The sequence below is a fragment of the Monodelphis domestica genome, chromosome 3 (assembly GCF_027887165.1).
Source record: "Monodelphis domestica isolate mMonDom1 chromosome 3, mMonDom1.pri, whole genome shotgun sequence".
NCBI lineage: Eukaryota > Metazoa > Chordata > Mammalia > Didelphimorphia > Didelphidae > Monodelphis > Monodelphis domestica.
This window is the reverse complement of record NC_077229.1, coordinates 26,080,082-26,152,170: the sequence shown is the minus strand read 5'-3', so window position 1 is coordinate 26,152,170 and position 72,089 is coordinate 26,080,082. Positions and strand designations below refer to the sequence as shown.

At 39.7% G+C, this 72,089-nt stretch overlaps 1 long non-coding RNA gene across 2 annotated transcripts; it reads right to left on the bottom strand.

Moving 5' to 3' along the window:
- Positions 1-24,736: 24,736 nt before the first annotated feature.
- On the bottom strand, positions 24,737-64,008 carry LOC103094995 (uncharacterized). 2 transcript variants are annotated; one of them, XR_008917287.1, is made up of 4 exons: positions 63,900-64,008; positions 44,783-44,896; positions 27,630-27,852; positions 24,737-25,100 (listed from the first exon to the last, which is right to left on the bottom strand). It is a non-coding gene; the product is annotated as an uncharacterized LOC103094995 (long non-coding RNA). The 2 variants fall into 2 exon arrangements; XR_008917288.1 differs by lacking the exon at positions 24,737-25,100 and having other exon boundaries at positions 27,416-27,852; positions 63,900-64,002.
- Between the last annotated feature and the right edge of the window lie 8,081 nt (positions 64,009-72,089).

Here is a 72,089-nt window from a genome sequence, read left to right as displayed (position 1 = left end):
CTGGGTACTTTAATGTGGCACCCACCTCCTGTGGATAGGCCAGATTACTCTGACTTCCTCTGTTCCAGGCATGGAAGTCTGGATAATGAATAAAGCTTATAATATCAATGAAGGGTCTCTCAAAACAGTTTTTTGTTCCAGTGGGCCAAGAGATTTTCTTTTCTCCCTCATGTCCTAGCCCTAGGGCTTACATGCAAATCAAATCCTTTTAAGATAACTATACCCTTAAGCAAGTTTCAAATAGGACAGAAGGAGAATTATAATCTGCAGGTATTTAAAGAGTGAACATTGAATTGTGTCTAATATGTGCACAGTAGAAATATACTCTTTGGCTCTCAAATGAATGCTTTATACTATTTCTGGTATCTAGGATGCACAACATTATACACACTGACCATGGGATCATACAGAATGTCTATAATCCAATTTTATCCTATAGATTAAAATATCAGTTTTGCTGAGATTTTAAATAATATCTTTTTCAATCACATATAAAAACAACCTTTAACATTCTTTTTGAAATTTTGAGTTTAGATTCTTTCCCTTTCCTTCCCACTTCCTGAGATGGCAAGCAATTTGATATAGGTTATACATGTACAATCATAATATTGTTGAGATTATGAACTTTGTCTGTTGTTACTTTAGGCTGAAACTGAGGCATTTTAGCAGCCGTACATGATAACAGAGTTGTGGCTATACAGGGGTGCTCATACATTGCCGATAGAATTGCAAAAAAAAGGTACACTCATTTTTGGAAAGTCATCTGGCAATATACTAAAAATTTTCAAAAAACAAGTGTTTGTTCCATCAAAACATGTTAGAGAATGAAATAGTTTCTTGATTCATCAATCCTTCATTATGCTTCCATATTTAAAGAATTCGCAATTTCATTACAGCTTTTGTAACCTTTCAACTTTGCTTAGTACATCAAATATCCAATCAGCAAACATTTACTAAGCATCTTCTATGTACCAGGCATGCTAGAGACAATGGGGACTACAAAGAGAAAGAACTGAGGTGGTTCCTGACAATATAAGTGACCAAAAATTCATACATACATATACAAGTGCAAACCCATGTATGCATACCAAACACACCTATGGCCAATTTGGGAATGAGCTTGTCTAAATCTAGCTTTAGGGCAGCTACGTGGCGCCATAGTGCATAGAACGCCAAGCTTTGGGTCAGGAAGACCTGAGTTCAAAGTTGGTCTCAAATACTTACTTATTAGTTTGTGACCCTAGGCAACTCTCTTCACCCTGTTGGCTTCCATCACTGAGAAAGTCCTCAAAGGCCCTATCATTATTTGCTATCACTTGTTACACTTTTTTAAAGTAGAAAAAAATTGACATTTTTACCAATTGAAAAGAGCATGTTGGGAAAATGGAATACCTAATGAGATGCTGGATGGTAAGATGGGATTTGGAGTGAATAGAATTCCATCTGAATGTTGGTTCTGTTATTTACCATCTTTGCATAAAGAATCCCTTCATATGTGCAACAATTCTTCTGCCTAGAAAAGTGTTCTAAGTCTCTGATGATTTAAAAGTTTATTTCTACCCAGCTTGTAAAAAGAAGGTGCTATTGTGGGAACAAGGTGGTTAGGTGGCACCCTAGTGAATAGAGCACTTGCTTAGGATCAGGAAGATTCATCTTCATGGGTTCAAATTTGCCCTCAGACACTTCCTAGTTGTGTGACCCTGCACAAAACATATAATCCTGGTTTCCTCAGTTTCCTCATCTGTAAAATGAGCTGAAAAAGGCAATTGCAAACCACACTTGTATCCTTGCCAAGAAAACTCCAAATGGGGTCACAAAGAGTAGGATATCATTGTAAAACTACCAAGCAATAACAGCTTTGTGGGGTTGGAACTGGTGGATGAAGTTTTCTGATCAGCAGCATTTTCAAAAATCTTTCTGGAGAGGGATACCATTCAAGTTGTTGGAGTCTTTCACATGTACAGCAGTCAAACAAAGGTCCCTCTTCATCATAGGGGATGTAGAGAGAAAATAGTCAAAGGATACCTTCACACAATGTGAAATAGAAAGTGAAGCCCCCTATTAGGCATGCCCAGGAGCAACCCCACAAACTATCCATGGAGGACAAGATGACACCATCTAGAGCACTTGGCACAGGTTTCCAGGACTGGATTTTCAGGGGACCAGTTCTGGGTGATATTTGAAGAGGTCGCTGTCCTCAGCACCATCCCTTAGGATCTCCACCTCTTCAAAGTACAGCTCAGGTGCCACTCCAGCTCCTCCCCACCCCAGCAATTCACACTCCCCTTTAATTTGTATCTTTTCAAGAATCACCTCAAATACCACCTTCTTCAGGAGACCTTTTCTGGTCCCCCCCAGCTAGTAAGACCTTTCCATTCAGGATGACTCCATATATGCTTTGCATGTGTCTTGTATATGCTCATTACTTGTATGAAGGTGCCTTATGGTGTATACACCATAAGGCACCTTCTCTTTATATTCCCAACTTTTTTTAAACCCTCACCTTCCATCTTGGAATCAATACTGGGTATTGGACCTAAGCCAGAAGAGCAGTAAGGGCTAGACAATGGGGATTAAGTGACTTGCCCAGGGTCACACAGCTGGGAAGTGTCTGAGTCCAAATTTGAACCCAGAATCTCCTATCTCTCGACCTGACTCTCAATCCACTGAGCCACCCAGTTACCCAGTATTCCCAACTTTTAGCACAGTTCATGGTATATAGTCAACACTTTGTAAATCCTTTTGAGTGATTAATAACTGTGCATCATTTTAGCATTCATATAACAATACACAGGCTTCTTGACCCCACTAAGAAGGAAGCTTCTTTGAGGCAGTATCCATTTCAGTATTTCCCTGCCTTCCCAGGGAACTAGTCCAGTGCTTTTCAAATAGTGGGCACTTAATAAATGTTCAATGAATTTATTTGGTCAAGGAACCTCCTCTCCCTGAGCCTCAGTTTTCTACCCTGCAAAATGAAACAGTTGGGCTTGGATGTTATATAAGGTCCTTTCCAAATTTAGATCCTATCTTTGATATATGCCAAAAGCAAATGATGAGTGAATGCTTTCCTGTCAAGTTATAGGATTAGTCAAAGCCAATCCAGCCTTCTCTTTCTGAAGCTCATCTTCTTCCCCCTGGAAATCACATGGACTTTTAGAAGTTCCACTGTGAGAGAATAAAACAAGAAGCTAGCATGTGTTTGGAAAGGTCACGGAATTCAAATAAAGTACACGTTGCTTCCCATTTCCTTGCAGTAAGACCAGGAAAATATCATAGAATGGCAGAGACTTTGCATTCATTAAAAAGTGAGCTGTGGAACTGTAGAACACTTTTGGTTTCCTGAGAAGTTTCTGACTCCTGGAAATAGGGTTTGAGGAAGATGAGGAGGGAGAAGGCTCATGATGTAACTAAGAAGTTGACTGCACAGCTGCCTGAGAAAGCTCAGTTTCCCTGTATAATTAGAACCAGGCAGCCAGACTTTACTGGAAACACCGAAGTAGGAAAAGCCATGGGGAATGGGATTAGAATTCCAAGGTTCTTGCCTTTTACTCACCATTAGATGATTTTACTAACTCTCCGTAATGTTGGGAAATCCCCTTCCACTCACTTCTGCTTTCCTATGTGAAGTGAAGAGCTTGAACTAGATATTCTTCTAAAGCCCCCCCCCAATTCTGACATTCCCTGTTTTAGGGGCTTTCCCAGCTCTGCCATTCCTTGTTCTAAGGCTCCTATTAGCTCTGGTATTCTCTGTTCTAACATTCCTCCCAACCACCCTGCAATTCTTCCTTCTAGCATTATTGTATATTGTTTTATCTTACATTGTTCTAAGGGGACCTTTTATGTCTCTTGTCCTTTGAAGGTTCACTGAGTCATAATCTGCTCTATTCTGCCACCAAGACTCATTCATCTGAGTTTAGGAAAGAATAAACATAATGAAACAAAAACAAAGGCACCCTGTGTGTTCATGGGCACATGGTGGCTGAACGAGGAGATGAGGCAGCCATGATAGGCCATTGCTGCTACCAGTACCAGTACCAATGGCTAAAATGGATCACAAACTTTACCTCTCATCCCATCTGGAAGGCTTCACTATTTCTCCTGACTTCAAATCTTCCAGGGAAACAGAGAGAAAAGAGATAGAAAGATAGACAAACAAAGAGAGATCAAAAGATAGAGCAAGATGGTGAGGGGGGGGGAGAGGGAGAGTAAGACAGAGACAAACAGAGACAGAGAGAGACAGACAGACATACAGAGACAAAGAGAGAAACAGACAGAGAGACAATGAGAGACAGACAGAGACAGAGAGAGAGACAGAGAGACACAGAGAGACAGAGACAGAGAGAGAGAAAGAGACAGAGAGACACAGACAGAGAGAGAGACAGAGAGACACAGACAGAGAGAGAGACAGAGTCACAGAGAGAGACAGAGACAGAGAGAAAGAGACAGAGAGAGAGAGAAAGAGACAGAGAGACACAGACAGAGAGAGAGACAGAAAGACAGAGACACACACACACACACACACACACACACAGAGAGAGAGAGAGAGAGAGAGAGAGAGAGAGAGAGAGAGAGAGAGAGAGAGAGAGAGAGAGAGTGTGTGTTCTGGCTTATTACCAGCCAATTAAAAGGCTTTTCATCACCACAGTGAGCTGACAGGAAACAGTCAAAGGATACCTGAATTTGCTCTGAAGTAGTAGGAAGGATCCTGTTTGACAAGTGGGAAGAGTTTTAACAAGCTTCTTTGTGGGCCGGTGCCAAGCAAGGCATATATTAAAGAATAGCCTCTCTTTAGCCAGTTCTTTTATTTAAAACTATCTTGTATCACTAAGCTAATGTAATGAGAACATTGTTAGGGAGTCAGAGGACTTGGATTCGAATTCTCCAGCTGTCATTTAATACCCATGTCATCTTAGGTAAGTGATTTTCCCTCATAGGGTTTCTAAAACAACTAAAAAGGACTAAAGGACCTTTTCATCTTCTTTAACCTATAAGTTATTTTCACATTGAGGTCATAGGCTAACCCCCTTCTTGGAACAAATGATAAATTCCCAGATAGTGGGTGACAATTACTTGCTGTGTGACAATGGATAAATCACTGATCTCTCTGATCCCCAATTTCACCCTCTGTGCATTGAAAATGCTTCTAATTCACAGTTATTGTGGGGAAAAAAGCTTTTTAAACTTTAAATTCCTATAGAAATGTGTTCTGTGGCTATTGTTTCTCCACACTGAGCTGAGCACACTATAGAGAATTGTGGGACTGGATCAAATTTACCCATGGGAGATGGTAGGTGCTAATCACTCAAACAAAGAAGGGATCTCTGAGATCCTCTTCAAGTCTCTCTGTTCTAATGAAAATAAATTGTTTTCTCAACACCTAGACAACTCCTAGGGAACAACAAGAGCTAATATGCATTCCAAAGTCATCCACTGCATCTTGGCCATCACCAATCATCCTGACTTTTGTCTTAACACTAGACTTCAATGACCCTAGAAGAGAGAATAAAGCTGACAACTTTTGCAATTTTGCCTCACTTAAATCCAATTCATGAGCAAGACAAGGCATCACCTGTGATGCCATTAATCCTCTACTAAAATGAAAGAGGATGAGAGGTCCTGAGTTCAAATTTGACCTCAGACACTTCCTAGTTGTGTGACCCTGGGCAAGTCACTTGACCCCCATTGCCTAGCCCTTACCACTCTTCTGCTTTGGAACTAATACACACTATTGATTCTAAGACAGAAGGTAAGGGTTAAGAAAAAAAAAAATAAAATAAAACAAAGGATGAACAACAATAGATTAAGCACTTACAATTTGCTAGGTACTATGCTAAATGTTGGGTATATAGAAAAAAGACAAAAATATTCTCTGCCCTTAGAGTCTAATGCGACAGATGACCATTTAGGAAGCATTCTATCATGTTGTTTGGGTTGAATTACAGAAAAATAAATAGAGGTCTGGGTAGGTAAGATGACTTGTCTAAGGTCCCACAGCTAGTAAACAGAGGGGGTTTTCAAAGGCAGATCCTCAGAATCCAAATCCAGGACCTTATAAGGTACACCACACTGACTGCCCAGTCCACTCCCTTCATTATATAGAAGACTCAACCAAAGTCAGGAGAGGGGAAATGATCTTCCCAGGGTTACAGTTAGCTAATGGCAGAACTTGCACTAGGATCTCTGTTTTCTTTATTGCCAATCTGGGGCTCATTGATCTGCTTCCAAAGTGCTATCAGGATTCCTAAGGCAATCCAGACTGCTAGCAGTGGGACATGTGAGGCAAGGTCCATTGTGGGCACAGACTAGCTGCCAGATTGACTGCTCTGGTAATTAGCACCTCTCTCTCACAAGCCAATTGTCTACCTCATGCCTCACACAGCTCACTAGGCTGGTTGGTGCCTTGGATCTTTGAAAATCTCCAAGCTTTGTTTCTAAATAGCATGAGTGGGGCACGACTTCATTAAAAAGGAGAGGGGAGGAGAGGGGAGGAGAGGGGAGGGGAGGAGAGGGGAGGGGAAGGGAGGGGAGGAGAGGGGAGAGGAGGGGAGAGGAGGGGAGGGGAGAGGAGAGGAGAAGAGAGGAGAGGAGAGGAGAGGAGAGGAGAGGAGAGGAGAGGAGAGGAGAGGAGAGGAGAGGAGAGGAGAGGAGAGGAGAGGAGAGGAGAGGAGAGGAGAGGAGAGGAGAGGAGAGGAGAGGAGAGGAGAGGAGAGGAGAGGAGAGGAGAGGAGAGGAGAGGAGAGGAGGGGAGAGGAGGGGAGGGGAGAGGAGGGGAGGGGAGAGGAGGGGAGGGGAGAGGAGGGGAGGGGAGAGGAGGGGAGAGGAGGGGAGGGGAGAGGAGAGGAGAGGAGAGGAGAGGAGAGGAGAGGAGAGGAGAGGAGAGGAGGGGAGAGGAGAGGAGAGGAGAGGAGGAGAGGAGAGGAGAGGAGAGGAGAGGAGAGGAGAGGAGAGGAGAGGAGAGGAGAGGAGAGGAGGGGAGGGTTCACTTTTGTAATCAATCAGACACACAGAAAAGATGTGCTCTCAGAGAAGAGAGCTCAGGGCCATGATTGAAGTCATCAATAAGGAGATAAATGGGAGGATGGCAAACTGGTTTCAAGAGGAAGAAAGGAAAATCCTTCAGTCCAATGTGACCCTTCTCTTGCTCCGCAGAACATGTGGAAGATGAAGAAGGAAAATAAAATCGGATCCACTCCTCCCTTGTCCATGTATTGTAGACTTACACCAATGAAGTCTAGTTCCTGGGCTAAGTCCAGATGAGGTTGGAGTGAGGGGAGAAAGGTTTGCCCAAGTCAAATGCAGCTTTACCAAGAGAGGAGCTTGCCTAGCCCTCTAACCCCAGGGACCTGACCTAACAGGAAGCCATACTTGTGTATTTGTAAATAAAGATGAGCTACCAAAATATGGGAACAAGACTTGGCCATGGGTGAGAGGACAAGTCACAAAGAGCTGGCTGAGGCAACAGAAAGAAGGAAGGAAACCAACATTTGTTGAGGCTCTACTATGTGCCAGATCCTGAGCTAAGTACTTTACAGATGTTATTTTATCTGTTCCTCACTACTGTTGGAGGAAGGGGCTATTATTACCCATGTTTTATAATTAAATGTGGCTAATAATTATAAATTATATACATATATATAAAATTAAAAATTATAATTAAGGATACAAAAGCAGATAGAGGTTAAATGACTTGCCCAGGATCTGCAGTAGGATCTGAACTCAAGTCTTCTTGAAGGCCTGGCACTGTTACCAGTTCAGGTGGTTGTTTAGTGGAGGAATGCATTTGGAGCACGTCCCTTCTGTGCCAGCTACCTGGAACACTTTGAGGCAGAGCCCCAGTTACTTAGCCTTAGTTATTGCTTTCAGAGATTGCCAGTGTATGTACGTGGATACACGCGTGTCTCTGTATATGTCTATGGAATATGTATGTGTGTATTTGCATGTGTGTGTGTGTTTGAAGGAACTGTGGCTATTTAGCCTGGAGGAAGAGAAGGTCCAGGGCAGCCATGATAATTGTCTCCAACTCTTTGAAGGGTTGCCAGATGGAAGAGTGATTAGACCTTTCCTGGTTGGCCCCAAAGGGCAGAACCAGGAGCAGATGGGGAGGAAACAAGAATTACAGAACAGCAGATTTCGGCTTGAGATGATGGGGAAACTTCCTAAAGATGAGATGTTCCCTAAGTAGAATGGACCGCCGCAGGAGGTAATCGTGGGTTCCCCTCACTAGAGGACTTCAAGCAGAAGATGAAAGGCCATTTCTCTGTAATGTGGTAGAGCTCAGATGTCCCTTCCAGCAATGAAACTGTGATTCTGGGACAAATTAGCAGAGGTGATGGAGAATAAGACAGGAGTAGTAAAAATTATAAAAAGGATACCAAACTGGCAATTGGCCGCGTACCTCAGTTTCTGCCGCCTTGGAGCTAAGACATATTCTTTCTCTGGACCTTAGTTTCCCCATATGTACAATGGGAATAGGGATAGGATAACAATTATACACCATCCCTTCCCTGGCCGATTTGTCAAGCATGCGAGGATCAAATAGGTTAATGGCTTTGAACACCCTACAGTACCAGAGACATGTGAATTCTGCTTATTCTCACTCTTGCACTGCCAACAAGTTAATATCCCCTGGAGTGAATAATGACTCTAATGATCTCTATTTCTCCAAGTATCAAAGTAACCTTCCCCACCAGCCATGAAATCTTGATTCTCCATGTACTACACAAAATGCAAAGGAGATAGGACAATCATCCAGGTCAAGGACTGAGGTAGGGAGCCCAATGGAGTGATTCTAACTTCAGAAGAAAGTGAGTTGGTCAGTCCATCTAAATGGTCAGTCCAATCCACAAAAAACTTTTTAGGGACCTACTATGTGCCCAGGTGCCAGGAAAACAATCCCTGCTCTCAAGGAGCTTACAAGCAATGCATATGTTATAAACTGAATAAATAAAAGATTGTTTAGGAGGGGGGGAGAACACTGACTGCTGCTAGTAGATGGTGGCACTTGAGCTTCACCTGGTAGGAAGTTGGGGAATCTGTTAGGAGGAGATGATATTTGAGAAAACTTTCACACGTATGATTTCCTCAGTAAGTGGCCCTGTGCCAGTGGAGAGGTATGCTGTGGTATTAATCCCATTTTCAAAATAAGAAGTCCTGATAGATGGAAGCAAAATCCCCCCCCCCCCCAAGTCATATAATTAGTAACAACCATAGCCTGGGTGAAAACTCATCTCTTGAATCAGTCAATAAATTAATCAATCAAGCACCTATCATGTGCCAGATACTGTGTCAGAGATACAAAAGGTAGCAAAAGACAGTCCCTGCTCTCAAAGAGCTCACAATCGAATAGGATGAAGAACATGCAAATAAATATGTACAAGATAGATGGGAAATAATTAAGAGAGAAGGTACTAGATGTAAGAAGGGAGAAGGTAGGTGGGTATTAGAGGACGCCGTGTAGATCAGTGGGTAGAGAGGAAGAGGAAGAGCATGCCAGGGTGATAGCTAGAAAGAATGTCAGAGGTGAGAAATGGAATGGCTTGTTTGTGAAACAGCTAGGAAGTCAGTGTCACTGGATCAAAGAGTACATGGGGGGAAAGTAAAGTGTAAGAATACTTGAAGGGAGAGGAGGTTGTAAAGCCTCCTAGTCTTATACAGCTTCCATTTTGCTGCATTGCTTTCAACAATCAAAATGATAACTAAGGTAGGGTGAATGGGGTGCTGTTCTAAGGTGCTGAATTTAAAGGGTACCCTATTTAGAATATGCATTCTAGGGCAATTTGGAAAGTTCCTCCCTGACCTTGCCCAGTTTACATTCCTGGAACCACCTTCCTGCAAATGAGCCCACATTGCTGTTAGACATCCAGATCCTATTCAAGTTCCCTTTCAAGATACTCGTTCGTTCCAAGCACAAAAATTCCCACTTAGAGCTTGGATAACAAGATCCATTATTTTGTTTAAAAAATAAAGTCCCCAAAGCATTTTTAAGAGCTGTCATTTGGATGAGGGAGTAGAATTATTCTGTTTGTCCCCAGAGGACAGATCTAGGCATAATGTTTAGAAATTGTAAAAAGACAAATTTAGATGGGAGGTATCCCAAAATGGAATGGGCTGTTTAGAGAGGTGATGAGCTCTCCCCTCAGTGGATGTATTGAAGCAAATAATGGCTAGCCACTTGTTGGAATTGTTTCTAGAAGGGATTTCTGTTCAAGTTTGGATTGGGTTAGATGGCCTCTGAGGTTCATTTGGACTCTAGGCTATAGTAACTCCCAGTTCAGTGGCCTTTCCTCTCTAGGTTAAGGTGAAAACTTCCTCAGTTTCCTCACCTATAAATTGGGGGGAAATCTTAGCTAGCAACTACTCAGGACCAACTGAAGGGCAACAGGAGCCCAAGAAGACAATAACAGTGAAATGGAGAGGCTGAGGTCATCGCCTTTGGAAATGGCTATCATTTCCAGAAAGGACACATGCATTAGAGCAATATCTCTGTCTCCTCTCCCAGAGGGCTCTGGTGGAGAGGACACTTTAATTAGCAGGATGTTGCTGTTAGGGCCAAAGTAAAGAGACAATAAAGCTGCTCTCAGAGTGGATAAACCATGTGGACTCAAGCCAAGTACTTCATTCTGACATGGAAGCAAGATTAATGCCCCATAAAACAATGGGGCTGAACTATTAGTATTAAGCTGCTTGGCTTCCAGAGCAGATCAGAAAGCCACAGAGGTTGCTGAGGTCTCATCAGTTTTTTCACCTGCTCATGTGGGTAAAGAGCCTCCTCTTGTTTCTATTTTTGGAGGGCACCCTAAGGGCAAAGGTCTTGTGGGCTACACATACCTGGACCCCCACAGTTACTGTGAAACATCTGCCAGAATGAGAACGAATTGACTTTCCACATGACCGTGAGGAGGATCAGTTTTGCTTCTCAAGCTTCAGTTTCCCAATTTGTAAAATTAAAGAGATGAGATCTCTTCCAGTGCTATTATTATTTTTTGTGTGTATCATTACTTTTGGGTCTCTTCATGCTCTGACATCTTATAATCTAAAATCCCTTCCAGTTCTAACATTCAAGGTACTCTGTGCTAAGGACCCTCAGCGCTAACATTGGATGCTCCATAACCTACATTTCCTTACAGTTGTAAAATTCTGTGTTCTAAGGCTCCCTCCCAGCTCTGACATTTGATGTTCTAGGCCCTCCCAGCCCTGACATTGCCTGTCATAAGGCCCCTCCCAGCTTTGACATTCCCCCTTCTAGGCTTTTCCCAGCTCTCACAAAGTTGTCACATCTTCACAAAGATGATGAAATGGAGTCAAACCACCTACAGCCATTGCTACAGAAAGAGAAAAAATCTGGGGAGCAATAGGAAAGAGGTCCCATTAAAGGGCTTCCATGCCATAATGCTGTTTCTTTGACTTGATATTTTGGAGAAGATCTCTAAAAAGAAAAGCAAAAGACAGTCTCTGCCCTCAAGGAGCTTATAGTCTAACGAGTGAGACAACACATACAAAAGGTGCTGAAAGGGAACAAAAGTACTTAGCACTGGGGCATGATGAAATCTGCAGCCAGGTGGGAAGTACCCAAGTGACACCTAGTCCAAACAAGACCTTAGCAAGCGTCATCTCTTACTTGAAGACCACCAATGAAGAAAGTAAGAAATGTTCACCAGTTCCTCAAGCATTCCATTCCACTGCTAGACAGCTCTTTGTGATAATAAGGTATTCTTACATTAAACCTAGATCTATCCCCTGATAACTTCCATTGCTCTGTGAAACTAATAATAATAATAATAATAATCCAATAAGGTATTCTTACATTAAACCTAGATCTATCCCCTGATAACTTCCATTGCTCTGTGAAACTAATAATAATAATAATAATAATAATCCATCTTTTTCTGGGTGACAACCCTTGAATACTTGAAGATAGCCATCTTGTCCCCCTCCCCCTCCTATCCCTAGTCATCTCCAGGCTGGACATGTTTGTTCCTTCAAAATATCCTCATCTGGCATGAACTTGAGGTCCTTTACCATTTTGGTGGCCCTCCTCTGGACCTCTTTCAGCTTATCAAAGTCCTTCACAAAATGGATAATGAATGAATGGAGTGTTTCCTATGCTCCAAATCTTGTACAAAGCATTGTGCTAAATTCTTGGGTTACAGATTAAAAAAACAACAGTCCCTGCTTCCACAGTGTTCAGTTAGCATGGGTGAGGGTTTCACATATGGAGGGTTTCAACTGAAAGTGAAATCTAAAGGTTCCATGGCCCTTAGGGGAGAAAGGCAAAGCAGATGGTGATGCTTCTTCTTTAATGTCATTGCCACCAATAAAATAATATTAGTTTCTGATGCCAAACTCTTTGACATTGTCAAGGATTTCAGTGACAAGAACTTTCTGTTGTGGATCTTCAGGAGCTTTAGCTGCAGCACCTGCAGTAACAGTTGCCAAGCTACATTCCTAGAAGGGTTGTTTCCCCAGAGAATGGCTCTAGACCCTTGGCTGGAAACAATGATATTCTAAAGGTTCTTGAGTTCTTGAGCTGGGCTGTCACCATTAAAGTTTGAGGGAAGTTGATGGTCGAGGTGGTGGCTGGATTGTCCTGGTATTTGTGACCTCCTCTATCACCTTCAGGGTGGCCTTCTGCTTCAGCTAGGGTGCCTTCCTTAGAGTACTCAGAATCTAGCACAGTAACCCAGATGTGCCCTAATCAGGGCAAAAGACCCTAAGATTATCACCTGCTTATTCGTGGACATTATGCCTCTCTCACTAAGGCAATCCAAGATAGCATTAACTATTTGGGTCTGCCACAATGGACTGTAGATTCATATTGAACTGCAATCCATTAAAACCCATGAATCGAGGACTTCTGGTCAAGATGGCGGTGTAGAAGCAGCGAAAGTTCAGACCTCCGAAACCCTTCCCTACCAATCGCAAACAAAGTGCTCCTAGGCCACCGAAATTCAAGCTGAACAACAGGATAGACCTGGGGAAACCTCCTCCTGGACCTGGATCAAAAGGTACCGCACCCCAAAAGCCAGAACCCTAGATCACTCAGATCTAAGGGGTAGACAGAAAGAAGGTCCCAGGACCCATCCCCCCCCAACCCAGAGTGCTGAGCCCAAGGCAGCAGCGGGAACCTCAGGGCTCTGAGGACTCACCTTGAAAGCAACCCGAGCCAGTCTCCGGAGTGCCCAACACAGACGGCAGGGAAGCATAGAAAGAAGGGGGAAGCCTGTGGCCTCCTGGCTGGGTTCTTCCCTCTGGGTCTCGGGGGAGGTCCCAGCTTCAGGGCACCAGCTGAGCCCAATCCCATCGGGAGCCCTCAGAGCTACTGAAAGGACAGAGGGCTCAGGGCTGGCAAAGGGGTGGCTCTGAAGAGCCTACCTTGAAAGTAACCCGGGCCAGTTTCTGGGCACTCAACACAGACTGAGGAAGAGGAGGTTGCTGCTTTTCTCTTTCTTCTTTTTTGGCTCCGGGATCATTCGGCCCACACTACCTGAACCTAATCCCATCAGGAGCCATTAGAGTCCAGGCAAGCCACGACCCCTCCCCCCTTAGAGAGCAGGGTCTTCTGAAAGAACCAGCTGAACCTAATCCCATCAGGAGCCCTCAGAGCTACTGAAAGGACAGAAAACTCAGGGCTGGCAAAGGGGTTGCTCCAAAGAGCTTTCCTTGAAAGTAACTCGGCCAGTCTCTGGGCACTCAACACAGGCTGTGGAAGAGGAGGTGGCTGCTTTTTTTTTCCCTTCCCTTTTTTGGCTCTGGGATCTTTCAGCCCACACCACCTGAACCTAATCTCATCAGGAGCCCTCAGAGTCCAGGCAAGCCACAACCCCTCCCCCCTTAGAGAGCTGGGTCTTCTGAAAAAACAGAAACCTAGAGGCGAAGTCAAGATGGCAGCCTAGAAGGAGCATAGACCTGGCAGCCTGGCTAGAGCTTTAGAGATCCTCCATATCGGCTCCAGCCGTCCAGGAAGTTTAAAACTCAGAATAAACCCATCCCAAATAAGCTGAACTCAATCCCATGAAAAGTCTCCAGAACACAGGGAAGCCCAGGCTCCCCATCCATCCTCAGTGACTGCTGAACTTTAAGCCAATCAAAAGCCTCCAGAGGACAGGAAAGCTCAAACCCCCAACAACCCTCCCTCAGAGATTACACCAAGAGATCCTCTGTTAAAGCTCCAAGAGGGGAGACTGATAGAAGTCCCTAAAAAACAAAAAAATGAGAGGAACAAGAGCACAGACAAATACAGGGAGGAAAGAAGGGGTGAATTTGAACAAACAACAGAAACAGAAGAAAGAAACTACAATAGACAGCTACTACTCACCAAATGGAACAGAGGGGGAGAGATCAGCAAACGATAAACCAGAAATCCCAGCGAATTGGAAACAGGCTGTGGAAGAACTCAAAACACAGCTAAGAGAGGCTGAAGACAATTGGGAAAAGAACTTAAAAATTAAGATAAGTCATCTGGAAACAGAGGCACTTGAACTAAAACAAGAAAATAGTGTCCTGAAAGCCAAAATCATCCAGCTGGAAAATGAGGCAAAGGAGATGAAAGATGAAGCAAAGGAGATGAAAGACGAGATAAAGAGGATGAAAGACAATCTTCAAAGAAACTCAGACCAGAAGGAAAAAGACGACCAAAAAGCCAAAGATGAAATCCAATCTTTAAGAACCCGAGTAAAACAACTAGAATCAAGTGACCTCACAAGGCAGCAGGACACTATAAGACAAAACAAAAAGAATGAAAAAATTGAGGAAAATGTGAAGCATCTCATTCACAAAACAGACGATTTAGAAAATCGTTCAAGAAGAGACAATTTAAGAATAATTGGACTACCAGAAGACCACGACAAAAGAAAAAGCCTGGACATAATACTAGAGGAAATTATCCAGGAAAACTGTCCCGAAATCCTAGAACAAGAGGGGAAAGTGGAGATTGAAAGAATCCACAGATCACCCCCTGTTTTTAATCCCCAACTGACAACACCAAGAAATGTTATAGCCAAATTCAAAAACAATCAGATAAAAGAACAGGTATTACAAGCTGCCAAAAAGAAACCATTCAGATACCATGGAAACATGGTGAGGATAACACAGGATCTGTCTGCATCCACACTGAAGGACCGAAAGGCATGGAATATGATATTCCGGAAAGCAAGGGAACTAGGTCTACAGCCAAGAATAAAATACCCATCAAAACTGACTATATTCTTACAGGGGAAAGTATGGTCATTTAACACAACAGAGGAATTCCAAGCATTCATAAATAAAAGACCAGACCTGAACAGAAAATTTGAAGTCCAACCACAGAATTCAAGAGAATCATCAAAAGGTAATTAAAAAAGAGGGGAAAAACAACAACAACAACAAAGGTTTTTTTTTAAGAGACTCAATAAGTTAAAATGATATGTATCCCTATAAGAAAAGAGGTCATTGGCAACTCTTAAAAACTGTTGCTATCACCTAAGCAGCTAGAAGAACTACACTCAGAGGGAAGGGACAAACTGTATAGGATGAAAGGACAAGACATAAATAGGTATATAGAGATATGCATGCATAAATACATATACATGTGTATGTATATATATATATATATACATGACTAAAGCTAAAAAAGAAAAGAGGTTATGACTAAAAGAAATGGGAAAAGAAACAAATGGGGGTAAATTTATATGTCACAAAGAAGCTCATGGCGGGAGGGGGGAGAACATTGATACACTGGAAGGGTAAAGAGGTCGGAGATAGGAAATATTCAACTCTTACGTACTTTGAAACTGACCCAAAGAGGGAAGAACAATCCAATCCATTGGGGAAGAGAATAGATTTGCGCCCTATAGAGGAGTAGAAGGGTAAAAAACAGACTGGTGGGGAGGGAAGCAGTACAAGGGAGGGAGAGGGTGGGGGGGGAATTTTTAAAAAGACTACAGGGGAAAATAAGGGAGGGAACTAGAAGGGAGGGGGGTAGAAAGGGAAATACAAGGGGGACTGATTTAAAGTAAATCACTGGACTAAAAGGTAGAGCTGAAGAAGAAAGGTTAGAATTAGGGAAGGATATCAAAATGCCAGGGAGTCCACAAGTGACAGTCATAACATTGAACGTAAATGGGATGAACTCACCCATAAAACGTAAACAAATAGAAGAATGGATTAGAATCCAAAACCCTACCATATGTTGTCTCCAAGAAACACACATGAGGCGGGTAGACACCCACAAGGTCAGAATTAAAGGATGGAGTAAGACCTTCTGGGCCTCAAGTGACAGAAAGAAGGCAGGAGTGGCAATCATGATATCTGATAAAGCCAAAGCAAAAATAGACCTGATCAAAAGGGATAGGGAAGGTTATTATATTTTGTTAAAAGGGACTTTAGATAATGAGGAAATATCACTAATCAACATATATGCACCAAATAATATAGCACCCAAATTTCTAATGGAGAAACTAGGAGAATTGAAGGAAGAAATAGACAGTAAAACCATATTAGTGGGAGACTTAAACCAACCATTATCAAATTTAGATAAATCAAATCAAAAAATAAATAAGAAAGAGGTAAAAGAAGTGAATGAAATCTTAGAAAAATTAGAATTAATAGACATATGGAGAAAAATAAATAGGGATAAAAAGGAATACACCTTCTCCTCAGCACCACATGGCACATTCACAAAGATTGACCATACATTAGGTCACAGAAACATGGCACACAAATGCAGAAAAGCAGAAATAATAAATGCAGCCTTTTCAGACCACAAGGCAATAAAAATAACGATCAGTAATGGTACATGGAAAACCAAATCAAAAACTAATTGGAAATTAAACAATATGATACTCCAAAATCGTTTAGTTAGAGAAGAAATCATAGAAACAATTAATAATTTCATCGAGGAAAATGACAATGGCGAGACATCCTTTCAAACCTTTTGGGATGCAGCCAAAGCAGTAATCAGAGGTAAATTCATATCCCTGAGTGCATATATTAACAAACTAGGGAGAGCAGAGATCAATCAATTGGAAATACAAATAAAAAAACTCGAAAGTGACCAAATTAAAAACCCCCAGCAGAAAACCAAACTAGAAATCCTAAAAATTAAGGGAGAAATTAATAAAATTGAAAGTGATAGAACTATTGATTTAATAAATAAGACAAGAAGCTGGTACTTTGAAAAAACAAACAAAATAGACAAAGTACTGGTCAATCTAATTAAAAAAAGGAAGGAAGAAAAGCAAATTAACAGCATCAAAGATGAAAAGGGGGACATCACCTCTGAGGAAGAGGAAATTAAGGCAATCATTAGAAATTACTTTGCCCAATTATATGGCAATAAATATACCAATTTAAGTGATATGGATGAATATATACAAAAATACAAACTGCCTAGACTAACAGAAGAGGAAATGGAATTCTTAAATAATCCCATATCAGAAAATGAAATCCACCAAGCCATCAAAGAACTTCCTAAGAAAAAATCCCCAGGGCCTGATGGATTCACCAGTGAATTCTATCAAACATTCAGAGAACAGTTAATCCCAATACTATACAAACTATTTGACATAATAAGCAAAGAGGGAGTTCTACCAAACTCCTTTTATGACACAAACATGGTACTGATTCCAAAACCAGGCAGGTCAAAAACAGAGAAAGAAAACTATAGACCAATCTCCCTAATGAATATAGATGCAAAAATCTTAAATAGTATACTAGCAAAAAGACTTCAGCAAGTGATCAGAAGGGTCATCCACCATGATCAAGTAGGATTTATACCAGGGATGCAGGGCTGGTTCAATATTAGGAAAACCATCCACATAATTGACCACATTAACAAGCAAACCAACAAGAACCACATGATTATCTCAATAGATGCAGAAAAAGCCTTTGATAAAATACAACACCCATTCCTATTAAAAACACTAGAAAGCATAGGAATAGAAGGGTCATTCCTAAAAATAATAAACAGTATATATCTAAAACCATCAGCTAATATCATTTGCAATGGGGATAAACTAGATGCATTCCCAATAAGATCAGGAGTGAAACAAGGATGCCCATTATCACCTCTATTATTTGACATCGTACTAGAAACACTAGCAGTAGCAATTAGAGAAGAAAAAGAAATTGAAGGCATCAAAATAGGCAAGGAGGAGACCAAGTTATCACTTTTTGCAGATGACACGATGGTCTACTTAAAGAATCCTAGAGATTCAACCAAAAAGCTAATTGAAATAATCAACAACTTTAGCAAAGTTGCAGGATACAAAATAAACCCACATAAGTCATCAGCTTTTCTATATATCTCCAACACAGCTCAGCAGCAAAAACTAGAAAGAGAAATCCCATTCAAAATCACCTTAGACAAAATAAAATACCTAGGAATCTACCTCCCAAGACAAACACAGGAACTATATGAACACAACTACAAAACACTCGCCACACAACTAAAACTAGACTTGAGCAATTGGAAAAACATTAACTGCTCATGGGTAGGACGAGCCAACATAATAAAAATGACTATCCTGCCCAAACTTATTTATCTATTTAGTGCCATACCCATGGAACTCCCAAAAAATTTCTTTACTGATTTGGAAAAAAGCATAACAAAGTTCATTTGGAATAACAAAAGATCAAGGATATCCAGGGAAATAATGAAAAAAAACACTAATGAGGGGGGCCTAGCAGTCCCAGACCTCAAACTATATTACAAAGCAGCAGTCATCAAAACAATTTGGTACTGGCTAAGAGACAGAAAGGAGGATCAGTGGAATAGACTGGGGGAAAGCGACCTCAGCCAGATAGTATACGATAAACCCAAAGATCCCAGGTCTTGGGACAAAAATTCACTATTTGATAAGAACTGCTGGGAAAATTGGAAGACAGTGTGGGAGAGATTAGGAATTGATCAACACCTCACACCCTACACCAAGATAAATTCAAAATGGGTGAAAGACTTAAACATAAAGAAGGAAACCATAAGTAAATTGGGTAAACACAGAATAGTATACATGTCAGACCTTTGGGAAGGGAAAGACTTTAAAACCAAGCAAGACATAGAGAGAATCACAAAATGTAAAATAAATAATTTCGACTACATCAAATTAAAAGGCTTTTGTACAAACAAAAGCAATGTAACTAAAATCAGAAGGAAAACAACAAGTTGGGAAAAAATCTTCATAAAAACCTCTGACAAAGGTTTAATTACTCAAATTTATAAAGAGCTAAATCAATTGTACAAAAAATCAAGCCATTCCCCAATTGATAAATGGGCAAGGGACATGGATAGACAGTTTTCAGATAAAGAAATCAAAATTATTAATAAGCACATGAAGAAGTGTTCTACATCTCTTATAATCAGAGAGATGCAAATCAAAAGAACTCTGAGGTATCACCTCACACCTAGCAGATTGGCTAACATGACAGTTATGGAAAGTAATGAATGCTGGAGGGGGTGTGGCAAAGTAGGGACATTAATTCATTGCTGGTGGAGTTGTGAACTGATCCAACCATTCTGGAGGGCAATTTGGAACTATGCCCAAAGGGCGATAAAAGACTGTCTACCCTTTGATCCAGCCATAGCACTGCTGGGTTTGTACCCCAAAGAGATAATGGACAAAAAGACTTGTACAAAAATATTCATAGCTGCGCTCTTTGTGGTGGCCAAAAATTGGAAAATGAGGGGATGCCCATCAATTGGGGAATGGCTGAACAAACTGTGGTATATGTTGGTGATGGAGTACTATTGTGCTCAAAGGAATAATAAAGTGGAGGATTTCCATGTGAACTGGAACAACCTCCAGGAAGTGATGCAGAGCGAGAGGAGCAGAACCAGGAGAACATTGTACACAGAGACAAACACACTGTGGTATCATCGAACGTAATGGACTTCTCCATTAGTGGTGGTGTAATGTCCCTGCACAATCTGCAGGGATCAAGGAGAAAAAAAACACTATCCAAAAGCAGAGGACAAACTGAGGGAATAGAAACACCAAGGAAAAGCAACTGCCTGACTACAATGGCTGAGGGGACATGACAGAGGAAAGACTCGGAGCGAACACTCTGATGCAAATACTAACAACATGGCAATGGGTTCAAGTCAAGAACACATATGATACCAGTGGAATCACACGTCGGCCACGGGGGGTGGGAGGGAGGAAAAGAAAATGATCTTTGTCTTTAATGAAAAATGCATGGAAATGATCAAATACTATAAAATTAAAAAAATTTAAAAAAAAGAAAAAAATTATTTCCTATTTAAAAAAAAAAAACCCATGAATCTTTTTCAGATGAACTACTGGTCAGTCATCTTATACTTGATTGTATTTTATTTTTATGCCAGGGGTAAAACTGTTTTCTTAGGACTATTGAATTGCTTTCAACTGTTAACAGACCAAAGCTCTCTGGAGCTTCTTGAGATCTTTTAAAATCCCCTGTTATCTAAAACTGGAGCAAACCTTCCCAGCTGGCAATCTATAAATTTGTATCTACAAATGTAAATTTACACCCTCTGAAATATGGGTATCAGATGTGCTCCAGCTTCATGACCATCCATAGATGATAGCTGAGAGAACTGAGATATTTCAGTTCAATTTGGTCTAGGTGACTATGTCAACCTCCTTCCAGCTAGGATATTTTTTAAGTCTAGAGTTCAGTTTGATTGGGGGTTTTGAGGCTCATTTCCAAGCCCTGAATCATCTGACTCAGTGTTACAAGTCAGAAGATTTTGCAAATGATTCTAGGAACATCTAGGGTTAGTCAGTCGATTAACATTCATGAAACAATTTCTATATTCAAGGTGCTGTTAAATAGATAGCTACTATATGTAAGTCACTCCTCCATGGACAAGGGTATCAAACATGATGCCAGGCTCAAAAAAGTACCTTCTTATTAAAACATAACAAACCAATCCAGAAAAGAAAAATTATTAAATGCATCTTTTATAGACCATAATGCAATAAAAATTGTATTGACCAAAAAAATCTTTGAAGCAAAGATAAAAATTAACTGGAAACTAAATAACTTAATTCTAAAGAATGAGTGAGTCAAAGAATAAATCATAGACATAATCAATAGCTTCCCTAAAGATGATAACAATGAGATAAAATACTAAAATTTGTGAAGTTCAACCAAAATAGTATTTAGGGGAAATTTTACATCTCTAAATGCTTTCAAAAAGAAAAGAAAAATTAGATCAATTAATTGGGCATGCAACTAAAAAAAAAGGAAAATAACAAATTAACTGTCCCATCACCAAGTAAAATAGAAACCTGAAAAATCAAAGGAGAGGTTAACAAAATTGAAAGCAAAAACAACGATAACAATCCAATTAATAAATGAAACCAGGAGTTGATGTTTTGTGGGGAGAAATAGAAAATAGATAAACCATTAGCTAATTAGATTTAAAAAAAAGAAATAAGGAAGCCAAATTACCAGCATCAAAAGTACAAAAGGTTAATTCACAACTAATGAAGAAGAAATAAAAACAGCTATTTTGCCTAGTTACATGCCAATGCAACTGACAATCTAAATGAAATGAATGAATATTTACAACATAAACTGGAGAGATGAACAGAATAAGAAATAGGATACCTAAATATCTCTAATTTAGAAAAAATAAACCAAACAAGCTATTAACTAATTCCCCAAAGAAAAGTAAAGCCAGGACCAGATGTATTTACAAATCAATTCTATCCAACACTTAAAGATAATTAATTTCAATGCTACATGAAGTGCTTGAAAAACTAGGGAAAGAAAGGTTCCTACACAAATATAATCTTGATACTTAAGCCATAGAGAGACAAAATGGAGGAAGAAAACTAAAAGCCAATTTCCCTACTCAATATTGATTCAAAAAATTTTAGATACATTTTCATCAAGGAGACAATTAGCAATATGTCACAAAGATCATATACTATGATGAAATGCAGGGCTGGTTCAATATTAAGAAAATTATAAACAAAATTAGTTACATTAATGACAAAAACAGTAAGAATCATAAGATTACTTCAACAGATAAAGAAAAAAGCTTATGAAAAAAATATAACACTCCTGTTATTAAAAAAATTAGAAAACATAAGATTAAATATAGTTTTCTTTAATATGTTGTGGTGATGGTGTTCAGTCATGTCCAACTCTTTGTGCCCCATTTGGGGTTTTCTTGGCAAAGATACTCAAGTAGTTTTTCTTGAAATTGAGGCAAACAAGTGACAAGGTCATATAGTCAGACACTATGTGTCTGAGGCTGGATTTGAATTCAAGTTATACTGACTTTAGACCCTGCAGTCCATCCACTGTGCCACCTAGCTGCCAATGATAAAATGATGAGTGGTATCTATCTAAAAACGAGCCAGCATTACCTGTAATGGAGATAAACCAGAAAGAAGCCTTTCCAATAAAATCAGGGGTGAAGAAAAGATGTCCATTACCACCATTGTTGTTCAGTTTTGCATTAGAAATGCTAGCTATAGCAATAAGATTAAAAAAAAAAGACATTGAGGAATAAGTATGACTATCAGGAAATGAAATTATCAACGATGATAGATAATATGATGGTTTACTTGGAGGACTGTAGGGAGTCAACTAAAAAAAACTAGCTGAAAATTAACAACTTCATCAGCAGAGCTAGAGGATATAAAATAAACCCATACAAATTGCCAGCATTTCTGTATATTAGAAGCAAAATCTATCAAGAAAAGACATAAGGAATAATTCCACTTAAAATAACAATGGAAATATGAAGTCCTTGGGAGTCTACCTAACAGGAGGCACAAAGGAATTATATAAAGATAATTATGAAACACTTTATATAAATTAAGACAGATTGCAATAATTGAAGAATTATTAATTGCTCATGGGTAGGCTGAGACAATATAATGAAAATGACAATGCTACCCAAATTAATTTACTTATTCATTGACAGGCCCATCAAACTACCAAAGGATTACTTTATAAGATTAGAAAAAAATAATAAAATTCATCAGAAGAAAAAAAATTCAACAATATATTTTTATGAAATGGTATAATTTTGGTGGACTCGCACTCCTTAGATGGAGAAATAAGTGTTGAAGGCAGTGAGGAAAGGGTTGATGAAAATGGCTTCCCCCAATACTTCCTCCTGGAGTCCCTGAGTTACTTGAGGGAGACAAAATGGAGATCTCCCTTCGGGGAAGACTTGCCTCTTGGTGGCCATGCTGGCCCTCAAGGATGGTGGGGAAGTCTTCTTTACAAGGAGAGGTATGAGGGACCTCAATCTGGATATGCACTGCTTTGCGTCACTCACAAGCCTCCCCCTCATGTCTTCTTGAAAACTGGCAACAAGATGGAGTCTTCCAATGGGCTTACTCTCTAGATGTAAATATACAAGATTGAATTTGCAATCTGACTACTTATCTGATTTAATTTAATTGTCTATTTAAAGGAAGTAACATGCACACAGGAAAACAAACACAAAAAAAAAATATATATATATATCTTTATATATATATATACACACACAAAGTGGTGGCAAATAAATTTTCTGGATGAGGAGGAATCTAATATTTGGCAGGATAGGAAAATAATACTTGTTCTGAGCTCTGAAAAAAATTCAGGACTCTGTGAGACAGAGGTGAGGAGTGAAGGTGTCCCAGGCATAAGGCACAGCCTGTGCAAAGACTCTGAGATGGGAGATGGAATAATATGTATAGGGAACAGCAAGTCATTTTGGCTGTATCAGTGTGTATTTAAAAGATTGTAATATACAAAATCTCTGGAAAACCAGTTTAGAGGCAGATTATGAAGGACTTCAAAAACCAAACAAAGATGATGGGTTCTAGTTTATGGTAGAAGCAAGTGGGAGCCTTTGGAAGTTCTTCAACAAGTGCCATGATGAAGTCTTTTCAGCCAAGTGGACATGCAGAAGACAGAGAAGGAAACCTTTGTGCTAGGGTTTGTGTTCCATTGGCATAGCCTTCAAGAACCAGAGCTACTCTACTTCCATAATAAGGCATTGCAGGAGGACAAGAGTATATACACAGAAGCTCCCACTGTCCCATGATCTGATACATGGGCCAATGAGTGTCCATAAAAAGTGGGAATAAACAGAAAAACAAAAAAATGAGTTAGGCTAAGTGGGGCAATGCCCAGGCTAAATTAATGAAAAATCCGAACTCTAGTATCTTCTAATAGAAAAGTAACTCTGGATGGAACTTAAATGATTTGCCCAGGATCACATAGCTAGGACATGTCTGAGGTCAAATTTGAACCCAGAACCTCCATTCTCTAGGGCTGGATCAGAATATCTTTTCAAAGATACAATTGTTCTATAAACCCAATGGAGTATAGTAAGATTATATCTATGCATAGATAATGCTAGGTCCTATATGTAAAATTCTTTTTCTGTCCTCAAAGGTACTAAGAGATTCTTTTAAAATCCTGTTTTATCTTTAAATAACTTCCTATTTACCATTAGACAAAAATTACAAATGAATAAAATTTAAAATTTTAGCAACCAACAAACACAAATCTTTCCCCTCTATGTAAGTACTTTCAGATTTTCTCATCAATCTGCCTTGTATTCTTCACTACAATGTTTGTCATTGAGCTTTCAAATTCAAATTCAATGAATTTTTTAAATAGAAAAATAAAGTAGCTCTGTTACTTCCTAATGAAGATGTCACTCAGGATAAGAGGACATGGAATTTATGACTCCAGTTTGATGACCTTGAGGACCTCCCGTCTCTAGACCTGGCTCTCAAACCACTGAGCTGCCCAGCTCCCCCCTCTAGTATATTTTAAAACATTTTCCCCTTCAAATTCCTTTATGGCATGGATCCATTCATGTAAACAATTTCAATCTGGCTCTGGGTTTGCTCACACTGCTCAAGGTATTCATTTTTCCAGTGTAGGGATCAGCAGGGGCTCTGAACTGTGCTAATCAAATCTCACATCTGTCACAGCTTTATCATCACAGTCTCCAAAATGTTAATTCACTCTATGGAGATTGACATGAAGACACAACATGCCTTCCAGGTTAGCAGTTGGAGGATGCTCACCTTCATCGTTTCTTTGTTTCTCCATCGCCTCCAAACTCCCCAAATGGAATGTTGCTTGAAGGGATGACCACCAGCAGCACCAGCATCATCCTGAAACATTTGCAAATTTCCCAGAGTTGTGCCTGAAGAGTACAGGAACTCCTTCTTACACTGTCTCACAACCCAACGGATACGTGCACTGGCTTGGCCACACTCAAACACTACCCACAATACTCCATCATCCACAACTTGGGATGGACCAGCTTCTAGTCCTGCCTATGCCACTAGTTGTCAACATTAGGGGAAAGCCTTGCTGTCCTCTTGTTAAGGGTGGAGGAGGCAGATTATAAGTCACGACTATGGGCAGTTGTGAGGCCTCTTTGCCATAGTATGTAGCTGTTTGCCTTTTGAGTCCAGCATCCCCAATCCAATATGTGCTACTATTCATTTAGAGTCAAACCAACCTTTTAAGCACCTACTATGTTCCAGGCATGGTGCTAAAACTGGAGAAAAAAAGGGCAAAAAAATAACAAAAATCCCCACAATGCTTTCAAGGAGCTAACAATCTAAAGAGAGAAACACCCAGAAAGAACTATGTACAAACAGATATAGGCAGGATAAATTGGAGCTAATCACCAGAGGAATGGCATTAGCACAAGGAGACTTGGGTAAGGCTTCTTTTAGACAGTGAGATTTGAGCTGAGCCTGGAAAAAGGCAATGAAGCCAGGAGGTGGAGAAAGTAGAGGGAGAGAGCTCCCAGGGGAGCTGCCAAGATCCCCAACTGAAATCGCAGAAAAGGAGCCAAGAAAAACCTAGCCTCGGGAGACACCACTGGTGGCCAAGACCTGGGGAAGTCCAGCAATGGAGACTGAGGAGATTCTGGATCTCCAGTTGAACGTTTTACAGCAGTGTGGCTGATGAATGTGCTGCAGCTTCTTGGAGTCCTAGGTTAGAGCTGGGTGACAGGTAGCCACTGAGTAGCCCTGAAGAGCATTCATTAGGATCTCACACCAGAGATGCTAGACCTCGCTGAGTACCCCACAGCCCTCCTTCTCCTACACAGCACTTGAATTGAGCAATGAGATGGTACAGTGAATAGAATGCTAGTCTGAGAGTCAAAACCAGCTAGATTTAGATCCTGCCTCAGAAACTTACTAGCTCTGGGATGCGTCCCCCCAGCAAATCACTTTCATGCTGGCTGCCTCAGTTTCCCCATCTCTAAAATGAGGATAATAATCCCTTGGAGGTAGACACTTTCCTCCCCAAGTTGTTGTGAGAATCAGATGAAATGATATTAGTAAAGTACTAGACATACTCTAAAACACCTTATAAATATTAGTTTGTACTTTTTATATGATGCCAAAGTTTAGATGATAAAAGTGACCTTTGGATTACATTCAGTCCTCTCTCCCCTTTGTATGTCCACAAGGGCAGTGTGCTGCATACAACAGGTGCTTAATAAATGTGTGTTGGATTGTATCTCAAGCCGGAGAGGCAGTGTTCGTGATAGATAATGTTCTGGTGCCTGCCATTCTTTCTTCAGGTCTCATGACTGGAATGCCCTCCCTTCCTATCTCCATATCTTACAGCCCTTTAAAGCTCAGCTCAGGCATCTATTCCATGTTAGTCAATCAATAAATAAACATTCATTAAATGCCTACTATATGCCAAGCACTAAACTGGTGCTACAAAGAAAGACCAATGACCTCGTATTGCTATCAGAAAGCTCTGAGTCTAATGGGGGAAACAACATTCCAACAACTATGTACCAATGAGCCAGAGACAGGAGAAGCAGGAGATAGTCTGCAGAGGGACGGTGGCTCCAGAAGGCTTTCTAGAGAAGGTGGGATTTCAGCTGGGATCACCCCCTCCTTGCCCACCACCAAAAAAAGTCCTTGTATTTTTTCTGAATATATTATGTATTTCCACGTAGGTGGCTATGTTGTTACCCAAGCTCCTTAATAGCAAGAAAGGTTTCCTTTTTCTTTGTTTTGTGGGTGCCTCATTCACAATAAGGTCAGGTAGGTGACAAAGTAGAGGGCTCAGCCTGGAGTCAGGAAGAGCTGAGTTCAAATCTGCTCTCAGATACTTACTAGCTGTGTGACCCTGGGCAAATCACTTAACCATGTTTATCTCAATTTCTTCATCTGAAAATGAGCTGGAGAAGGAAATGGCCAACCACTCCTGGACCTTCACCAAGAAAACTCCCAATAGGGTCACGAACAGACAGAGGGAACTGAAACTATTAAACAGCAACAAAGCTCATGATAGAGTCTTGATAAATATTTGTGGATTGATGGATTGAGTTGGAGAAATAGGATTAAAATCCTGGCTCTAACACCTAAATAGCCATATGACTCCAAGTTAGCCTCTTAATGTCTCTCAGACAATTGGCTAAGATTTGTCTAGTTAGTGGTAGGTGGTTGTGACTGACCTTGGGGAAGGAACTGCCTCCAACAGAATCAGAGCCTCTCTTTGTGCTCAGCACTCCCAGTGTGAGGATTGCTTCCTTATTCACAGAATGTTGAAAGGATCAGAGGCTAACCTCGAGCCCATGAACTGGATCCTCCAAGGTAGGAGGAAAGAGGAAAGATGGAAGGATGCCCAGAAATCTCTTAGGCTGTGAAGGTGAAACTGACCTGGGTTCTGCACCAATGGAAAGAGGAACCACAGTGAAGATATCTCACAGTCATCCACGTGAACAATGTATTCAAAATTCTGAATGACTAGAACCTGAATTAACGTGGCTTCTTTGTTATTAGAAAGGAAGTTACAGATGCTCCTCTGGTCTGCAAGGGGAATGGCACGGCTGCTTTTTAGTTGAGTAGCTTCCTCCCATGGATCTTCAATATTTATAATTTTCTAAATGGAAATAAAAATTATTTGATCATAATTTTAAATACCTAATATTATAAATCAAAGTGCTGATATTTAAAATAACCAACCAAGGAGGACTATAATCCATACCTTCTCATACACATACCCCTGCCCCAAGATGTCAGTGTTACTACACTTACCCCCAAGAAAACATTTTAAAATTGTCTCTTTAAACCAGCCAGAAGATTGGAGGCAGGTGGGGATGGCTCACTTGCCTTCTGCTAGACCCACAGGGAAATTTCCTAAATCCCTTCCCTTCCCTTCCATCCCTATTAATCTTGGCAGTGATGGTAATAACAGAATCAATGAAAGAGTTGTCTCCCCCGGGGCGATAGCGACAGAACAGGGAACTCTGCCAGCCTGGCCTGATGTGAAATAGCAGAAAAAGGTCACATCTGGGTTAGTTGTCTGTCCAATCAATACCACAACCAACTATATCCACAGTCAGATAGAGGCAGCAACTCAACACCCAGAAAGTAAGAAAAATAGGAAGCTGATCCCAGAGAGGGAAGTTAGAGCGTTAATCAGAAAGATCAAGAATAGCATTCTTCTCCCAGACTTAGTAGACTCCAGAAAAATGAGTAATAATTAAAATAACAATAATGATGGTGATGGTTGTGATTGTTGTTTTTGAGGGAAAAGCTCTAATAAAACTCAAGGCTTTTGGATACCAAATCCTGAACTCTATCCATTAGCGTACATCATCTTTCATAGAAACTTCAGCTTTCAGAGTGGGAGAGACCTTAGATACTATCTGGACCAATCTCCTCATTAAGCACAAGAGGAAACAAAGATGTAGGGGAATCAAGTGACTTGTCTAAGGTCATTCAGAAGCACTCTTTCTCTTGTGATCACAAGTGAACATTAAGAAGATAGATAAATGAGGCACAAAGCAGTGTTTTCTCTCAGGAATGCATTTAGGTCACAAAGAAACCAACCTATAACCTTGGTTTTCTTATATTAAGACACTAATACAGATAATACAACTATAACAAAAGTAGAGTCTCAGGTTCAAGAAGCACAGATTAACATAACTAACAAGGGGTGGTACAATGGAAAGAATGTTGGGCTTAAGAATACAAGGGTAACACTTTGTTTAAAAACTGTACCTAGGGGGGCAGCTGGGTGGCTCAGTGAATTGAGAGTCAGGCCTAGAGATGGGAGTTCCTGGGTTCAAATGTGGCCTCAGCCACTTCCCAGCTGTGTGACCCTGGGCAAGTCACTTGACCACCATTGCCTAGCCCTTACCACTCTTCTGCCTTAGAGTCAGTACACAGTATTGACTCCAAGACAGAAGGTAAGGGTTTAAAAAAAACTATATCTAGCTCATAAAAAAGAAAAGAAAATAGAAGAAAAGAAAAGAAAAGGAAAGGAAAGGAAAGGAAAGGAAAGAAAAGAAAAGAAAAGAAAAGAAAAGAAAAGAAAAGAAAAGAAAAGAAAAGAAAAGAAAAGAAAAGAAAAGAAAAGAAAAGAAAAGAAAAGGAAAGGAAAGGAAAGGAAAGGAAAGGAAAGGAAAGGAAAGGAAAGGAAAGGAAAGGAAAAGAAAGGAAAGGAAAGGAAAGGAAAGGAAAGGAAAGGAAAGGAAAGGAAAGGAAAGAAAAGGAAAGAAAAGAAAAGAAAGCAAGGGTAGAAGCTTGAATTGTGGCGTTGAGTACAGCATGGTAGATATTGTGATAGGCTTGGAATAAGGATCACATCATGTAGTCATGGCTGGGTAATCCTGCATAGCCCAGTCTGTTAGTTAATGTCATTTACTTATAAATGTTATATGGCAGCCCTAGGGATGGGAGCTCCTGGGTTCCATTCTAGTCTTAGACACTTCCTATCTGTGTGACCTTGGGCAAGTCACTTAACCCTCATTGTCTGGCCCTTACTGCTCTTCTGCCCTGGAAACAATGCACAGTATTGACTCTAAGATGAGAGGTAAGGGTTAAAAAAGTAATGTTATATGGGTTACAAGTAAAGAGAAGAAAAATCGGCAAACTCATGAATTTCGTTTGTATTGACTTTCAACTTCCACTGCTAATAGTTTGATAAAGGAAAGATTCTTCCAGGTGAATGAGAGGGTGCTTGAATGCCTATGGAAATTCATACCAGAGACGAATCCTATCTAGCAATTTCATGTTTCCTCTTGTGAAGAATTATTGTCATCAAGGCAGAAACTTTTACATAAGAGAATTGTCCTTGGGGAAAGTATGTTTAGCAGAAGCACAACATCATTATTGACCTCTTGCGTTTCCCTTCCCACAGATCTTAGAGTATGGTCTTTAGTCATGAGCTATAGCCAAAGATTTGTGCAGACCCAGTTTTCTAAGGAAGCGAAGTTAGGAGCCATTTATCCTATAAACAAAGATGATTTCTTCCCTGCCTTTCCCACCATGGAAGAAACAACTGCTAAAAGGGAACAGTATAAAAACCCCCAACATTTCCACTTAGGAATGAAAATAAATTCTGTCATCCGGAGCCCTGCCTTGCAGGCAGCACTACCTTACCCACAACCTTAAGGGCTAAGAGGATCAGTCCTGCCTCAGTCCTAGAACTCTCTTTCCATGTACATGCCCTGGCAGTCCCTTAGGTTGACATTAAGTAGTACTTTCGGGAATGAGATAACAGTATCAACATCAAAAGTAACTCCCATCTGGAGCATTGTTCTGGGTTCTGGGTACCACTTTTTAGGGAAGATGCAGACAAGCTGGAGAGCATCCAGAGAAGAACAATCAGAATGGAGGAAGGGTCTCAATTCCATTCTATGTGAGGTCTAACTGAAGGAACTGAAAGGACAGAGAATAAAGGAAGGGAGAGGAATGATGGTATTCAAGTATCTGAAGGGCTTTAACCTGACTGGAGAAGTAGACTGCAACTTGTTTTCTTTATTTCATCCTTCAACTGAAACTGCTTTATCCAAAGTTACCAATGATGTCTTAGTTACTAAGCTGAATAACACTTTCTAAGTTCTCATCCTTCTTGACTTCTCTGTAGCCTCTGACACTGTTGGCCAGCCTCTCCTCCTCCTTCCCTGGGATTTTGTGAAATTGGTTCTCTCCTGGTTCTACTCCTATCTGTCTGTAAGGACGCCATTGTTATTGGATGGAAGTGTACATGAGATTAAGAACACTGGAAAACTGGAAATGGGCCAGGTTATGAAGTGCTTCAAAAGCCGAAAGTATTTTTTATTTGATCCTGGAAACCACAGAGAGCCACAGGAGTTGATTGAATAGAGGGATGATAAGACTTGCACTTCAAGGAGATCAATTTGACAACTTAGAGGCTAAAATTCCCAGTTACTTCACCTCAAATGCTGTCTTAGAGCTTTTATAAATATTATAAAATATAAACTTTTCTATTGCTTTTTTTTTTGAAACTCCAATCCTCTGTCTTAGAATTAGAACTATTGGTTCAAAGGCAGAAGAGTGGTAAGGGCTAACCAAAGGGAGTTAAGTGACTTGCCCAGGGTCACACAGCTAGGAAGTATCTGAGGCTAGATTTGAACTTAAGTCCTCTCAACTGCACATCTGGCTCTTTATCCACTGTGCTCCCCCTCTCAATTGCTACTTTTTACAAATTCTATCAAGAGTAGATTTCATTAACACATCCATTTCTGCCTCTATTGATGTTCTCATAATAATAATTATAATCATATTTATATGCACCTACTATGTGTCAGGCTCTGTGCTTAACAAATATTCTCTCATTTGATCCTCACAATAATTCTGGAACATAGGTGCATTTTACAGGTGAGAAAACTGAGGCAAACAGATTTAAGTGACTTTCCCAGGGTCACACAGCTAGTAAATGCCTGAGTTCAAATTCAAATTCAAGCCTTCCTGAATCTAGGAATAATGCTCAAAATGCTCAATCCATTGCACCACATATCATTGGATCTCAGAGTTAGAAAGGACCTCAAAGCCTGTCTTGTCCAATCTATATATACTTCAACCCAAATCCCCTTTATAGCATAATCAAGACGTGGATATTTAACCTTTGTTAAAATATCTCTAGGTATGGATAGTTTACTGTCTCCTGAGGTAGGGCATTCTTTTTCTAATTGATTAGCTAAGATCTTTTAAGGTTTTCTTATATCAAGCCTAAAACTTCCTCTTGGCCACTCATCACTACAAGTTTTAACCTCTAGGTATAATCTTGCTTCCACGTGATAGATTCATCAAAAAGCAAACTATTGTGTTCCCCCTAAGTCACCTGGGTCATTTTAATTTTATTTATTTTTGGTTTTTTGTTTGTTTTTTTTTTCTGGGTCATTTTTAAGGCAGCTCTATGCTTGCTTTTGGACTATCATGTCAAACTAAATTTACAGAGCATCAAAACTCCCAAATCTTTGGGGCGAACTATCAGTCTAGCCAGAGCATGCTCATCTACACATGTGAAGTTGAATTTTTGAACCTATATTGTACTTTACATTTGTATCTTTCAAATTTTGTCTTATTGACTTAGTCCCATCACTTCTCCAGTCTATTGAAATTATTTTGGATACTGATTCTGTCTAATAGCATGTTGGTTTAGCCTTCCAGCTTTGTGTTAGCTGCCAATTCAAAAAGCATGCCACCTATGCTTTCATCACAATCATTGCTAATAGACTGGGTTAAGGACAAAATTGACATTAACCTGTTTGGAGGAAATTCAGATGAAGTCAACTCCTTTCCAATGTCGTGGTACCTCTCTCAGTCTCCATAATATTTCAAAGATCTCAAATACTTCTCACACCTCCCCATTCAATCATAATAGCGACAGGGTTACTAAATTCAAACTCCCTTCTGACTTTCTTGATATCAGTACCCCTTGTGCCCCTTGTGCCAACGGCCTTCACTTCTCCACATTCTCAACCTCTCACTAACTTATTTTTTATATTTTGTCTTTACCATTAGACTAAATGTCCTTGAGGGGAGGCACTCTTAGCTTGCATTTGTATCCCCAGTGCTGACATATAGTGAATAGTTAATAAATGCTTATTTTCTTGCTTTGTCTTGCCTTGCCTTACATTGATTCACTACCTTTTCTCAACATAACTTTTAAAAAAATCCTCACCTTCCATCTTAGAATCAATACTGTACATTGGTTCCAAGGCAGAAAAGCAGTAAGGGCTAGGCAATGGAGGTTAAATGACTTGCCCAGGGTCACACAGCTAGGGAGATTTGAGGTAAAATTTGAACCCAGGACCTCCTGTCTCTAGGCCTGACTCTCAATCCACTGAACAACCCAGTCCTAGCCCCCAACACAACTTTAAAAAATCTCTTTCATTGTCTTTAGAATTCTTAGGTCATGAAATTTTATCTCAGCTTTGAAATTTAATTTTCCTGTCACTCCTCTTAAAGGACCAGGCCATGTTTTTGTATTCATTTCTTGCCAATTGCTCTTCTTTCCATGTACTTTACATGCTTCATGACTATTAACTCATCAGTGTGGATATATACTTTCCATTGGTGAAGATACCAATCCATCCATGCCAATTCTTATCCAAGTATTTCCATAAATTCTATGTGCTCAATTCTCCTAATGTGCTAAAAACCAGATAGATCTTTTTTTTAATAAAGAATTTTGTAGCTACCAATGTCATGTGCAGGCTGTCCAACTTTGCTCCTGCCTCATAATGGGCTCACCTCATTTTCTGATCAAACATTTCATTTACAACATCCCTTATGCCTCTTCTAGCTTCACTCATCTTTATTGATTATACTCTGTAGCTTTCTTAAATTCACTATGGGTCTCTCCATGGTCCTTTGGGTGACCTGCAAATTTGACTAATTGGAGATTTGCTGTTCAAAGATTCATGAGTATATAACATTTGGAAGATTATTCCTGTTAAAAAGATGGACTCTGGGGAGCAGTTTAAAGTTCTCTAAAATTCTGTTCAATTTTCCAAACACGTTCTGGTTTCCTTTCTTTTGTTTTATTCAACTTGGGGCCTGAAACATTGCCCATCTTTTGTGCTTATCCCAAAATTATGTACTGGTGTGTGAATTCAATGGATGGGTCAGTCATTACATACTGTAGTCTAGATAAGAAGTATTTTGCATATATTTAGCTTGTCTTGTATAGATTAATAGCCTGGTGTCTTTTGAACAATCAGTAGCTTCACTGAGAAGCCCCAAAATGTTGAGGATTCCAATGTACATAAGATTACCTGGGGGGACCTCACCAACGAAAGAGAATCCCACTTCCATTAGGACCTTTGAAAAGTATCCTTTCTGATAATTGGGAATACCTTTGGCAAACATCTACCTCCCTCTTTTATATCTTGCCTTATGTTGACAAACAGGAACACTGAATAGAGTTAGCTCTGTGGTTACCTTTATTAAGCATGTTCATGCAAGACTACTTGTGGAAAAATTTTCAAATCTATACATTATTCTAATGAGTCAAATGCTTTTTTTTAAACCCTTACTTTCCTTCTTGGAGTTAATACTGTGTATTGGCTCCAAGGCAGAAGAGTGGTAAGGGCTAGGCAATGGGGGTCCAGTGACTTGCCCAGGGTCACACAGCTGGGTCAAATGCGTTTTTTAAGTAATCAACTTGTGACAAATAGCAACATCTTATATTCTCTGAATTTTTCAGTGAAATGTGTCTAGAAACATATGGTCTAACAAAGAGAATCACTTTCAATATCTATATCTTTACACATATAGACACATCTATCTAAATTTATCTATCCATTTATCCATCTATCTATCTGTCTATCACTGTCTATCTCTGCCTATCTATCCATCTATTCATCCATCCATCCATCTATCCATCTATCTATCACTGTCAATCTGTCTTTCTGCCCATCCATCCATCCATCCATGTATTCATCTACCTATCTATCATCTATACATCTATCTATCTAGTTAGCTATATATATATATATGTATCTATCTACCTATGTATCTATGTATCTATCTATCTATCTATCTATCCATCCATCCATCTATCTATCTATCTATCTATCTATCTATCTATCTATCTATCATCTATCCATCCATCCATCCATCCATCTAGCAATCAATCAATCTACCTATCCATCTATCTGTCTATCTATCCATCCATCCATCCATCAATCCATCTATCTATCTATCTATCTATCTATCTATCTATCTATCTATCTATCATCTATCCATCCATCCATCCATCCATCCATCTAGCAATCAATCAATCTACCTATCCATCTATCTATCTATCTATCCATCCATCCATCCATCTATCTATCTATCTATCTATCTATCTATCTATCTATCTATCTATCTATCTATCTATCTATCCATCCATCCATCTATCTATCTATCTATCTATCTATCCATCCATCCATCTATCTATCTATCTATCTATCTATCTATCTATCTATCTATCTGTATCAAGGAAACCCTCAATATGAAGCTAGACTATTCTTACAAATTTTTTGTAAGACTAAGAAAATAAGCATATGGTACAGTCATTACTGATGTTCTTTTATCACTTTTGAGGGTATTAATATCATCTGTAATTTTCTCCCATCATTTTGATACTTTCCATATATGTGTGTATGTATATGTGTATGTGTGTATATGCAATCCCTCAAAAAAGAAGGAGAGGCATTTGGGCAGCTCAGTGGATGGAGAGCCAGGCCTAGAGAGAGGAGGCCTTGGGTTCAAATCTGGCCACAGACACGTTCAAGCTGTGTGACCCTGGGCAAGTCACTTACCCCCATTGCCTAGCCCTTGCCACTTTTCTGCCTTGGAACCAGTACACAGTATTGATTCTAAAACAGAAGGGAAGGGTTTTAAGAGAAAAAAGAAGGATAAATCTCCGATGAGTGTATGGAGTATTTGTGGACAAACCTGTGGTGATGCATGTATAGAAACCATCTGGTTTCATGGAAACTTGTGCAGAGAAGTCCTTGTTTCTGGCAACATGTTACTGTACTGCCAGGCTGATACTGTGGAATGATGAAAGTTCTTTTAATTGTTTGTTGAACTGCAAAAACTAATGACTTAAAGGTTACTAAGCCAGAACTCAGTGACTATTCACCAGAAGTAAGCCTCCTTGGGAAAGCGCTTTGTGGCTCCAAAAAAGGCAATACTACTCCAAACCAGTCAATAGTGGAACATGACGCCTCCTAGTGGAAAAAAGAACTGTGGAGTCAAGAAAGGTGGCACCTGGGATCCTGACAGAGCAACTCACCCACCTGAGAGGAATTCCATGAGGATTCTATCAAGTAGGAAAACACTCCCAATAACCAAGACAAGTGAGGTACCCCTATGCCACATGTGTTCCTCATTCCCTTTAAGCTTTAAGTTTGAGACCTTTCTTCCTGGGAACATTTAAGGTTTTTGTAGGAGGATATTGCACCAACTTGGCAAGATAAGGGTAATGCTTGGGCCAATTATTACTGCTATATCTTCTCGGCAAACACCCTTTCTAAAAGCTAATGAAATCTAGCTTCAAAGTCAAGTATCAAGCAAAGTCCTCAGTTGATAGCATTGGGGAGAGGGTTTAGAGGAGGTTGGAAGGAAAAAAGAGGTTTAGAACAATCTCTGTAGTGCGTATGATAAAGAATAAAATAAGGAGGAATAAAAGGATAGCCTTGCTGGGGCCCAGTAGAGAGCAGATACCATAAATAAATAGTGGCCTTTGTCCCTATCATGCACTTCTTCCAGTGCCATTTTATACACAGTGCTGTTTCTTATCTGATGACCCCAAGTGTGAATGCTCTCCCATTTCTGAAATTATCTTGTTTTTACAGATCTGTGAATATATTTCCTCTTTCGACTACAGAGTACTGTCCTTAAGAACAGGGACTGTTATACTTTTAATTTTTATTTTTGCCTTTCTATTCTTATACCTAGGAAGTGTATGCATACTAAATGCCTAATAGCTATTTCTTGGATTGAATTCCAATGTAAAGGAAATGAGGCCTAAAGAGGGAAAACAACTTAGCCAAGGTCACACCGGTAATAAGGAGTCCCATAGGATCACAGATCCAAGACTGAAAAGGACCTCAAAGAACCTAGGAGCAAAGATTTAGAGGAAAAGATGTTTGATATCAAGCCTTTCGTTTTATAGTTGAGGAAATTTAGGACACAAGAACTTAAGCAACTTTCCCAATATCACAAAGGTAGGATTTGAATCCGGGTCCTCTGACACCAAATAGAGTGCTTTCCCTATCACAGCATGAGAGCATCTAGTTTAATACCCACAACTGCAGATTTTAAAAACCTGAGGTTAAGAAATGTTAAGTAACTTGCTCAAGGTTACACAAGTAGATAAATAGGAGAGTGGGGGAAGCGATGAGAATGGATAGATACATATATACATAAATAAATAGATTCATAGAGATATTAGAGAGATAGATACATACAGAAGTACATAAATACATAGATTCACAGACAGATAGATACATATATGTACATACATAAACACATAGATACATAGAGATAGACACATATATACATAAGTACTTAGATATGTAGATTCATAGATATAAATAGATTCAGATAGATAGATAAAATGATAGTTGGAGAGATATAATGATAGACAGATAAGTTGATAGACAGACAGACAGACAGACAGACAGACAGACAGATAGATAGATAGATAGATAGATAGATAGATAGATAGAGGGATAGATAGATAGATAGATAGACAGACAGACAGACAGACAGACAGACAGACAGACAGATAGATAGATAGATAGATAGATAGATAGATAGATAGATAGATAGATAGATAGAGGGATAGATGGATGGATGGATGGATAGATAGATAGATAGATAGATAGATAGATAGATAGATAGATAGATAGATAGATTGTTAGATATACAGATAGATAGATAGATAGATAGATAGATAGATAGATAGATAGATAGATAGATAGATAGATAGATAGATAGAAAGATAGATAGAAAGATACATGGATAGAAAGACAGAGCAAGCATTTTTAACCCCTTACTATGTACCAGGTCCTGTTCTAAGAGCTAAAGATACAAATACAAGCAAAACAAAATCCCACAGTCTGTTATCTCAAAGAGCTTATATTCTAAAGTCAACATATTAAAAAAGGGAGCAGGAAAGTGAAGGGATTGAGAGGTGTTACTTGCATAGAAGGGAAAGCCCAGAGAGACAGGAGTGGAATAAGGAGAGAAGTAAACAAGGATATCCCCAGTTCTTCATGAAATGGGGCTATGGCCAGGACCTTCCAATCAGAGGAGGGACTAGAAGGACAGAAGCATCTTCAGGGTGAGAAGGAAGTTAGTTATGAAGTAGAGAAGGATAGGAAATGAAAAAGTCAGGTCTTGTGATTCCAAGTTAAGCATATTCCATGGCACCATGTTAGTCTAGTGCATCTCACTGCCAATTATAGATATCTTCTATGAAGCAATTACTCCAGGGTTTATTTAGTCTCTATAGGTCTTGCATTAATAGAAGGAGAAATTTCAGCCACTGATAATCATTTTTCCAAAATTTGCCCTCTTATTTATGGGTGGCAACATAGTATGCTTTTCATGCTGAGATCTGACTACAGTAATATCAAGGAGTATTAGTTCTGGTCACTGTACATTCAAGAGGGTCATTTCCATTAGGATTGCTTAAATATGGCATAGTACAAAAATAAATAAAAACTGAAAAGGAAGAAACTATTGCAGAATACAGAGGTTGGAGTCAAATTGTATAAGACTCTGAATACTAGGTCAAGTAATTTGAACTTTAATCTATAGGCAGCAGAGAAGCTATCTCCAAAGTACATATCCCTAGAGAAATGGGAAGACTGTCATTTCATGGATGACATCATGAGTGAGATTTTAGACAAGTTGAGCTTGATATGTTGATGGTATAGATAGTAGTGTGGAACAGTCTAGTGTGAAGTTGGGAAATAAAGAATGACTCATGAACTCAGATTTTGATCTAGAAGAGAATTCAGCTTTTCTTCCTTCCTTCCTTCCTTCCTTCCTTCCTTCCTTCCTTCCTTCCTTCCTTCCTTCCTTCCATCCTTCCTTCCTTCCTTCCTTCCTTCCTTCCTTCCTTCCTTCCTTCCTTCCTTCCTTCCTTCCTTCCTTCCTTCCTTCCTTCCTTCCTTCCTTCCTTTCTTCCCTGCCAGCCACCAATCTGGAGGGTGATCCCACCCTGCAAAGGCTAATGGCACTCCCTCCACACCCCTGGCTCTCACCATCAACATGTGAGTGGTGGCCAAACAGTCAGCCCCACTCCCAGCACTATGGTAACCACATGGTGCACCATTGTTATACAAATATAAGCAGCCTAAAAGGCATAGAAGTTGCATTTCTGTAACAGAGACAAGCAGAGGCTTCATGGGACGGAATTTGAATGAGACTCTATAAGGACAGCCCCCCCCCAGTTGTAATAAGAAGCTGTTCCTCCCCCCCAGCCTTCCCCCTTCTTAACCCTACTTATCTTCTCCCACTGAGGGAAGCCTAACAGCCGCTGGGGTCCCTGTGGCAACAGGAGGTGGATTCCTCCCCACCAACCCTCCCACTCCCCATGTGAATCAGCTGGGAGCCCAGCCCCAACTCCCAAAGGGTCATGGTCTCTAAAAGGTTTGCCATCACTGCCCTAGAAGATACCTCCATCCACAAGGGCCCCTCCTCTGATTGTAGAGTTCCAATTAGAATCTCCTTTTTTAAGGAAGTACCCAATTCAGCCCAGCTCACTCGCCCTTTCATACATTTCCCTCAAGTTCCATTCTTGACCATCAGGACTTCTCCACCATGCTCCTGTTAGCATCTGCTCTTCTTACCCTCCCAGCTTTTCAGCTCTGTTTTGGTATCTCTTCCTCCATTGGGAGGCAAACTCCTTGATTGAAGGGACTTCTCTTTGCTTACATTCGTATTCACTAAGTTTATCATAGTTTCTGCCATATGGTAAGTGTTTCGTACATATTTTACCTTTCTATACTGATATCCAATAATGCCACACTGAACTAGAACTTGAAGAGAAGTGAAAGCTGCAGAATTCTCAGGGTGCTGAAAGGTGAATCCATGAGAAAGAAAACAAATGAGATGACAGCCTTGAGAGGCAGACTTAAGAATGTGACTTGAAGAACTGAGAGGATTGATCAGAGAGGTGGAAGGAGAAGCACAGAATGTCAGATCCAGGCAGAGTCCTGGTATTTGGTATAAACTAAGTGCTCTAGACCAGTATAAACAAGCCAAACTCCTAATCTTTCTTAGAGAGTAGACCACTGGTCTTGATAAACCCAAATAAGGAACTACAAATCACCTAGTTTAAGTTAATCTCCACTACTTAAAAATGAAATTCAAAATAATTTCCCTTCTGACATATAACCAGTCATATTATTTTCAACTATAAAGGATGCCCTTTGTGTGCAGCCTTTTATTTCTCACCAAAGAAATTTAAGGAAAGTCCTTCTTTTTAATCAATTGACCAACAGGAATTTATTAATCATCTATTGCCTTTGAGGTACTGTTTGAAGTTCAGGAGTACAAATGATAGAAATGAAAGAGTCCCAGATCTCAAGAAACTCCTAGTCTTCTTTCTTCTAATTTGTTTTTGATGTGACCCTTTGCATCTAAGTCATATATCCATTTGAAGTTTATCTTAATACATAGTATGAGGTGTTGGGTCTAAACATAATTTCTACCAAACTATTTTCTAGTTTTCCAAGAAGATTCTGATGCTCTTTAGTTCAGTATCTGTATTCTTTGGGATTATTAAATACAAGCAATTAAGTTCATCTATTCTATCTGCAGATGAAAATTTGCAACACCTGAGCTACATTCCCAACATCCTTTTAAATTATGTCCTTATTTTATGTAAGGATGCTTAGGAGATAAATTTGGCTGAGACCCAGGCTGCAAAGCTGTATTGGATGGGGTTTTTTAGTTGCTATATGTACATATACATATATATATATAATTGGTTCTGCCTTTAGGGGCAGAAAGGTAGCACTGCAGGTCAGCAGAAAAGGGGGGTGGAAACAAAACAAAACAAAAATTGAATGCTCAATATTAACCTCTAGTGGCAGGGGTGAGGAGGTTTAAATCAAGGATTATGGGCTGGTTTTAAGGGTGAGGATTTTAGCTGGAGTGGGAACTTTTTTTTTTTTTGCTATTTTTTCTGATGATTTTAATTGGCAGTGATTTATATGCTTTATGACTTGACCATGTATCCCTCTATGATTCCTATATGTATCCCTGTATCCTCCTCAAGGAGGAATGTGTTTTTATTTTGTAATAAAAAGTTTTGAGTTCTTTTTGAGAAAAAAAAAATTTTAAGGATAAGAAATTTGCTGCCTCCCAGAATTCAGAGACTAATTTCCTTGTGGAACATGCCATGGAAATTCCCTTGGAGACTGTATGCTGCTCCAGGAGTTCCTGAGCAAAACTTGAATGTGCAGAACTTAACTTTGGGGGGTTGATTGCAGTGGTTTATATATACTTTGTTGTACCAAAGGGGACTGGCCCCTAATTGGTTTTGTTCTTGATTCCCTTTTGTTTCCTTATCCCCAAGTTGTTGAATTTTCCCTGTGTAAAATTGCATGTACCTTAATTATGTTTAAAATGATCCATTAGGGAGACTAGTCTCCCAAAGGATCACAGGGGACAATGTGCAGATAGAAAATTTGCAACACCTCAGCTACATTCCCAGCATCCTTTTAAATTATGTCCTCATTTTACATAAGGATTCTTAAGAGATAAATTTGGCTAAGAGTCACGATGTGAGGCTCTTTTTTTCGAAGCTTGTGCTTTTGGTAAAGTGCTGCAGGTGTGAGTCTGTCTCTCTTTGATCACTTGACTGAAAGAACCCTTTTTTTCCCTTTCTTCTCTCTTTAATTATTATTTAAAATCCTGCAAATACATATTCTGTTCTATTGATCAACCTCTCTGTTTTTTTAAACCAGTACCAAATTATTTAAATTATTTGTCTTGTTAGGATAGTTAGAGATCTGGTTTGCTAGGTACCTTTCCTTTCCACTTATTTCCCCCATTATTTACTCTACAATTGTTGTCCTTTCATTCCTCTAGATAAATTCTGGGGTTTTTTCTTGCTCTATATATTACCTTTTGATAGTGTTATTCTCATGACACCAAAGGAGTAAATTAATTTAAGTAGTTTTGTAATTTTTATTGTAATATCTTGGTCTAGAATAGGAGGAAAAGAATTAATGAGGGAAAAATCTTAGCTGTAAATTACTTTGATAAAGGTCTCATTTCAAAGAAAGATATATAAAGAATTGTTTCAAATTTATAAGAATAAGAACTTTTCTTCAATCAATAATTGGTCACAAGTTATGAATTCAATTCATAAGGGAATAAATCTAAGCTATCAATAGCAATAAGAAAAAAAATGTTCCAAAACATTAAAAATTAGAGAAAGACAAATTAAAGGAGCTCTTCAGGTTCTATCTTACAACCATAGATTATCAAAAGTGATAAAAAAGGAACATGCCAAATATTAGAGAAGCTACTAGAAATAGGTATATTAACTCACTATTGCTGGATCTGTTGGTTGCTATAGCCATTACAGAAAGCAATCTGAAACTAACAAATATGAATTAAGCTGTATAAGCCCTGTGACCCAGTGTTTCCACTCCCAGCTCTAAATGTGCAAAGATATCAAAGAAAAAAGATCCATATATTCAACAATATTTATAGCAGCTGATTCTATGGTGGCAAAAATGTTCTATGAAATGAGGACACATATACCTGTTGGGAAATAGCTGGAAAAATCTTGGTGTATGAATTTATAATGGAATACTATTGTGCTCTAAGAAATAAAAAGGGGGAATCCAAATGACCTTGGTTCAGATCTGGTTTCTGATATTTCTTATCTGTGTGACCCTAGTCAAGTCACTTGATCCTGTTTGCCTGGCCCTTGCAGCTATTTTGTCTTGGAATTAATATTAAGATAAAAGGAAAGGTTTAAAAAGGGAAGAAGGAAGAGGATAGTTTAAGGAAAACCTGGGAAGATTACTATGATTTGCTGAAGAATGAGGTAAGAAGAACCAGGAGAACAAAGGATGCATCCTTATACTTTGTATGCAAATTACACAGTATAAAACACTATTGAAAAGACTGATGACTTTGAAAGTCTTAAGAACTCTTTTGGATACAATGATAAACCACCATTCCAGAGGACCTATGATGTAGCACTCAATCAAAAATAAATGACAAGCATTTATTAGACACTTACTATATGCCAAGCACTATGTTAAGTGCTGAAGATTCAAAGAAAGGCAACAAAGATACAAAGAACTCAGTCTAAAAGGGAACATAACATGAAAACAACTATGTACAAATAAGATATATATGGGATAAACTGAAGATTATCAGCAGAGAGAGGACACTATCATTTGGCTACCCAAATGGAGAGAAATAACAGACTTGGGTTTCAAACTGAGATTATTTTTTTGGACTTGACTAATGAGACAATCTATTTCACTTGATAATGCATTTGCCTTAAAATTTGTACAGGATTCCCCCCCCCCCTTTTCCTCAAAGGATGGGGTAGAAGAGAGAACATATAGATTTTTTTGTCAACTGAAAAACATATATTTTAAAAAACCTTCTTTGTTTTCCCCCTCAAGTGCCACTACAGCCCATTTTTCTAATGAATGAATTTTTAACACAAATAGAATACTTAAAAATATTCTAAATGACTGGATGAACCCTCTTCCAAAAGTTCTCTATACTGAAGTCATAAGACTTGGGTTCAAATTCCTATTCTGATACTAACTACTTCTGTCAATCTGGGAAAGTCATGTCCCCTTTCTAAACTTGATTTTTCTTATATGTCCATGGTGTGAATCTTAAAATTTCTGAGACTCTACCTTGGAACATTATCCTAAGGTTATGCTTAAGGCTATTCCCCATTTTAAAGAATGCAGGTACTTGGTCAGGAATGTATTGAGAACTTAACACTACTCCACCCATACTTAGGCATACCTTAAGGGAAGATAAAGTTGTAAACTCCTTACTGAACAATGAAGAAGGTACTTAACTTATAGGTATAGTGAGGCCAAAAGCCCTTAAGCTAGGTCTATTTTTAGATCTAATACAAAAGGGTGCTAAGTACCAATGAAGGTTAAATTAATCACTAAAAGGGCAAGCTTAGCAAAGAGATGTGAATTACTCAGAAGTTTTAGTCTACCCAGAGAAGGTGATAACAAGATGTGAATTAAGAATGGTCAGTCCTTTGGAAAACATCTACTGTGATTGGTAGATGTGAAAACTTAGGGGAGGTGACATAGGAGAAAATTCTCTTTAAAAAGGAGCTGTCTGAACCAGTTTGGAGAGAGTTCAGATCAGATGAGCTCGGGAGCTGAACTGGAGGGTCTCTATGAACACTAGAGTTTTGCCTGGGACAAAATCTTGTGGTGAGTGATTAAGGACTGATTAGTCTCTCTTAAAGCTCAGGCCTAGGCCCCCTTTTCCTATTATTTCCTCTTACTCTGTCTCTCTTCCTTCTCTTAATTCCTTCATTTGTATTAATTAAAATCTCCATAAAACCCAGCTGACTTGGATATTCCATATTTGGGAATTTTTCCCATGGCAACCACTTATTTTTGATATAAAATCAAGACACTAAAATTATTTTTACAGTTTGGGCAATTCAGTCTTGAAACCCATATTTTCATGGTCACAGTTTATGGCAACCACTCTTTTGTCTGTAACAATGGAAAAGTTGAAGTAATGCTAAGATACTTTTAATATCTAAAGCCTATGATACTGTGCTCCCTCTTTACCTTCTTGTACTTCCCAGGTGTGGACAACTTTACCATAACCATGCCAAGATACTGTTCAACCGTATATTTCCTTCCTTGGGATTCTCAATACTCCCCTAATCTGAGCCCAAAGTGATGGGATGTGGTTGAGAATATGATAACACTACTTAATATTCAGCATAATTCAGTGGCTTCTTTTCAAGCCAAAAGCCACAGCAGCTGTTCCCTGTGTTCAATGGGCCCACTCACCTCAGCTGATTAAACCTCCATCATGAGCTTGGCAGGGCTTGGGAGGCAGAAAAGTGGCTTGAGTCAAGGTCTCCTCCCATATCCTCAAATGGATAATCTCCTCAACCGAAAGTACTGTAGTAAGAAGAGAAAAACCGTTTAAAGTCAGAAGTCCTAGAATCATATCCTGGTTCTGCTAGAGATTAGCTATGTGATCTTGGTCACATACTCTTTTCAGTTTCTCATCTGTAAAATGAAGCAGTTTGTACTAGATTACAGCTAGGGATGCTTCTAGCTCCATGATATCCTCTTCTGGGATTGATGGATAAAATCAAGGTTTTGACCCCATCTTTTACTGGGAAAACTCTTAGAAAATTATAAGGTTAAGGAAGTTTATCATTGCTCTTAATCCCTTTTAATCCCTGTGCCTTTTCCCTATTTTTAGCTCCCTGCTCCTAATACTCTGCCAATTAAACAATGAACATTTATTAAGCACCTACTGTGTGCCAGACACTACAGTAGGCACTAGGAATACAAAGACTAAGGCTTAACTAATGCCCACTTTCCATTTTTTCTTTATTAATGTTTTATTTTGTACCACTTATATGTAAAGACAATTTTTGACATTTTAATAAATATTTTATTTCCCCACAATTCTCTCTTTCTTTTCCTCTCCTTCCCATTCCTTGAGGTTGTAAGCAATTTGCAATTGGTCATACATGTGCTGTCATATAAAACATATTCCCATATTTATAGTGTTATGGAAGAGACACATCAAAAAAATTAAAAAATAAAATGAAGAATGGTCTACTTTGGTCAGCATTCAGACTCCATATTTTCTTTCTCTGGATACAGATAGCACTTTTCATAAGTCCTTTGAGCTTGTCTTGGATCACTGTATTGCTGAAAGTTGCTGTCACTCACAAATGTTCATTGTACATTGTTGCTGTTACTGTGTACAGTGTTTTCCTGGTTCTGCTCATTTCACTCTGAATCAGTTCATATAGGTCTTTTTAGGTTTCTCTGAAATCCTCTTGCTCATCATTTCTTATAATAGTATTTCATTACAATCATATAACACAATTTGTTCAGCCATTCCCCAGTTGATGGATATCTTCATTTCTAATTCTTTGTTACCACAAAAAAAGAGCTGCTGTGAATATTTTTTATACAAATAAGGCCTTTTCCTCCTCCCCCCCATTTTAAAAAATCTCTTTTGGACATAGACCTGGTAGTGGTATTCCTAGCACCAAAATTAGCACCTGATCACCTACTGGCAGACTTTCTTAGGGACTCTGAGATCAGAGCACTAGGTAGCTATAGGTAAAGCTGGCTCCTAGGACAAGACCCCATAACCACAAAGTATATTGATGAAGGGACCTAAGTGATCATCCAGTTTCCTCATCTTCCATGTAATCTAGTCTCAGAAAGACATCATTGTTTTCTCCTTTCCCTAAGAAATTCCCAAAAGAATTTGTTCCTAAATTTGCAGCATTGGGAAAAGCAAATGATATCTATCCATGCCTAAAATTCCCAGACTTTACACTATTTGATTTCACAGCTTTTACCTGACTACAGAGAAATCTGAATAAGATGAGGAAACTGAGACACCAGGAGCATAAATGACCAATCCAAGATCCCAAAGGTAGATGGTATTGACAGGGGGAAAAATTGATATGGTAGAAAGAACATTGAACTAGGAGAAAGATTTATGTATGAGACTCTTTTCACTTTTGGCAAGGAGGTATGATGAATAAAGAGGTGACCTTGAAGCCAGGAAGATTTGGATTCAAGAGTCTCGGTTGCAGACATAGAAAGGGGGTATAAATCATTGGCCAACCATGAATGCTCTGAGCAACAAAGAATCAAATGTAGAGGCAATGCTATCAGAGTGAATTTCACTATCAAAGTGAACTCCTGCATTGGAAATTCCCTCTATCAATAAAATCATAGATGTATTCCTCCTAGATTTCCAAAGCGCTTAAGTCAGAGAATCATTCTGAGTCTATTTCTCAGGTCCTATCTTCCAGGATTGTTCTTTGATTCAAATGAGATTATAGGTTCAGTTTAGAACTGGAACTTCTCTTAGAGGTTTCATTCAGACCACCCATTTTACAAGGGAGGAAACTGAGGCTTAGAGTAGAGGTAAAGAGACAAGTAGGTAGGAGTAAAGCCAGAACATGAACTTCACTAAGAAGAATATTAATATTTATTCATCATGTTTGTGTGTATTATTTCTTCAGAAATTAGAAGTTCTTGAAAAACAGAAGCTAAGTTTTAAGATATATCTTCATTTCCATTTTCCCCTCAATCCTCCTCCTGTCTACACTCTTCCTCTCTTCCCTAATACCTATAGTGACTTTCATACCTAGTAGACTATCTTGGAATCGGGTTCAAATGATTTATGATCTGGTACAATCATTTTACACCATTTGGGTTGCAGCCATAACTTCTATTTAAGGAGAGAGACAGAGGCATAGACAGAGACAGAACCAGAAAGAGGGAGAGAGACAGAGGGAGGGGGGAGGGAAGGAGGGATGAGAGCAATGAGGGAAGATGTGAGGGAAAGGATGAAGAGACAGAGAGGGATGGGGGAAAGTGGGTGTTCTCATACATACAAGGAGAGAGAAAGAAAAGTTCATACAATCTTAGATCTAGAAAAGACTTCAGTGGTCATTCAATAGAGATCCCAGTTTTGAGGGATATGAAAATTGAGGCCAAGGGGAGTTAAGTGATTTATTCAAGGTTGTAGATGTTGTAAGCAGAACCTGGGATTATATATGAAACAAGGGCAAGATTTGAACCCAGATCACCTAGACTCCAGAGTTAGCTTCCCCCCCCCCCCACTATAATACCTCCTAATACAACATGACCCATTGTCCTACACACTTTTGCTTTGGAATACCCTTAACCTTGTCTGTCATTCCTGACACCTCAAAATGGAGCAGCCTCTGAGTATTTTCTTAGATTAGGACTTCTGTGAGACAATGGCATCTTGAAAATAGACCTGGGAAGAATCCTAAAGGCCACCCAATTTATTCCCATCATTTTAAAGAGAGGGAAACTAAGGTTCAAAGAGAGGTAAAATGCCTCCAAGACCACACAGGTAATAAGTAGCAGAACTGGAATTCAAACTCAGGTCCCATTACTCCATGTCTAGACTTCCAAAGTCAAAGTCCTATCCACTTCACCATGTTGCTTCAATAAGGGATTGGCCTTTTGTGCCTTGTATGGGTGTCTACGTGTGTGTCATTCATAGCTTAAGCAGAGTCTCTAGGCAAAGGAGCAAGGGTGAAATGTTCTTGGCTGGAGCTCATCCCAGGCTTGATGGTGGTTATGCCATAGAATGTCTTCTCCTTTGGGGTAGAATACCAGGCAAGTTCCCAAGCTTAGGTGATATTTGTGAGGCCAATGAAATGGGCCTCCACCTGAACCAACTTCAACAACACAAGGACTCGATTGAGAATGTATTTGGAGGATCCCTGGATTGAATGCCAGGAGACTTGGGTTTATTACAAATAAAAGTGATCTGGAGGCTCAATATCCCAATTTATAAGCATTAATTAGGAGAGAGAGAGACAGACAGAGAGAGAGACAGAGGGAGATAGAGAGAGAGAGAGAGAAAGAGACACACACAGAGAGAGAGAGAGACAGAGAGAGAGAGACAGAGAAAGAGAGAGAGATTGAGAGAGTGAGAGTGAGAGAAAGAGACAGAGAGAGAGAGAGAGAAAGTAAGAGAGTGAGAGTGGGAGAGAGAGACAGAGACAGAGACAGACAGAGAGAGAGAAGGAGAGAGAGACAGAGACAGACAGAGAGAGAGAGAGAGAGAAAGAGAAAGAGAGAGTGAGAGTGAGAGAGAGAGAGAGAGAAAGAGAGAGAGAGACAGACAGAGAGAGAGGGAGAGAGAGAGAGAGAGAGAGAGAGAGAGAGAGAGAGAGAGAGAGAGAGAGAGAGAGAGAGAGAGAGAGAGAGAGAGAGAGAGGAGAGATTTCAGCTTTATTAACTTAAGGTAAGATCAGATCCCAGATTTCAGCCCACTGAAGTCCCCTCATGCTATCCTGATGCTTGCCAAGTGCCAGCCCAGAGAGTCAGTCCATTCAAGACCATTCTTCTTCTAGCCCTCTGCTTTAAAACCCCACTAGTTGCTCCCTCCATGGTGACACTCACGCTGATGCCAGGGGACGCCAGAGTATGACATGTCACTCTGTGATACCTCTCCCTCACCATTACAGTACTCTATGATCCTCTACTCCACACAGATTGCTGCTCCTATGCATTTATGAGCTCTGTGACCTTGAGCAAATCATTTTCCTCCTCTGATATGATAATTCCATAATAAACAATAATAGTAATATTTTTCAGGAACCTTCAAGATGGGACAGACCCTAATGGCCATTTAGTCTAAAGCCCTCACTTTACAGATGGGGAAACTGAGGCCCACAGTCACACAGATACTAAGGAGAAGGGATGCTGAGGGCCAAAGATTGTCCAGCATCACATAGGTTACAGTAAGAAAGAGATTTAGGGTTTATATAATTATAGATTTAGAATTAGAAGGGTCTTAGAGTTCATCTAGTCCAATAACTTCATTTTACAATTAAGGAAACTGAGACTTAAATAAATACTCAACTTATTAGAGTTTGGGAGAATTATAGGATCCTAGGTCTAGGGCTGGAAGGGCCTTAAAAGGTCATTCAGTCCAACATTCTCATTGTATAGAAATTGAGGGACTTATAGGAGTCAATAAACATTTATTAAGCACCTACTCTATACCAAGAACTCTGCTGACCACACACAGTAAGGCTCCAGGATCTGAACTCAGGTCTAATGAATTCAAATGTAGAACATTTTTCAGATCTCTTTTCTCTCCTCTATTTTTTTTAAACCCTCACCTTCCATCTTGGAATCAATACTGTGTATTGGCTCCAAGGCAGGAGAGTGGTAAGGGCTAGGCAATGGGGGTTAAGTGACTTGTCCAGGGTCACATAGCTGGGAAGTGTCTGAGGTCAGATTCGAACCCAGGATCTCCCATCTGTAGGCCTGGCTCTCAATCCACTGAGCTACCCAACTGCCCCTTCTCTCCTCTTTAAATTGAAAAGGTCTCCAAGAAGCTTTATAGGTACTAAAGGGGAGCCCAAGAGCTGATCCTTGGGAAAAGAAATTCCAAAGGGCTGAGGCTTCCTGACTTGGAGGTGGGTTTCCCTCTTATTATTAATGCAATGACTCAGAGCCTCCTGGAGGAATAGAGGGAGTTCTTCTCCCACTGATTATGACAGGAGTGTGAGAACAGTTCGACTGCTAAAGTAATTAAAAACATAATCGGTGCTATTAAATTCTTCATTTATTTTTCCAGTATTCTCTCTCCCCCTGTGAACTATTATCTGCCTTCCATAATCACTCCTGACATGTCAGTTCTTTCCTGACTCCCTCCAAAGTGCCATCAATGACAGGGTTCTAGACAGTTTGTTTTAATGTCATCATCTACAACTCCTGTAATTATATACACATGCCTGCCCGCCCCCATTCTCAGGAATTTACTGCTGGGGAAGCTGTGGGTTTGACAGTTCTGACTGACTCAGGGGATCAGGAGGAGTTTCCAAAATATACACCCCAACCCCAAAGCCTGATGGGATCCCTGGGGGTAACCTGGACTGCTTTGAAGGGAACTCATTCTTGTTTAGAAGTCTAGACGTTGGGCAGGACTGGATTCTGCCAGCCCTGCCCTGCTACCCCAGTCTCCTGTGCCAGCTCCCACCCTTTGCTCACACTCAGAGGTCTTAGATCTCATCCAGCAAGCACTGATTGGGTGACTATGTGCCAGGCGCTGGGGACACAGAGACAATATTAAAACACTTCCTGCCCTTGGGGAGCTTCTATGCCTTTCAGCACTTAAATATGATTATACAAAAATAAATTCAGAGTAATCAGTGGGGAGGAGTAGGAGGCAGAACTGAACATTCAATTCAATTAGTAGAGGACACTTCTTTTCCCCAAGCAGATTCCCCCTGCTTTGCAGTGTTCAGTCTTGCAGAATTGTTTGGGACACTGAGAGATGAAAGGATTTTCCCCAAATCACATACACACTGTGTGTCAAGGTAGGACTTGAATACAAGACTTCCTGGATCTGTAGTCAACTTTTAATATAATAACCTTTCAGCCAGGGTAGATTAGTAGTAGAAGTAGTAGTAGTAGTAGTAGCAGTAGCAGCAGCAGTAATAGTAGTAGTGGTGGTAGTAGTAGCATCTTCATCAACATCATCATCATCATATTTATATAAGCACCTATCATGTGCCAGGTACTGTGCTTAACAGATATGATATCATGTGATCCTCACAAAAACCATGGGAGGAAGGAGCTATTATTTTCCCCATTTTGTAATTGAGGAAACTGAGGCAGACAAAAATTAAGTGACTTGCCCAAGGTCACAGCTAGGCTCAAACTTGGGTTTTTCTGACTCCAGACTTAGGGCTAAATCTACCCTACCATCCAGCTGCCAAGATATGACAATTGAATTAGATAATATTTATGAAGGGTCTTTGTAATCACAAATAATAATGAGCTCTTAGTATTAAAACAGAAGAAGAAGCTACATGGCATAGTAGAAAAAAGGGTGGCTTGAGAGTCAAGAAGACCTGAGTTCAAGTCCCATCTTTGACATATACTAATGGTGTGACCTTGAACAAGCTGCTTAATTTTCCAGTGCCCCTAGGTGACTTCCTAAAAGGGTTAAGCAGTGTTGCCTCCCTAGGCATTGGCTACTCTAGGGGCAAGAGGGAGGTAAGACTTTTGATCCTTTGATTCCAATTTGTGGCTTGGTGGCCATTGACTGAGAACACAATAAAAAGAGCTCTTCAGACTTTCATTATCCCCATTTAAGAAAAGGGAAAACAGAGGCTCACAGATTGAACAGAGCATGTAAAGACTTGAACTTAGGGCAGACCCAAGTTCAAATCCCACCTCTGAAACTGGGTGACCTTGAGCAAATCACTCAGCATTCCTGGGCCTTAGTTTCTCCATCAGTGAAATGAAAGGGCTGGAGCTCTCTCCCAGCTAGAGATCCAGGATCCCAGAGCAAGTTGCCAAGAAGTTGGCTGCATGGGTGTGGGGAGTTTTCCACACAATGATGAAATCAGAGTTCTAATGCTCCTCAATGAATCCAATATTGCCCAAGCCATCAGGGAGCCCAACCTGGAAGAATGACTTCCCTAGACCAAAACTTCTTAGATTCTCCAGAGGGAGGCAAGAAGGCTTGGTTTTCCCCCTTCTTTTGATTTTCCCAGTTCCCCATGATGCAGGTTAGTCCTGGTAAATGGTGCTTTGAAGTCTTAGACACACTTTGAAATCCTTTTTTAGACAGTGCTTTTTACCATGTAGCCATATTTACCAATATGGCACCCTGTGCTTCCCAGCTATTTCCAGTTGATAAGAGCTTGCAAGGTCCACCCTGAAGGGAGAAGGGAGCACCCAATCTGTATTATGACTTTTTTCCCTTTTATAAGAATTTGTAAGGCTGAGAAGGGACACTCAAACAGCCTTGAAAGTCTGACCTCCAGGACGTGGGAGGTAACATCACTCAGGTGCACTGGGGGGTCTTTGCACTCCTTCCCTACCCCTTTTCCTGGAACACCTCCTGGAACACCCATAGCAGGAATAATTTGAGAAGGTCCTACATTCAAAGCTGGCTTCAGACACTTCCTAGCTGTGTGACCCTGGGCAAGTCACTTGACCCCCATTGCCTAGACCTTACCACTCTTCTGCTTTGGAACCAATACACAGTATTGACTCCAAGATGGAAGGTAAGGGTTAAAAAAAAAGGAATAATTTGAGAGAGGGAGGAAAAGTCCCCAAATGGGAGGAGGGCAATGCCCCAGACCCATAATAAGCTAGCAACTTTAAATTCTTCTTTGGCTTTTCCATTGCCCTGGCTCCGTTATCTTGAACGTTCTTGAATAAACACGTTCATTTCTGAAGAAGAAGGGGTCTGAGCTGCAATTCTTTGCGCAAGAACCTGCATTTATTTTCCCACAACACCTAAACATCGGGGACCAGAAGGCCCCAAACCAGCTGGAATTGCCAGGCATCACCAATTCATCCAGGGGTCTGGCGTCCTTGGCTTCTGTAACTAATTTGTTTTAGCCTTTGCTTTCAGGATCAGTGAGGCTTGCTCTAAAGCCCAAATCATAAATATCTCTGAGCCAATAACCTGTCTCACCTCTCTGCTGATAAAAGTAAATATAATTAAAAAGTGATTATAATCCAGCACCAGATACATAAGCTTTCCCAGACCTAATTATAAGAAGTGTGCTATCCTTTGAGTGTAAGAATCTCTTTCTATGTGTAATTCATTGAGATTCAACAAATTATTTATTAAGCACCTACTGTATGCATCAGACTCTGTGAGAGGGGATGGAAAATCAAAGAAAAAAGCAAAAGAGGCCCTGGCCTCAAGGCGCTTACATTCTACTGTGTAATTACCAACGCTGTGTAAATTACTAATCACAGGGTAAGGCAATTGTCAATGCCAATATTGGGTGGATTCCTCACTAGTCTCAACTCTGGACACAAAGCATGGAGACCTATTAGAGCAACATAGTGCATGAGAGAGTCAGGATCAAAAATACCCCAGTAAATCGGATCATTGAGTCATATTTGGTAAAATGGGGGAATAGAGGGTGGTCTTGTGATTTCATCAGCTTAAGAACCTCCTTCTACCAATTTAGGCTGGTATCTTCTCAGTAATTTACAAATTTAGAGAATTGCCTATAAGATAGTGGGGTTAAGTGATTTGTCTAGTGCTTGTACAATCCGTATATGTCAGAGGTAGGATTTGAACCCAGATTTTCTTGGTTCTGAGGACAGCTCTCCATCCACTATGCCAGGGATTACTAACTTGTCCTATGTCATGGATATCTTTTTTTGTGGGAGAGCTTTAAAGTGAAACCCCAGATTCAGGACAGGTTGCCCTTTGCAAGAATGCAAGACTCCAAAACTTGGCTTAAAAATAAAAAGAGAGGGGGGCAGCTGGGTAGCTCAGTGGATTGAGAGCCAGGACTAGAGATGGGAGATCCAAGGTTCAAATCTGGCCTCAAACACTTCCCAGCTGTATGACCCTGGACAAGTCACTTGACCCCCATTGTGTAGCCCTTACCACTCTTCTGCTTTAGAACCAATACACAGTATTGATTCTAAGATGGAAGGTAAGGGTTTTGTTAAAAAATAAATCAATAATTAAATACATAGATAAATAAATAAATAAAAAGATAAATTTATTCATTTGGAAGACATGTTGAAAAGCTAGGAGACAGTGTGCAGGTGGAACATTGCCTCCCCAAAGAGATGGGGTTTGGGGCTTTTATATCCTTTTGACAGCAGGGCTTAAGGGATAAGGAAGTGGGGATGGGGTGAATCAGGAACAAGGTAATTCATTGAGATTGGGGATATAAGGGATGATTAGATTAGGTACCACCCAATGCTTATCAGAGTGGAACTAGGAGGTCCATATCTCTGTTAATTGAAGATCTAGGGGAAAGTCCAAAGAGTGGACTCTCCTTTCAGGAAGCAGAAAGGAATTTCATGTGTCCCCTTTGACCTAAAAAACTTCTGGAGTTTGGGGTGTCCCGAGGGAAATCCTGGGTCCCATACCACCTTTGGCAGTTTGATGAATCCTATAAACCTCTCAAAATAATGTCTTTAAATACAGAAAATATATGAAGTTATTACATATATAATAAATCAATTATATTGAAATATAGTCATTAAAATAGTTTAAAGACTTATTTAAGAAACCCTATGCTATGCACCCTAAGAAATGATGAGCAGATAAATTTGAAAAAACAACTTGGAAAGGACTACATGAAATAATGAAGAGTATAATGAGCAGAACTAAGAGAACATTATACAGGTAGAGATTTAATATTGGAAGAATAACTTGTGAATGGTCACCTTGGCAACCTTGTTTTGTGAAACCCCAAATTTACCCCTGTCCCATGGAAACTTGCCTTCAAGAAAGTCTCGGACCAATGCTCTTCTCAGATTGAACTACAGCACTTTGAGCATCCTGGACAGGAGTGGTGGATTCTGTCAAGCCCTTTGATTTTCCATCCCTTCTGTCTTCTTAGTTTTTCTTACGATATGTAGGTCCCTCCCAGGTACCCTAGCCTCACCCTACAGCCTCTTTTTGCCAAGCCCCTATGTAACTAGTTAATTGTTTCTCTTTGGTTATATTCCATAAGGTATAAAGAGAGCTCCAAGCTCTTTAGTTCAAGGGAATTTCCCATTCTTGGTGTTTTTCCTGGAGACATTGTTCCCAGAGTCTTAGAGCTGGGCGACTGCGTGGTAGCCATAAGAGCATTGTCTCCGTTGTCTTGATTAAAGGCATGTTCTTTTCTCACTGCTTTGGTGGTTCTGTATTTTTTCAGGTTGACAACCTCAAGAGGAAGGACTGAAAAGTGGAAACAGAGAAGACATAATTTATATATACTTATCTGTTAGCCAAATTATTCCTTCTATGATGTGGGGAGGAGAAGGAGGGACTGAAATACCGAGAAATAAATTCTACTAACAAAAAAGAAGTCAAAATGCAAAAAGAAGATGAAGAAGAAAGAAATCCTACACTCTGCCATGTTGCCTCCAGATTCACTGTCACAGGGATAAATCTAAAGTCTTACATTTAAAGAATTACCTCCACCAATAAGGAAACTTGGCTAGATGGAGGTTGGCTGGAAAAGATCTGAAGGTTACAGTGGACCACTAGTTCAAAATGTGAGATTAGAGAACCAAGAAAATACAAATGTAATCTTGGGTTTCCTTAAGAGGATAATCTCTTCCAAAAATAAGGAAGTAATTATCTTGCTGTATCCTGTCCTGGCCTTACCATATTTGGAGTTCTCCATTCTAGATTCCACATTTTGGGAAAATCCAAAAGAAACAGAAGGATCCAGAAGGAAACAAATAAGGCTGAAAACGTGTCTGAATCCCAACCATAAGAAGATCCCTTAGGATTCAGGCCTTTTTCTCTAAAGAAAGGATTGGGGTTGCTATAATAGCTAGGTCATGCCGTAGATAGAGTACATGGTGTGGAGTCCAGATGACTCATCTTCCTGAGTTCAAATGTGACTTCAGACACTAACTGTGTGATATTGGAGAGTCATTTAAAACCTTGCTTGACTCAGTTTCTTTATCTATAAAAAATGAGCTGGAGAAGGAAATGGCAAACCACTCCAGTATCTTTGTCCAAAAAATCCCAAATATGGATATAAAGATGTCAGCATGACTGAAAAATGATTGAACCACAATAAAAACAGCTGCCTTCAAGTATTTGAAGAGTTGTCATATGGAGAATTAACCTTGTTCTACTTGGCCCCAGGCAACCACTCCATTATCTTTGCCTAGAAAACCCCAAATGGTATCATAAAGAATCAGATATGATTAAAATGACACAACAATAGTTGCCCCCAGAGAGCAGAACCAAAAGAAGTGAGTGCAAGTTGCAAAGATTTTGACTTGATGTATAAGAACAATTTCCTTATAATTAGAGATATCCCAAAGTGGAACAGGCTAGCTCAAGAAGTAGTAATCTTGGACAGCTAAGTGACTCAGTGGATAGAGTCAGATCTGGATAGAGGAGGTCCTGAGTTCAAATCTGGACTCAGATACTTCCTAGCTGGGTGACCCTGGACAAGTCACTTAACCCCAGTTGCCTAGTCCTTATTGTTCTTCTGCCTTGGAATCAATACTTAGTGTCCATTCTAAGACAGAAGGCAAGGGTTTATATATAAAAAAAGAAGTAGTGATTTCTCCTCATCGAAAGTCTGGCAGCCAAAGTTGGATGACCATCTGTCATTTATACCATAGCAGGGATTCTTTTCAGGTACAGATTGGATCAAGTAGTCACTGAGGACCTTTCCAATTCTGAAATTCTGGGATCCTGAGATAATGTTCTCCTAGGACACTTCCCTACAGTTTCATACTCATCACGAGGTACAGATGGCATGTTGAATAGAAAGTCAGCCACTGAGTCAAGAAGACCTGAGTTCAAGCCCTGACTCTGACTGATACTAGCTGTGTGGCCATGAGTACACTAATTAATTTCTCAGGGTCCCAGCCAGCTCTTTGAGACCATAAACTACAGATGAATCATTGGTCTATACCAATGGCAGTAATTTCCATACCAGTATCAACTATGACACTCACTATAAAATATAACAGAAGGCAAAAAGAAGCTACAGCGAATTTGAAGAATACTTACAGGTTTCCTTTGAATATATACACATTTGTAAAATCTTTCAGAAGGGAATGGTGGACAATTATGAGCTGTATTATCTCATAAAACAGCAAGAAGCAGTATTAGGGAAAATAAAATTACTGAAAGCTTGGTGAGAGACCCAATTAAGCCAGCTCATCCCAAGAGCATTTAAGGACGATCCCAGAAAGAGGAAAACAAACAGACAAAAGTGGAAAAGATCTGTAGGGATTTCTATAACAAACTCTTTTCTCTAACAAGGACAATGGAGCTGGTACATCTGGACTCTAACAGAGTCCCTGTTGTTTTACAAAGGAAATAAAACAAAAGTGGGAAAAGTATGTGGGGGACAATCGGGCAGGAGTTGATGCAATTTTGAGGACACTCATGGACTGATTTTCAATATCTCTGAAAAAGGGTTAGATACCAAAAGTTCCTCCCCTATCCCCCCAAATCAGACTTTGTTATGACCAAGAAAAGTAATTAAAAACTTTGGTAATCACTTCTCTATATATTTATGCACCAATCTCTAAAAAATTGTTATAAGCATAATCTGGACTTTTATATGAATCTTTCCCTTCATTTTAGCTGCTAATGCCTTCCCTCCCCAAAGTGTATTTAACCAATTTATATGTAGAGGGGTATATATTCTGACATATATACTGTATGTGGGTGTGTATATATATATATGTATATATATATATATACACACATAAATTTCAAATTTAGACTATATATATTTCCCCCCAAATTTTTTTTATTTACATGTAGAAACAATTTTGACAAGTTTTTTTTTGACATTTTAGAATTCAGATTTTCTCCCTCTCTACCCTCCCCAAGGTGGTGAATAGTGTGGTATAGGCTATAGCCATACTTTATATATTTTCATATAATACTTGTTTCTCCCTATTCAAAAACAGCTCCTTGCCAGTAGGGGTTCTCTCATTCTTTTTCCTTGAATCTCAGTACCTAGCATGGTTCCTGACATACAGTAGGCACTTAATAAATGTTCATTATGGGCAGCTAGATGGAACAGTAGTGCAGTATTAGGGAAAATAAGTTTATAGAAAGCTTGGTGAGAGACCCAATTAAGCCAGCTCATCCTAAGAGCATTTAAGGATGATCCTGGAAAGAGGAAAACAAACAGACAAAAGTGACACAAGCAGACATCTTCCTGAATTCAAATGCAGCCTCTGACACTGGCTGTGTGACCCTGGGCAAGTCACTTAATCCTGTTTGTCTCCATTTCCTTATCTGTAAAATGATTTGGAGAAGGAAATGGCAAACCACTTTAGTATCTCTACCAAGAAAACTCCAAAAGAAGTCACAAGAGCTAACAACAAAGATAGTGTTCAATTATTTCCATTCTATAGGTAGAAAAACTGAGTCTAAAAGAGGTCATAGAAGCACATATTTAGAGATAGAAGGGACCTCAAAGGGCATTTAGACCAAGCTATCCATATTTTACAGATGGAGAAACTAAGGCCCAAAGGGTTTGAGACTTTGTCAAGATCACATAACAACGCCACAACAGAATTCTTTCCCCCACAAACAGCATTAGCTCAGGACTCACAAGAACTCAGTCATAGGAAAATCTGACTCCCCAAAAGAAAAGATTCGATTTTTCTCACATTCTCTGGCTCATAATATCCCCAACCTGGAGTCCCAAGAAAAATCCCTTAAATAGAACTCAAATAGAGCTCATTAGTCTAGCATTCCCCCAAAAGGTTCAACAAGGTCCCTTCTTGAAAAGTTACTCAGTATACAAATCAATAGGAGGAATCGAATAGATATTTTCCCTTGGAATACACAGAAACACACCCACACACAAATTCTCAAAACACAAAACATTCAACACTCTTATGCACACACTGACAATGCTTAAAATCTCAAACAGTGATCCATAACAAAGAACACACAATAGCCCATAGACAGATACAGTAAACACTCAGAGGACTCTTAGAACCCATCATCTCTATGATGATTCTCTCCTGGAAGGTAAAAGGGATTTTGGAAACTGTTGAATAGATGTCACTTCCACCTAAATCCAAAATGGCCAGGCAGAATCAATCGAGTACCATACAGTCATTGTCTTCACCTCTAAGAAGAGTGTAGCTGTGGGAATCACTTGCCGTTGGACAGCACCCACACCTCTCAATGACTCCAGATCAGTTCAACTCATGAGACAGCCACCAAGATGAAAAGATTGCTGACTCAGGTGTGGGGGAAGAAGCATGAAGTAGAAGAGATGTCCACTCTCAGGCTCACCCAGGCAGGAAGTTAATAAACATTTATTAAGTGCCTTTTGTATACTAGACAGTGTACTAAGCTTCATGGATCCAAAAAGAAGCCAAAGAAGGTCCTTGCCCTCAAGGCACTTTCTGTCTAATGGAGCAGACAATAAGCTTGGGATTGTGGCTCTGATACTTACTACCTCAATAATCTTTGGTAAATCACTTCATTTTCCCTCCATAAAATGAGAGAATTGGACTAGATATCCTTAAAGACATCTTCTTTCTAGTAGTATTCTAGACTTACATATATAAGAATATGCCAAATAGAAGTCAATCTGAATCAAATCCAACCCAATTGAAGTGAAGCAACAAAATGCTAGAACAGCTGGGTGACTCAGTGGATAGAACACCAGGTCTGGAGTCAGAGGGCTCTTCTTCCTCAGTTCAACTCTGGACTTGGGCATTTATTAGCTATGAGACCTTGGGCAGATCATTTTACCCTGTTGGTCTCAGTTTCCTCATCTGTAAAAAATGGACTGGAGAAGGAATTGGATCCACTATAATTGCCAAGAAATCTCCAAATGGAGCCATGAAGAGTAGGACATGATTGACAGGACTGAATAACAGATGACTTCTAACATCTCTTCTAATTCAGAGACAATGATGTTATGAACCTCCTTGGGTCTCAATTTCCTCATCTGTAAAATAAACTGGAAAAGGAAATGGCAAACCACTCCAGTATATTTGCCAAGAAAACCCCAAATTGGGTCATGAAGAGTCATACAAGACTAAAAAAATGACTTGAATGACAACTACAAATCTTTGTGAAATTGGATGTCACTCTCTGGTTCCTAAGGTTCCTCATGTGTAAAACGAAAGGATTGAAATGAATGATCTTAAAGACATTCACCCTAAATGTCTCCGTTTCCTCATTTATACAATGAAGTATATCTATGACAGTCCCTAAAGTTCCTTCTAGTTTATATTATCTGATTCTAATAAAGGTTCATTTCTAAGAAAGAAAGGATTGAAGGGGATCCGAGGCTCACCAGTTGTTTAAAGAGCTTCTTAGGAGTCTTCATGCCATACATCATTGATTCTTGTTCTAGTCCTTTCTGAACAGGGAAAGTATTTTTTATTATTGTCTTCCTTGCCATCACTTTTTATCTTCCTTTCTATTCTCCATTAAATTTAATTAAGCACCTCTTGATCTTGCTGAGGCAAGCTCTGGAACTAAGAAAAGAATTTCCAAAATGTTCCTTTTTTATTATTGTTTCAAAGAGGGATCTGCTTTCCAAAATCCTATTAGATAAAACCTCCTATTCAAGGGGTCAGCTAGATGGCTCAGTGGATTGAAAGCCAGGCCTAGAGACAGAAGGTCCTAACTTCAAATCTGGCCTCATACACTTCCTAGCTGTATGACCTTTGGCTAGACACTTAACCCCCATTGCCTAGACCTTACTGCTCTTCTGCCTTAGAGTCAATATGTAATATTGATTCTAAGACAGAAGATGAGGGTTAAAAAAACCCTCAGATTCAGACACCAGATAAATTAATAATTATCTACTTTTTAAAAAAAATATTACAAGAGCCCTTTAAATGGTGAGATTCCCATATGCATTTAACATAGAAGTCTGGAGAAAACAGGCATACTAATTTGGTGGCCATATGAATTTGCCTAACCATTTTGATACAATTCCAAATTGCCTTCCAGAATGATTGGATCAATTACAACTCCACCAGCAGTGCATTAGTGTCCCAATTTTGCCATATCCCCTCTAACATTTATTATTTTCCTCTACTTTCATATTGGCCATCCTTCTAGGTGTTCAGTGTTGTTTTGATTTGCATTTCTCTAATCAGGAGGGATTTAGAACACTTTTTTTCATGTGATAATTGATAGTTTTTGATTTCTTCATCTGAAAACTGCCTATTCATATCCTTTGATCATTTTTTAATTGGGGAATGGCTTGATTTCTTGTACATTTGACTTAGTTCCTTATATATTTGGAAATTAGATCCTAGTCAGAGAGTTTTGTTATAAATTTTTCCCCAGTTTGTTGCTTCCCTTCTAATTTTAGTTGCATTTGGGTTTGTTTGTACAAACCCTGTTTAATTTAATATAATCAAAATTATTCATTTTACATTTTGTTGCCTAATCATTTTGGAAAGAAATTAGGAGTGATCTGGAAGAGATTCAGAGTGATGTGACCCAGAGATCTCATTACTAGGCAAGCACTGGAAGGGGGCCAGAGATAAAGAAAAGGATGTTGCATATTCCTAGTGACACTTTTTTTGGAAACAGATGTCCATTGACTGGGGAATGGCTAACAGACTTGGTGCATGATCTGAGATATGAGATAGATTGCATGTGTGGTGTCAAACTAGAATAGAAATGGAGGCCACTAACTCTACATAAGGAGCCCTGCTAACCACATATTGACTTGATTTTAAAATGTGAAATCTGTTTTATTGTATTTTATTTCTTTTGTTAAATATTTTCCAATTACATCTAAATCCAATTTAGGCTTAAGCTGGGGAATGATGACCAGAATGCATGTTTGACATGTCTTTGTATAGTGGATGGAGTGTTAGACTTGGATTTAGGAACAGGTGAATTCAAATCCCACTTTTTATTCCATTATTGTTATTGTTGAGTACTTTCAGTCCTGTCTGACTCTTCTTGACCCCATTTGGGTTTTCTTGGCAAAGATAATAGAGTGGTTTATTATTTCCTTCTCCAGCTCATTTTAAAATGAGGTAATTGAGGCCAAAGGATTAAATGACTTGCCCATGGTCACACAGCTAGTGGCCAAAGCCAGATTTGAACTCAGGAAGATGAGTCTTCCTGACTCCAGGCTCAGTGCTCATGCACTATGGTGCCACCTAGCTGCCCATTATCAGCTGTGTGATGCCAAGAAAATCTCTCAACCTCTATAAACCTCATTTTCCTCACCTGTAAAATAGGGACAATAACAAGATTTTCATTTACCTCACAGTTATTGAAAAGATCAAATGAGATAATTTGTATAGAACATTTTGCATTCCATAAAGTACTGTGTAAATATGAGCCATTGTAATTACCCTAAGGAAAAATTCAATTGGTATTTCCTTTCTCCTTCAAATGGCCTACCCCCATCTCTTTAAATTAATATTTATGAGTGCTGGATTGTATCATTACAAGAAACATTCTCTCTCCTCCTCTCTCTCCCTCCTCCACCCTACCCTCTATCTCTCTTCCCCTCTTTCTCTCCCTCTTCCTCACCCCCTCTCTCTCCTCTCTCTCTCCCTCCCTCCCTCCTTCCCTCCCTCTCTCTCTCTCTCTCTCTCTCTCTCTCTCTCTCTCTCTCTCTCTCTCTCTCTCTCTCTCTCTCTCTCTCTCTCTCTCTCTGTCTTAATTTTTTCTTTGGCTCAATAGGATACAGAAATGCCTCTTAGGTAGCCAAAGCACCACATCTCTTTTCATACCAACCCCCTGGACCTTATTGGGAGATGGCATTCTACTGAACTCCCCAGAGAGTCCCAAAAAGTTGTTTTCTGGAAATTCAGGGACTAATAGGTCTGGGAGTAAGCAAGCAGACAGGAATGAAAGGACTGCTTGAGTTTTGCAAAGTAGATAACTTGTGAAGGAGAATGTGTGTCTGGCTGCCTTAGGAATCTGAGTACAGATTAAAACATATTTCCACTATGTTTTATTTTATTTATTTATACAACCTGGATAATATGGAAATATATTTTGCATGACTTCACGTGAATAATGGGCATTATATTGTTTGACTTCTCCATGGGATGGGAGGGGAATGACCTGGAGGGAGGAAGAGAATTTGAAATTCAAAAATTTTAAATAAATGTTAAAAGAAAAAAATTGAAATAGAATAAAGGATGAAAAAAGCAATGTCAGTCATTATTATTAACTGACACAAGTAGGAAATCTGCCAAGTGGATCCTATTTATCCCCTTGAGATATAATGATAGAAATGACTATCATGTCACCCCTAAGCTTTTCTCAGGATAAGCATCCCCATTTCCTTCAGCTAATTCTTATATGGCAGGAATTTGAGGCCATTCATAATCCTATCCACTCTGCCCCCATCTCAGCACTTTCCAGCTTATCTATGTCCATCCTATAATTTGATTATCAGAATATAACATAATACATGATAATCATTCTAATGAGGCCTCTGGACACTGTTTCAGAACAAAGTTTTTAAGTGTGTAAAATAAAATTCATTAGATAGATAGATAATAGGTAGATACATAGATACATAGATAGATGGATAGATGATAGATGGATAGATAAATAGATACTGTAAGAATATAAAAATTAGGTTTTTATGCTAATATGAAAGTTCTAAAGTAATGTTGTGGTTGCCAACTTAAAAATATTATAGATTAAATCAATTACTTTTAGTAGCTTTATTTACAAAGAGGTAGAAAGAGTGAAAATGGGGAAATGTAAGAAGAGGGTAGAAAAATTTCTAGCCTGTCACTCTAAATGTTGCTCTGGTGTCCAGCTCAGCCCCAATAGGGCTTGATAATCTTCAGCCAGAGGACCTGGTGGTGTCCTCAGCAACGGTTCCACCAACACAGCTTCCTCCAGGAAAGGAAGGACTCTCTAGAACCAATCTCTCTAGAAGCCAGGAAAGGAAGGCCAGCTACTCACTCAGCAAGCCAACACAGGGTCCAGGGAAAGAGTCTCCTTCTTCAGCCCAGCTCACCACACAGAGTCTCTGAAGATGACCTTCAAAGGAGAAAATCAAAGGTCAAGTTCAAAAGGTAAAGAAGTCACAAGGCAAAGTCCAAAAGTGAAGTCCCGAAGGACAAGTCACAAGGTAAAGTTCCTGAAGGAGAACCTCCCTGGACAGGAAGTTCAGGACTTTTTATAGTCCTTTTTCCATGTCCCTTCCTGCCCCTTACTCCACTTTATGGGGACCAATTACAGTCCTTCAATTTGCTTAGCACTGCCCAGGGGCAGGGCAATGGTTTCTGGAGTTGTCACCCACTTTAGCAAGTGACTTGTGAACTCTCTTACTTAGCATTAAATAGGGGTGCTTAAGTTTTTGATTGATTGATTTAAAAATTGCTGATTGATAAACAAAGAAAGTTTGATTCCCTCTTCACAAATGGACCTTTGCTCAAAAAAAAAAAACAAACAACCCTTTACTCAAATAATATAATTTGATAACACAGTCAGAGGGAGACAACAAGAGAAGGAGAATCCTTGACACTCCTGAAATAATTTTGTAAAACAGGAGACATACTCTTTTCTCAAGCCCAAGTTGGTTCTAACCCTGCTCCAAGCCAGGAGGGGTAATATCCTGTCAAACATGGCCTTTGGGCCCCCTTGGTCATCAACTTTTCCAGGCTAGTCTCCCTGCTAGGTTAATTGCTAGAATCCATTTGCCAAAATGCTCCTTCCTCTTTTATCTCCTGCTGGGCCCCGTTTGTCAATCCAATGATACTGAAATTGACCACAGGTAAGATAGGCAGTTAGTGAAAAGTTCATTATTATAGCAAAGCATAGACAGATGCTCCAAATCTGGGAGCCTGGCCCAGCCCCTGCTGAGATCCATCCTCAAATGATGATGTTTAAATGGACCAGAAGTAATGAAAGCAATTATGAGAAGAAGAAAAATGCCCAACACCGTCCTACCTTTTCAGGCATTTTTCTCCTCTGAACCACAGTCTTAAGAATCTGAATCCAGAGCTCTTTTGACAACATCAAACTGTACTGTGTCAAGAGCAGCCAGTAAGCACAGGACTCACCATGCCACTATCTTGCTCTAAAAACTTCAGTGACTCCCGATGGTGTGTAGGATAAATGGAAACTTCTTGATTTAGAACTTAAAGCAACAAGTGATCCGGATTACAGACCTTCCTCATGTGATATCAAGAAAGAAGTTTGGATGGTAAAATGAGCAATCACTGGGGCCAAATAGAATTGGTGGACAATGAGAGGGACTCACCAATCAGAACATACAGACCCCAGATGGAAATTTTAAAGCTGAACAGATCTAGTCCTATGACACAGACTGTAGCATAGAGGGTTCAGCAACCTCCCATCAGGAAGAAAAGATAGCTAAGGGGTTAGGGTATCACCTGAGGAATCAGCAACTTTAGAGCATTATTCAGCCATGAATTCCTTAGACACTTAAGGCACTTAATCATGTATGAAACATGTGTACCCTGGCCATTTGGATCCTTGCATATGCATGAACTTTCCCTGGTTATACGTATTCCCTTCACGTGTTTTTCTTGTTTACATGTATATCTTGAGGTAAGATGTAGCAAACTGGAAGAGTGTACTTTATGTGCTTAGTGGGAATTCACCTTGTCGCTTTATTTGCTTTGGTGGTTGATTGTTTGGTATTTGGGGGATCTCTGCATATGACTAGAACACACATGTTTCTTATAAAGATAAGTGTCATCTGTGTCCAAGGAACATACGGCTAGATAACCCAAACCTCTAATGCTCTAGAGTCGCCAGTGTTCTCTCATGATGTCACAATATCTTAGCCATCTTATTGCCTGATGGGTGGTTGTTGAATCCTATGTACCTACCCCAGGTCTATTCCCCAAGGGACTAAATTTGTTCAGAATAAATATTTTCACTGACTGTCTAGAAAAGCAAACACATCATTAGGGGCTCACGAGCTATGGTTTTGTATTGTCACTAAACCAGAAAGTGTCCTCACTGGAGTGCCCTTCCTGGGCAGCCAAGGTATGAGAGAGTGCTCCAGTGCTACAAAATATTCAAAGTAGGAATAATAATAGCTAACATTTAAGTAGCACTTTGAGGTTTACCAAAGGTGAGTGGAAATTTTAGGACAGAAGGCTTAGAGTTGGAAGGTATCTTAAAAACCATCTGTTCCAAGACTTTCACTTTATAGATGAGGAAGTAGAAGCCCAAAAATGGAACATGACATTCGCAGGAACAGACAGCCATTTGGTGCCGAAACCAGGTCTCTTGATCCCTATCTGGAGTATTTTCCACTTTACCATACCCTATGCTCTGTTACATGACTATTTGTTACTCTCCATCTATCCAATGTCTTTTAAGATCCATTCCAGCTTTCAATTTCCATGGCCACAAGGTCATGAGACTGAGAACTGGGAATACTGGGAATTTCCTTTGTGACTGTGCCCAGGTTCACACCTCCACCCCCAGACTTAGAGGTGTACTCATCTCCACCCATACCACCTCCTTCCTCTCTGAAGGTTTCCTGTTTCTCAGATGTTTCTGACTCCTTCCTGCTGAAGAAAAGGACATTGACGTCAGTAACAATTCAGTACAAATTAGTTCTATGCCATTATTGCTCCCTGGTCAATGTGAATTTTGAAAGAGGGTCCAAAAGAATGATCATCTAATGGCCTCAAACTCAGAGATGCCCACTTTGGCAGCCTGATGAATTACTGCATTATCCTCAGTGACTTCTGGGAGAAAACAGGATTTGTCCTTACTTTGTGGAGACTCAGCCATGCACCATTAATTCCTTCCCAAAAGATGAGATGAAGAAACCAGTGGAAACATTTACTTCCAGCTCAGAGCAAAGAACTAATCTACAGCCCAGAGAAAATACCTGTCCAATATCCAACTCTAATCTTTCCCATTAGTGTTGTCTATAATGACAACTGCCGTATTAAGGAGCATCAAGGCCATCACTCCTCTGCTGAAATCCAGGTGAGATGTGGAGGTGAATTTGGGTTTTTATGGAAAAATAGTTGGCATTTTTATTGATTGATTCATTCATTTGTTCTTTTCTTTGTTTACTCATTTGTTTTTGGAGCTTGAAGATGTACAAAGCATTTGACTATACAGGATTATAGGGGTGTAGCTTTAGAACTAGAAAAGACCCTGAGGCCAATTTAGTTGACCCCTTCCTCATTTTTCTAACAAGGTAACTGAGAGCTAAGCAAGTGATTTTCCTGAGGCTGCTCAGATAGTTAGTGTTAGAGGTAGAATTTGAACCTATGTTCTCTGACTCCAGAGCATGTGTTCCTTCTACCATTCCATCTTGTACATGATCTCATTTGAACCTCACAATGAAGGAGGTACTGTTAATATGCCAGTTTTATAAAAGAATGAACTAGAGCTCGGAGAATTTCTGACTTGCCCAGAACAACACAGATGGCAAGGTGTAAAGGTGGAGTTAAAATCCAATTTAATTCAGTGAGAAGTTATTAAGCAGTTATGCATAAATGACTATGTTGGGATGGGCAGAGAGGTGGAACAGTGGATAGAGCATTTGGCTTGGAATCAAGAAGTTTCATCTTCATGAGTTCAGGTCCAGGCTCAGACACTAGCTGTGTGACCCTGGAATAGTACCTTAACCCTTTTGCCTCAGTTTCCACCACTCTAATATCTTTGCCAAGAAAACCTCAAAATTCAGTGATTAAGAATCAGTAGTGATTGAAAAATGGCACCTTTGCTAGGATTTAGGGTTACAGAGGTGAGAAAGAATAGTCTCTGTCCTTAAGAAGCTTCTTTTCTTCCAACTCAACTCCTCTTGAATCCAAGTCTAATAGTCTTTACAGCTTGGTTGGCCAAATGAATTATGAGTTGGGCCTGGAGTCAAGAAGACCTGAGTTCAAATTTGGACTCAAATATTTACTAGCTATATGACCTTGGGCAAGTCACCTAACCTCTCTGTCTAATTTTCCTTATCTGTAAAAGAGATATAATAACTTGAGTCATGACATCACCCTATGTTGTCATTGATCCCCATCAAAAATGAAGGACAAACAACATGGATGAGGAAATCTGATCAATGCATATTTTGAAAGAGGATCCAAAAGAATGAACCTCCATTGATTTCTGTCCAAAGAGCCCTTGGACCAGAAGTCAGAAGACCTAGCTATATGCCAAGACTAGGTGTCCTGGCTCTTTCACCAACCCACTGTGGGATACCACATTTGGGGGATGTTTGCAGGTTATTCCATCTATTAAGAATTAGTCTAAATTACTTCTAAGGCTCCTCCAGCTCTGGCAAATTCATTTCAACAAGCATTAATTTAAGTACCTACCTAATTAAGTGCTAAGCATTATGCTGGGAATAATCAAAGAGTCCCTACCCTTAAGGGTTTTACATTATACTCAGAGAAACAATCTAAATTCAGGATAGGTAAATACAAATGTTACCTGTGTCTTTCTCTCTCTCCCATCTAACTTTGAAGTATACTTAATTGCCACTCCATGAGCATATGGAAACCTGGGGGGAGTTGAGGAAGTCCAGCCATAGATGGCTCATCACTGGGTTTAATCCCCAGAGGTGGCTGCTGAATAATTTCTAAAGGGTAGTCACAGGTCTAATATGAAGGGTAGTTTGTTAACAAAAGAACTAGTACTCTGGAGGGCATAGTAGAAGGATCTGTCCAGCTCTGAAATTCTCTGTTTTTGGGCTTCTAAATCTGTTCTAATGGCAGAACATAATTCTGTGGAATAAACATATTGGGGAGGGGCAAAGGAAAGGCAATAGGTATTTAAGGGAAAGAGATCTTCCTGGAGCCTTCTTGGGCCATAATAACTTCTCAACTGCCAAAGGATTTCCATCCCTGAATGGGTGCAGAGCACTTGGTGGATGTCTCCTCAGATTCCATGATTTTTTCTAACCAGAGATCCCTTTCGATCAGAACCTAGAACCACAGTCTGTCTTTTGGAAATGCAGGCTTCCAAGGATAGAAGTAAAAAAAAATACATTCAAATGGCAAAAACTGTTTCCTGGCCCTTCTGATTAACCTCCCAATCATGAATCTGTGGACCAGAAGCATTCACTTCATGAAAATGGAAAATAAAATCAGAGCCATTGAGAGCTTCAAAGAATCGTATCCCTACATTATTATAATACAATTCTTTTTACTGAGGAGAGAACAAGACCTAGAGATGTCTTTCACCCTAAAAAGGACTTTTTTGAAATTGTGATGATTTTTTTAAATGCTAGCATTTATAGAGCACTTTAAGATTTGAAAATTGCTTTAGAAACATCATCTCATTTAATCTTCAAAAACAATCCTGAGAGGGAGATGCCATTATTATCTTCAATTTACAGTAGAAGAAATGGAGCTAGACAGCAATTAAATACATTGTCTAGGGTCACACAGTTATTCAGATTTGAACTCAGGTCTTTCTAATTCCAGGTCCATCATTCTATCCACTGTACCACCTAGCTGCTTTTCATTTCTTTCATGATTAGTAGAGTTATAGAATTGCTTTTTGGCTATGGACCAATGGTATCAGAAGAAGAATTTGAACCCAAAGACAGGGTTTAAATAGTCAAAGTCAGAATAAGTGGACCAGGAGAAAGTTCACAGTATCCATACTACAAAAAATAAAAAATCTCCCTCCCTATTTATTTGTCACTAATGCCTAGCATCCTAGTATTAGAAATACATTCTTTAGATTATGGTAGGAATTGAATACAGGTGCTGGAATGTCAACCTTAAAAAACACAGAACAATTAATGTAGTTAGAAAGAACAAGTCTTTAATCAGGACGACCAGGAAGACAATGCTCTATTGACCACTATATAGAGTCATGGGAAAGATATATATATATACAGAGACAAGCTTTAGGACTCTGGAAACACTGTCTGGTAAAATGCACCTCATGAGGGGATTTTCTAATGAGCTGAAGAACTCTTATATACCTTTTGGAGAATAAAGGACCAGAAGGACTATTGATTGTGTAAAAATGGAGACTTGAACTCTGGACTCCAAGCCCCAGGAGTCCTAGCTAGCTCCCAGAATGCCCTCTAATCTCACTGAGATTTCCACCTGGGTGAGGTCAAGAATTTCTATTTAACCTGGCTGTAAAAGCTATTGGGGCTCTTTCCTACTTCTGCTTCCCAGCAGACGTGTCTCTTTCATGATGTAGGTGAGGTTGTCTAGGCCTCTCTGGGCCTAGACATGTGCTTTCTTATTCTGTATTTTCTTTAATCCTTAACCTTTAATAAACCTCATAAAATTATAATACTCCTTGCAGAGAGAAACTAATTTCTACCTGCCTCAGTTTCCCCCCAAATTTTAATCTTTACAATTGGGTTACATGGAGACAAAGGAAGGAGGATTCCAACTAGGAGCTGAAGAGCTGAACTACCTGGGAGAGGCTTAGATACAATGGGAGAAAGTCCTAAGACAAAAGAGTACTTAAGATTTGACTATATCTACTAATATGATCTAAACTGATATCATTAGGTACTTTAAGGTTTATAGTTCAGTCTAAGACAAGGGTCAGTCTGGGACTTCCCAGAAGACAAGTTCCCAAGGTACGAAGGTAAATTTGGGAGTTTCATAAAACAAGGTCATCAGGGATAACTATTAGGGATCCCCTGAATATTTGGGTTGCCTTAGTGTCATAGGGTGAACTTGATGAAGATGCACTTCCTATCCCAAATTTCTTAGAAATAGTAGGTGTCTGAGGAAGCTAGAGCCAGGCCCAGAGACAGGAGGTCCTGGGTTCAAATCAGGTCTCAAACCCTTCCTAGCTGTGTGACCCCGGGAAGGTCACTTAACCTCCATTGCCATCACTCTTCTGCCTTGGATCCAATACATAGGATTGATTCCAAGATGGAATGTAAGGATTTTAGAAAGGGCAAGAAAAATAGTAGGGGTCTATAGAGTCAGTGTAAGAGGAAAACTGTGTATGACTGGTTGAACTATTACTGTCTGTGAAAAAATAGCCACCTAAGTACTGTAAGATTTAAATTAGATTTGACTCAATATGAGAGTTATAAAAGTGGTCACTGTTTATAAAGTATTAGCCCCTGTCAAACTAACTGTTAGAAGCTTTTATTTACAAGGTAGAGATAGTGAAAGTAGGAAACATAGGAAGGAGACAAAGCGTGGTCTAGCCTACCAGCCCTAAGTGCTGCTCTGGTGAAGTCTGGCTCAGCCCCTGGCAGGGACTTCCCCAAGTCCAGATCTCCATATGGATTTCCCAGTGGTCCTCAGCCAGAAGTCCTGATGGTATCTTCAGCCAGAGTTCCACCAACACAGAATGACTCCAAGGAAAAGCGTGTCTCTTCAGCTCTACTCATAGATGCGGAATCCAAGGGAAGAGTCTCTCCAAAACCAAAGAAGCCAAGAACCCAGATCATGTTGGTCTCTTCTTTTATACTCCTTTTTTTCCATGTCATTTCCTGTCTCTCCCTCTCTTCACAGGAACCAATTGCAGTCTTTCAATTTGCCTCACACTGCCCAAGGGGGGCAGTGCCTGTGGCCTTTGGGTGTATGAACTCGTAAGTGACTTGTGAGCTCTCTTACCTAAGGGTAAGCTAGCTACTAAGTAGGGGGTACTTTAAGTTCTTGATTTGATTAACTAAAAATAGACAAAGGGAGAAAGTAGGGGGTACTTTAAGTTCTTGATTTGATTAACTAAAAATAGACAAAGGGAGAAAGTAGGGGGTACTTTAAGTTCTTGATTTGATTAAAAATAGACAAAGGGAGAATTAATTCAATCTTCCCAGTACAAATTGAGTGTGCTTTCTACCACTTCACTGTTATACCCTTCCCTTACCTCATACATCATCTATTTGTCAACCCAACTCTAGGTATTTTCAAGAGGAAAACGTGATTTAAGTTAGTTGCTGGTTCAACTAAGGATCACCATTAGGGCCAGATGAAGTCATTCCACTCCAGTATCTGTACAGAATGCACACTTTCAGCAAAGGACAATTCTGGCATCATTCCTCTTTCTAGGAGGTGGAGAAAGGGGGAAGGAAGCAACACGTTCTTGATCTCCAGAATTCTTCAAACTGTGCATGCATGACCTGTTGTCAGGGATCCTATAGACATAACTCCTGGCTAAACAAGGCTCCCTCTATGAGCATGGCCCTTCTGATCCCTCTCTTTAACTGTG